Source organism: Thermobia domestica, chromosome 17, assembly GCF_964235325.1.
Source record: "Thermobia domestica chromosome 17, izTheDome1.hap1.1, whole genome shotgun sequence".
Classification (NCBI taxonomy): Eukaryota; Metazoa; Arthropoda; class Insecta; order Zygentoma; family Lepismatidae; genus Thermobia; species Thermobia domestica.
In genome coordinates, this window is record NC_137470.1 from 100,950,966 (window position 1) to 101,023,054 (window position 72,089).

A 72,089-nucleotide genomic window follows, 5' to 3' on the forward strand; every position below is an offset into this window, starting at 1 on the left:
AGTGTATTTAATACAATAACTACCACTCATACCGACGGTAAATATTCACATGCTGGTCAATGGAATTATTTTCAAACATAATCCGCCCATAGGTTTAGGAGAAAAATGACCTTAAAGTTGTTTTCCAAATCTGAGGTTATTTTAACCGTGATACCATGAATGAATATTGGATAACTCTATATACACATATATATTATACGCCACATGCTTTACTATAAGCATACTATGAACACGTACTATTACGATTCATTAAGACCTCTATCCTACCTCTTTCTAACAGCTTTGTGTTACGAGACATCGACAGTGCCGGATCTATAAACCGGAAAACCCCTTGGTGTGTGTGGGGGGGGAGCGGACCCAAACGGGCCCAATGGCTTCGTCATTTATGATGCCGTCAAACAGCCACACAACTATGCTAGTTGTCGTCCGGGGCAAGAACTCGCCTTAGCGCCCCTCCCCCTGAACAAGCAAACCAAAAAGCTCCCCGACTACACCTCATATTGGCATCACACAGTAATCCTCCTACTCCATTTTCCTTCAAGTAGTAAAGCGGGATTTCAAAATTGCAGTACATAATTTCTTTTTTTAGTACACGATAAAACACCAAACTAATTAGTATTTGATTGCCAAATAATCTGAGAGTAGCATGCTTGATATATTCTTATAGTCTTATCATAGTAACTACAAATCACAATGTTTTTTGGAATTATATCGGGAAGTACATATGTGTAGAATGCATCAACAGTCTGTTGCAATAGAACATAATATTTAATTATGACAAACAGTCAAGCTGTTATACTCTGACATTTTGCAAATCTTTTAAATCGATCTCTAAAATTTAACTTTGGAGATTTTTTGCCTCCAAAGATTTTTACAATACCCTCAAAATATAAGCTTTGAAACTAGCTAACTTATACTCTATGGATATGATCCAAGGTTGGTGAGTCGTTGTTGTCCTGTTAAGTCTCTGAAGTAACGTTTTAAGATCTTTAATTGCTAAAACTCCCTTCCCTGCCCTATAACGAAAATAAATATTTGCTTAGTTTTGCGCCCCCAATCTGGCGCCCGGGGCACAAGTTCCGTTTTGACACCTCCCTTAGTTACGTCACTGCCGTCAAAAATGTAAAAGAAGTTTTCAGTTTATTCACGCTCCAATACTTGTATATATACTTTTGGCCAAAGTATAAATAGATGGGATATTCAATCATCATTGACAGGAGAATCAAATTTCACTTTGGAAAAGCTCAATCCAATCAAATGGGCATCACGGTATCAGTCTATTGTAGCTATAAGTTTGATGTATGCTGATGTAATGAAAACTCTCCGAAAACTTGCACTGACAAGTAAGAAGGCTACCGAGGTATCAGAAGCAGAGCGATTGGCGAAATATATGGATTCCTTCGATTTTGTGTTTCTGACTGTGGTGCTGTCAAAAATATTTTCTCAATTAAACATCGCATCCCATATACTCCAAAGTAAACAAATTGAACTTGAGAACGCTTTACGCACTCTTGATGACAATTAAGAGGAATTGAAGAAAATGATAGAAGAGGTCACAGCTGTTGCTGCGAAGTGGAAAGTCAACTCTGTGTTTGTCAACCCTGTCAACCCTTTTCTAAAGGCAACCCAAAGTGATAAAACACTTCGATGAACTGGTAGAAAATCATCGTTTTTTGGACACAGAAACTTGCTTCAAAGTTAATGTTTATAACGGACTTCTAGATATCGAGTAGAGTGAAATAGAGAACCGTTTCACATCGTTACAGACAATTCTTGATGAATTTTCAATAGTATTGTCGATAGTATTTGTAGGGGCCGCGGTGGCTCAGTGGTAGAGCGTTCACCTCTGGTGTTTGGGGTCCCGGGTTCGATCCCAGCCCCCGCCAAGTGAACTTTGTGGTGGACAAACACCGTGTGCGTGGATTTTCTCGGGGTTCTTCCGTTTCCTCCCAGTTTCTTCATTTCATTCATTACTCATCATCACCGTCTCCTTTAGCCTAACCGGCATAAGCGTGGGACGTAAAACTCAAAGATTTCATTTCATTTTTTCGATAGTATTTGTGAACCTTTCAGATGAAGAAAGTTTAGTTAAGGCTGTAAGCTCCAAAAGAACAACCAGCAATATATTGCACCGTCACTACCATTAGAATTAATTTCGTTTCGCACTGGACTGAAAAAAAAACATATTTTAAAGATCAGCTGTTGTTGAGTTGGCTGTATTACTATCCGTCGAGATTAATGTTATTGCCGCAACTTATCCTGACTACTAGTTTTGACTCTTCTTGCTTTACTCCCGACTTTACACATGACTGAGCCTTCCGCTGAAAGGTCATTCTCAATCTTAGAGAAGATCAAGAGCTATTTAAATTATTCAATGACACAGGAGAGATTGAGCAACTTGGGAATTTTGACAATCAACCATGAGAGGGCTTCGACCATTCAGAAGATCTTATACGGGAGTTTGCGGAGATAACGTCGAGGAGGAAGGATTTTTTGTAAAACGTAAATATTTGATTTCTATTCCATAGCAAATAGAATACTAGGAATATTTCATGAAAATGCACTATTAAAAACCTATTGAATATAGAGGTGGGGCCTTTAAACTTTTTGCGGGGTCCCGAAATATCTAGATCCGGTACTGGACACCGATCCTATCTGAGGCCTCTTTGAGCTCACACCATCCAGTCAACCCGAGACAACATCTTGTGCCGGGCGGAGGGAAGGCTCTTTCTATCTAATACTGAAAACACTTATTTAAATTAATTACAGACTCATACAGAGATTTATTGAGACTTCCCATAATAACTTTATATTACATTTTATAATAAAGGGTAAAGGGCTAAATTCCATTAACGTTATTGACTTTACCTAAAAGAATATTACAACATGGTTAAAGTAGTATCGTTAGAGTCAGAGTCAACAAATTGTATAAGATACGACTTTATAAATTTATTCTACCGTGGGCACAATTTCCAATCGAAAGAACGATAGCTCAAATATTTCAACTTTAACGTAACTTTTCTTGTAACCGCATGGCCAGTTATATATGAGATTCCAATGGATTCAACGTTCTCAAATTAGTATAAAATGCGAAACTGGAAATTTATACGTAAATCGGTTCTTTTACCATTGAATGAAGTATAGCATAGAAAATGGGATAATTCTTATAATGTTACACATAATCACCTGATGCAGTTTTCATCCGTAATGTGGAAAATAGTAACGTTTAGCATACATAATTTAGGTCTTGGTGTCTGCTCATTACAGGTAGAGTTTAGGAAGAGAAATGGTGGCTTACATCAGTCATCTCGAACAGTTGGATATGTATATATTGACATCTCAAAGACTAGTGCTTTGCGCAAACTTCGTTTTTGCTATAGGGTTAGCCTATGAACATTCGACGTGAAAGACCTGAATTCGGTTCCCGGTGAGAACTTATATGGTTACAATCGCAAGTTATGTTCTAGGTCCACGTCTTATATATCCTCGGCGTTGAACTGGGCGCTTAACTCAATTAACGTAACAAGTAGCACTTTTCTCCTACTAAGTACTTAAATAAAATGTATAAGGCAACATATTACTATATCAAATTTAGAGATTAATTATTCATTAACCACTATCACAGGCTTACAACCTGCTTTTGAAAGAAAGGTATTAACTGAGTTTCTTCTGCTCTAGAAATGCATAATACTTGAAGTCTGTCACTTATGTACAGGAAATAGCACGGATTTTTCAGGCATGAAAATTAAATGCACAACATAAAGTGATCAAAAGTTATTAGGTAAAAGTTTTCAAAAAAAAAAAAAAAAAACATGGATACTTTTAAGCATTTTCATTTTAGATTTCCAAACTATGCTATGCATAATTTTCGGAAGTGTTATTAGAAGGGCTTTGTACAGCCACGAACTTTAGAAAGTGGAGGTTGTATATATATATATAAGAAATGATAGCTTTTTCCAGTAGCAGAAATGCTTCATTGTATGCCTGATAGTTGGACAGCCAACATACAGCAAACAAATGCCCGAAAACATAACGTGCCAGGATATTCCTCCACTTGGAGGAAAAAGTGTTGTTATCTGAGAGCATCATTTAGAGAAACAACCACGAGATAAATCTGCAGAAATTCCATTCACGTTAAGTTCTAAGAGATAGGAATTAATGCAAAGAAAACGAAAATAACAATACACATGATGAAGAGACCGAAAAAGTATGGAAACCTAAACAAAATGAGGAAAGAAGGAAAGAGGGAAAAGAAAGAGCGAAAAACATAAGAATAAATTAAATTTTAACGCTTAAGGATAAACAGTCTGTGTCGCTCCCCTTGTCCCCTGTGTCTGTCTTGGGTTTTTCTCCCTTTGTGCTATAAATCTCTTTCAGCATCAATCGCGAACCTCACTTACAATTTTTAATTCCTTTCAAAAAAGTAACTACTGGGAAAAAATGTTTTTGAATCACGTGTAATATATGAATTATTATATAAAAAATTGAATATAACTATGTGTGCGTGATCATCACATCCAAATTGCAAAGCCAAGTGAAATGACTTTTGGTCAGTGCCGGGTCTATAAACCGCAAGGCCCCGCGGTGCGGGAAGGCCCGGACCATAAAGGGCCCAAGGGCTTTTAAAGGTCCCCCTGCACCTTGCCTGTAAATATTATTTTTAAAACACTTGAAAAACTTTTCACTATAGTTTAACAAGAACCAAGTAATGAGCTACTAAGACTGGCAACAACACACGAGATGTGTCTTACTTTCGAGGGATTTAAAAATAAACTTATCCGTACATTGTCCTCTTGCAAGAGTGGCAACACTGCTGAAGTGTTGTTTTTTTTTTTTTTTTTTTTAGGATTTTTACATCTACTGTAACTGCATCCACACTTGCAACTCTGGTGTTAAGTCATTTGGAGAAATTGGGATTGTCTTTGAAAAATACAGAGGGCAGGGATATAAAGACGCTGTGATGAGTCTGCTTACTCAGATGTTCAGAAGATACTTCAAGAAATTGAAGAAGGAGCTATATATAGGCCTATTCACTGCGAGGTACATAATTTAAACCTTTTCATTAATGATACCGTCAAAGGTGTAAAAGAAGTTGCCAGTTACTTCACAATGCCCCAAGATTTGTTTATATTTTTTGGCCAAAATATAAATAGGTGGGATATTCTGTCATCATTGACAGGAGAATCAGATGTCACTTTGAAAAAGCTCAATCCAATCAGTTAGGCTTTACGGTATCAGTCCATTGTAGCTATCAGATTGAGGTATGCTGATGTAATGAAAACTCTCCGAAAACTTTGATTGACAAGTAAGAAGGCTAACGAGGTATCAGAAGCAGAGCGATTGGCGAAAGTCATGGATTCCTTCGATTTTGTGATTCTGACTGTGGTGCTGTCAAAAAATATTTTCACAACTGAACGTCGCATCGCAACTTCTCCAAACTAAACAAATTGACCTGAGAAACCTTTACGCACTCTTGAAGACAGCCAAGAGAAATTGAAGAAAATGATTGAAGTATATCATCAAATAAAACAAGAGGCCACAGCTGTTGGTACGAAGTGGAAAGTCAACCCTGTGTTCGTAGCAAAAAAAGGAACCCAAAGTGAAAAAAACATTTCGATGAACTGGTACAGTACAACCGTCCATCTGTCTCCAGGTATCAGAGCAAAAACGGTTAGATATATCGAGATTCAGTTTCTTTCAATCCATTCATCGTCCCAAGAACAGGTATCATTTCCTACGTTAATTCTCTATTCAAAACGGAAGTGGTTTCAATTCATCATTTCTGATTACAACTTTTATCGTCGTAGAATGAAAAAGGTAACACATAGCAAGAAGTGTTCTATTTTTGTTCTAAATGATTCAGCGTTTGCAGGCAACATAACCTACGACTACCCCGAACACTACCAAAAAAGTGGTTCAAATTTAATATTGCTTCCGGTTTCAACACTGATTTCTATAGAGCAAAACAGTGAAAGTTATTGATGTTTGGTTTTCTACAATATATTTATTGTCCCAAGAATAGATTCTGTATTCTTTATTAATACTCTATTCAAACCGGAAGTGATTCAAATTAGCGCTTTCCGGTTTCAACACCGCCATGGAAGAAACGTGGTAACAGATAGAAGCAAGCAAATTTATCAGTTAATTTAGTGTCTTAAGAGGATATAATATTATAACCTGCAATACTCTACCAAACCCAGGAGTGGTTAAACTTTAGTACTACTTCCGGTTTCAATACTGATTTTCATAGAGGAAAAACAGTAAGAAATATCGAGATGTGATTTCTTCCAATTAATTCAGCGCCCAAAGAATAAGTTCCATCTCCTCCGTTAACTATCTATTCTATTCGGAAATGGTTCAAATTAACTGTTTCCGGTTTCAACATTTATCGCCGTAGAACAAAACGTGGCGATATGTTTTTTTTTTTTTTTTTTTTTTTGCAACTGATTCAGAGTATCAAGAGATACAACTAGAACCCGCCAGATTCTGCCAAACCCGGAAGTGGTTGAAATTTGCTACTACTTCCGTTTTCAATACGAGTTTAAGTAAAGAAAACAGTAAACTATATCGTAACTTAGTTTCTTGTAATCGATCTAGCTTCCCAAGAGTGGGTTCTATCTCCTCTCTTAACTTCTATTCATTCCCGAATGGTTTCAAATTAACAATTACTGGTTTCAACCTTTACCGCCATGGAACAAAAACAATGAGGGATATTTTGTAATGGCTTTTTGATATGAATTCAGCGTCCGAGGAACAGGTTATGTTTTGATTTTGTTGGTCTATTGCAATCAGTAATTATGGATGTACTACTTCAATTTTGAGTATTGAATGTCCAGAGTTTGGAAGTCTACCGTAGTTCCACCGTGTAAAATGAAGGTCATTTGTTTTGAGTTCGAATTAGATATCATTGAATTCTACACTTCATTTGTCTAGACCAGTCGCGCACCCAGAGATTTTTGTTGGGAGGAGTTCAACTTTCGGGGCCCAATACTACAAGCCACTACGTCTATTTGGTTTTGAACGGGTATTATTATGCACCCGACAAGACGATAAGGAAATGTAAAACACTCAAACCTATATTTTCAGAACTAGATTCTTTCTATAAGGGGAAAAGTACAGATGAAGTGTAAGATCAAATTTTCATTTTCATCAAACATTTTCATGTTAAAGAAGTATAGTTTTATTAAGAAAATGTACAATATATGTTGAGTTAGGAACTTTTGGGGGGTTAGGGCCCTATAGACCACCCCGTGGGTGCGCCTTTGGTCTACACATTAAATATCAACTTGCACAAGCTAAGATTCCAAACGTTATGGGGTGAAAATTTTACCAAAAATATTAACATTTTTAAATCTTATCATTGTTTAGAGTTCATCTTTTTTTTATTTTAATGAATTGTTTAGTTGGTAATTGCACATACCAAATTTCAACATGGACAAATATTGAGGTCAAAAGTTATTAAGAACGAAGTTTTTTTTAAATTTTTTTATGAGATTGTGTTTACGTTGGTTTAACGAGAAACGTGGAAATTTTTGCAACTTTATTTATGTTGCACGTACAAGTAAAATCTGTGAACAGCTGGACAAAACTATATATACTTACAACGATAACATGGGGCAAATTAGAAGAAGCTCAATTCTTCGCACGAAACAAGTACCGAAATTTGTTTCATCAATACCGCAGAGTTCAGGTAACGTATTCCTGATTGTTGACAGTCAACAGGATATTAATGAAAACTCGGGCGTGGTCGATATATGATTTACGCGAAAATACTAATAGCTTAAAACTATCAAACTAACAATAATAATTTTAAACAATTCCATCTATAAACCGATTAACACAATAGTAAGATAAGAACGAACACGTCTCGTATACCTGTAAATATGTTGAAGATACGTTTCTAAATAGTATTCAGCACATTTCCAGTTTCATCTTACAAGGTGAATATTCTATAATTTTCCAAAATATTGCCTTCTACAACTTGTGTGAACCCTCATTAAATTAATTAATAGGGGCCGCGGTTGCTCAGTGGTAGAGCGTTCACCTCTGGTGCATGGGGTCCTTAGTTCGATCCTAGCTCGTACCAAGGGAACTTTGTGGTGTGACGAACACCGTGTACATGGATTTTCTCAAGGTTGTCCCGTTTCCTCCCACTTTCTTAATCCCACCATTTCGTTGATTTCTCATCATTATCGTCTTCTTTAGCCTAACCGGTATAAGCGTGGGACGTAAAACTTAAAGATTTAAAGATTGTTATCAAATTAATGTAAAGGAATAATACTTTTTGGCCTTGTGAAATTCTAATTCTCAGGGTCACTTGTTTTGATTTAACAGCTGTAAATGTGTATTATTTAATAAGAAGGATTTCAAAGAGTCTCCATACGTTAATTTAATAAAAATAAAAATAATAATAATAATAATAATAATAATAATAATAATAATAATAATAATAATAATAATAATAATAATAATAATAATAATTCGAAAAACTTTTTTTCGCACTTGCATATTTTCGAAAGTCATATTTTTAACGCACTTTCATTCCCATCATTAAATTGACGGGCCACAGAATCAACTTAACCCTACAACCACACCGTGCTTTTATTAGGACATGTATCACACCGTGGGGTCATATACGACCCCAGTCTGGAGAGTCGTTTTATTAGACTAGATACGGTTATATTATGTTAGATTAGATAATATTAGGTTAGGTTAACTTAGGGTAGATACTGTGTGGTTTGTTAGATTATATATGTTTTGTAGGTTATGTATATATGTGTATATATGTATATATATGTTAGATTACATCTATATGTATTAGATTAAGTTAGGTAAGGTTAAATGAGGTGAGGTTAGGTTAGGTTTATTAGGTTATATAATCTTATACATTTCACGTATCACATTTTATATATGTTGACATCAGGGCCGGCGGAAGGGGAAAATATCACCCGGGCAAAGAATCCATATGGCGCCCCCTACAACCCATTGGTATTACTGTGTTTAAATTTGCTATGCTACCTTACAGATAGCTGCTTTTAAAGAATAACTCCTTGAACTCTATAACTATAACTATAAGAATCAATTATCAAACTGAGTAAGATCTTAACTTTTGTCAGTTAAATACACAGAGTAAGTTTTGGTTAACGATATACGAAACAATTATTTACACATGAGCATGCAAAATATTCTACGTCACTGATTAGAAATTTACAGAACGATTCAAGAAACAACGATTTATATAAAATTAAGATTGATGATGCGATACAGCATTTATTTACACATATATACATAAACAATCTTGTTAACTGCGAAAGAGAACACATATATGAACAAAAGAACATACAAATATATTTCGTAACAGCATTGTACAAAGATTTCGTAATACAAATAATACAACCAGTAATATAATTTTATATCTTTATACAGTTTTAATGCAAATTGTTCTTTGACTGTTTACAATGCTAAGTAAAGTTAACTTTTCGTGCCTTTTTCTCTGCAAAGTCTTTAATTAAAGTATCAGTGTCAAGCTCACACACAACATCACATTCAATAGACATCATAGAAAGGCCTACAAGACGCTCTTGCGTCATCGTTGATCGTAGGTAGTTCTTTATAAGTTTCAACTTGGAGAAACTTATTTCTGCTGAAGCTACACTTACAGGAATAGTTAGTAAGATTCTTAGAGCAATAGTTGCATTTGGAAATAACCCAATAAGGAAGTTCTTGCAAATATATGTAAGTACTTGCAACGGTTTGCTCCCACTTTCAGAATCGAGAAATGAAGGTAAAAGTAAGAGCTCTTGATATAATTGAAATCCGTCAATATCACAGTGATCTTTGTCTGTTAAAGATAGTTGTAAGTCCTTGCAACACTTTAGTAAATACTCTTTGTCCGTTGTTGGATGGATGTCATACAAAAACCCAAATATTTCATATCTTTATTTATGTGACTCCACAGTTTTCCTGCCGTTGAAAAGCGGAAAGTCCGGGGATTGAATTCAGGAACACGTAGACATGAGTCCAACGCTTTAACCTCTAGACTATGGAGGCCCTCTACTTAATTAATAGATGAATGCTTGAAATACAGCTAAAGTTGGTTAATACACATCTAACGAGTAAGTCTTATCGTTTTGGTACATGTATCAAGCATCAGTGTTGGTATAGAATGTAAATATTGCTACTTATATCAATGGGGAAAGAACTTTCTTTGAGCCTGAAGTTCGCCGTCTATCTGAGAGGTCGCCACCCTACCCACCCCAGCCTGCTAAGACGCTACGTGTGTAAAGACCTCTTCTCTATAACGTAATAAAACGAAAATACGTTACGTAATGTAGGCCTACTTACCTGTACTGTGATGTTATCTTCTGGAATATTTGTTGATTTCTTGCTGGTTTCCTCATTCTCTGGTTCTACGTTTTCATTTGCATTATTGTCTGTTCCAGGAGTACGAAAGAATTTCTTTAATGCTGCTGCCTGTTTCTCATTTTCAGCCGCTAATTGTGCTCTTCTTTTTCTGTATACATTTCCAGAAGGCTTCTTTTTCTCCGACATGTTGATAGAGAACACATTAACGCAACGATTCTTCTACTAAGAGTCGAAATTCAGGAGACAAAAGAAGAACACGCACACCATGAAGCCTGCACTACATGTACATGACTTCTGATTTATAATTTTCTTTCACGAGACATTTGACAGTACAAACAGGACTAATTTCTTTTTGGTTGCCGATAACTCAGTATTGTTTGTGTGTATTGTTAGAGCGGCCGACATAGCTTTGTCGCAAGGAGTGCAATTGTCGGCACCGCGGCAGTTGTAAGTGTCAGAGCGTGTTATTGTTGCTCAAAACTCCCAACTCTCAACAGTAGCCTTTAGCTTTGCCAGCGGAGATTTTTTTTATAGACAAATAAGGTGAAGGGATGAAGGGATTTCCTTTATAGCAGATTCAAGAAGAAATCGGGGTTGTTATAATGAGTGAGGCCTATGGCATGAGGTAGTAACCAATGTTGCTACACAATTTAGGAAAAAGTTAATTTTTAGTTCACCGTTTACAATAATATAAATTTAGCAAGGATTTTGGCGCCCCCCAAACTCCTCTAAAATTTGGCGCCCCGGGCGGTCGCCCGGCTCGCCCGGCCCTTCCGCCGGTACTGGTTGACATAATTCGTTTCTTTACCGATTATCCAATTAGTCTAAAATACACGAGTTCTACATGATAACAATATTAAATGTTTTCATTGGGTTTCAATTGTTTGATGACATAAATGAAGCAGTTTTCATTGTTTACCATTGTTTACATTTTGCAATTCTCGCAAATGTTGTGTCGGTGTTCAGCACACACACTTCTCTTACACAAGTAACACACTGGTACACCTTTTCTGTCTTTCTTCCGGCTACAGAAAGCACATCTACCTGGTCGTCCAACTGGTGCCACACTTTGTACCGGTTCCTCTTCGATGCCAAGAACATGACGAATATTGTTCCTTAGCTGTTTTCGCAATTTTTCGTTATTTGCTCTCCTTTTCATGTGTTCTTCACAGAGTGTCAATGCAAGAGCCTTCAATAAATCAGAACGCTTCTTCAGTGTTGAACTAGATCCCGAATTGCGACTGAAGATAACGAAGCTATTTAGTGCCGCTGCATCTAACATAACATAAAGAACTCTGAGTGGCCACCTACGTGTCTTCCTGGCAACTGTTTTCGAATGACAGTATTGATCAAATTGATCCACGCCTCCTTTAGTTTGGTTGTAGAATAAGATTATTTCTGGTTTCTGCGTCTCATTGTCTAAAAAATCCCCCACTAGAAAATGATTTGTTATATGGCTATTCGAAACAAACTATGTTTCATTTATCACACCGTGGGGTCATATATGACCCGAGCACTCAAAATAACACAGAACTTTCCGCACCAACACAACAATGCAACTAGCAGTGTCAACAGCATGCTCCGAACTGAAGCTAGACGAAGTGTTGTGTTTCTCTCTCACAACGGTTCTAGCGCAGAACGCATTTTATATGCACTGGGGTCGCCGGTGACCCCACGGCGTGATTGTAGGGTTAAATGTAGTGAAATGTGTTAGGAGTGGGTATCAGGATGTATTTATTTATTTATTTATTTATTGTTATTAATAATTAAGAATGTGATGAGAAATGAGGTGATCGTAGCAATGAAGTTTTGTTCACATAACATAATGACACTGATGTTATCTGAGACGACGGTGTTAATTTTCTGCTCTGGGGGTTCTCAGGGCAGGTTGAGACAATGGGAGCCCTCCCTGTTAGTAGGAACAAAGGAGTGCAGGAATAAAATTATGCGCAATATGGTGATGGTAAATGAGACGGTCTGGGTTGTAGAGAGCAGTGGCCAGATCACGTTAGTGCAGCGCAAGAAGATGAATATGCATAACGTCGCACATCTAGAAACTGATCTAATAGTTCATGAAGGATCGGGTGAGCGGCGTTGATGCGGTGTTGAATGTAGCGTCAGCGCTGACAGTAGAGATTCTGTAAAAGAGTAGGATTAATTGTACGGCCATAGATTTCTTGTGTTGGAGTTCGTACAGGTAGTGAGTAGGCAAGGCGCAAAACGTGACATTCGAGAACCTGTAATGTGTCATAGAACTTTGAGGATGCCTGAAGTTTCAGTGTGAGTGTTCATATAAAAAACACACACCAAAAAACAATGTTACCTATACCTACAGTGTCCATTCAAAGTGAAATAACCTCAAATGGAAAGGGAATAACCCTCAACAACAGCATAATGTAATGCAACTTTTCTTGTAGTGTCTTCCATAGGCCCTGAGAGGGGGATGAGGATAAGAAGTACAATAGTGGAAAACTGATACATTTGAATAAAAGGTACATCTTCTTAAAGAAATAGAAGAAAATATAATGCAAATGGAAAGTAAGTTACATGTAAGAAATACTAGTATTTCAATGTGTGCAACAAATAACGATGAAAGGAATATTGTAGTACGTACTTCAGTCATTGTCACTGTTTTCAGCTATAATCACACAAATGTTGTAATCAAATATTTTCCTCAATGTTTGTACTGGTTATGGGATCCTCGACTAATATCTTCCATAACTTAGGTAATAAACAATAGCTGCAAGAGCCAACTGTTCGCAATCCATTTGCACAGTCGCAACAATACCTAATGACGCTTTTGTAAACTTCTGCATTTAGTTTTAGATTAAGCATTTGTATGTCTTCATTTGCGTATGTCTTGAATGCACTGTCGTTTTCAGTATCGTTATCTTTAACATCCTGCATATTAATATTGTCTCTTTCATCCAACTTTTCAGCCAAATAGCATATTGCCTGTTTATATTGGAAGGATCCACAAAACAATCCTGTAAAACATTTTTCGGCCATTCGAGGAAATTCCTGAAGATCCTTTGAAGAAATAGATGTAAACGGAAGTTCTCTTGTTTCCAATTTCTTCTGTTCAACAAAGGTTGTAAAGGTGTTTTCGTTTCCTGAAGCTTTCGCAGATTTCATGATTGTGGTGATTGCGAAGTGGTTTTCATCTGGTGTCACCTATGGAGAATTTATTGTGTAGAGAACTGGGAATTCTATAATAAAGGCCGATACTAACTATCATTTCATTGTCAAATATTTCATCCGGCAGACAATACTTTTCATTCAGCATTCCATGTATAGCTTCAACTGTCCAGCGAATGCTTGTAACAAGTCTGTATCATTTGTTTCTGTAGTGGACAATTTTGATTTTTTGCCTTCAAATGCAGGTATAGGAACTTCATAACCTTTGTCCTCAATATAAGTTTTACAGGGTCTATATTTTAATCCATTGACTACTAATTTACTAATATAAAACGTGCAATTTTTTATGTAGATGGGGGGTCTTACCCCCCAAGAAAAATTACAACAGACTCTTCTGACTGTCAATATTCCTTTTTCTGCGACAAATTCACACAATCACAAAATTCATTGTTTCGTGATGTTTTAAGTGACAAAGGTGTTCATTTCTAAATAAATTGTTAAACATCAACAGTTTCATCATATCCCAAACTAGGGATGGGGGCGCCACAGGCCATCAAATGGGGCTTCAGTGAATTTGGCACTTGAGGTGTGATTTCTCATTCATTCACGTAGTAAGTATGCTAAACCTACATCAATAGCTGTTCTTTTTTGCATTCGTTCACTTATAGGTGCAGTATGCTTGGTTTTGGCTAATTTTGACCATGGCGTACACGTGATATAATTTTGAAAAAAAAATATATATGTGATTGTAGAGTTAAAGCAACATTTAAGATTTATTTTTTCATAATTGTGCTCGCAGGTCATCATAGGTCAAAAGGGGCTCAAAATAGTGAATCAAAATTTTTGAGGGGTGGGGGAAATGGTCGGGAGGAACTGTTACATTTTTCAGACGAAGCTTTTGTATACACCTATACATACATTCAAGTTCGAACAGTCATTCTTGAGAAATAAATTAATCCCACTTTTCCGATTTTGCGCCATTTCTCATGAACTAATGAGAGTTGAGGTTTGAAACGTGATGGATTAATGTATCTTCGGGGAAACTACATACCACACACTTCTCGTCCCAAAATTCAACTGGGGCCATTTCACTATACATATATACCCATGCCCTTTATCAATTACTGATTATTCAGTTACGTTTATACAATCTATTGACGAACATAGAGCGAGGTACACGGTATCGTCTGCAGACTGTAAAGAATAAGAGGGCGCGGTGTCTCAGTGGTAGAGCGTTCACCTCCGGTGCTTGGGGTCACTGGTTCGATCCCAACTCGCGAGTGTGGACTTTGTGGTGGAAAGACACCGTGCTCGTGGGTTTTTTCGGGGTTCTTCGTTTCCTCCCACTTTCTTCATTCCACCATTTCATTCATTTCTCATAATCACCGTCTCCTTTAGCCTAACCGGCATAAGCGCGGGACGTAAAACTGAAAGATTTCATTTCATTTTTTTTTGTAAAGAATAAATTGGTGGCGTAGGTTGAGGCATATCAGAAATTTTATTATCTTAAAAAAAAGGAAGAAGAAATAATAATTTGTGAGAGTAAAATGCTTGTAACTTGCATGACGACATCTTTGCAAGGCATTATACTTATGTTCGGCTAAGAGGATAATTTTTTTATTTATTTGCTTTTTAAATAAACTGGAAAATGTATAAAAACAATAGACCCAAAAATAGTATATCTTTAAGAACTTTTCTTGCCATCACTTTTTCCCTCTTTGTTTGTCAAGGCTGAAGTTTGGCATGTGAACTAAGTAAAACAATTCGAATTTAAAAACTGAAAAGACCTAAAAGTAGGTTTACTTATATTTTGGCACGGTTATGACCCCTCCATAAATTTTGATCCATTAGTTTGCGCCAGGAATGCACCTACGGGGATCCATCGGGTTCGGATCCTTTCCCCAAAGTTTTATAACTCAACATACATTTGTCGCTTTGTAAATAAAACTACACTTGTTTAATAAGGAATTGATTGATGTAGCATGAAAATTTGATCTTACCCTTCATATTTATTCTTTCTTTTATAAAAAAATTCTAGTTTTATATTTTTTTTCGTAAATACAGGTAGAACTATTTTACAATTACTTACCGTCTTTTCTGTTGCAAAATAATACCCCTTCAATATTACATAAACGTAGTGGCTTGTAATATTGGATCCCACCATTACAAAGCTTGGATCTCTCCCAACCAAAATTTCTGGATGTGCGCGCCTAGTTTGCGCAAATTGAATTTTTGTGTATAGATTATGTACTAATAAAGAATCAAGCAGCATCAAATTTGTACTGAGAAGAATGAGACGGCCTAAATGAACATATATGTTTGACAACTACATTGTTTAATCCCCAGAATGTTTGACACGTTAATTTGTGCAAGTTGTAGAATCAAAATACATTGAATACATGCTTTAGAAATCCTAAAAGAACCTGATTTTTTTAGAAGTTTGATCCCTTAGGTCAGCAATTCAAAATTTGCTATGTAGACTAATTAGTACGTGTACAATCGAATAACATCAAATTCAAACTACAAAAATCAAAAAGTCTAAACCAAGTCTAAACAAGCATCATACGATATTGTTGAATTTAATGTATTCCTTCTTTTTCTTCCTCGTCTTTATTTAACCAATAATCAAAATAGAACAGCTCTGGTTTAGTATTGTACAGTGATAGGTGGAATAGGTTAGGGTCCGACTTTCTTCTTACTAGGGAGCAGATAAAAACCACTTCGCTCCAATTAAATGCAATTCTTTATCAGCATTCTATAGATCTGTGAATCTTCTTTATCGATCTAAAATGTCTACTTCAAGGAGGTGATCACTGTGTGTATACTACAAGTTGATCAGCATTTTAGGGAAATTAACTTATGACAAATCTTGGGCGCATGGGATTCGAAAAGCGTCCCCACGCCATTTTAATCTATAAAACGAATTGGAGTAGGTGATTTGAGCATTGTTTCCGTCTTATGATGAAAGGATTAACAATTGTGTCACTATCAGAACGGTAAAAGAGAAATCCGGAAAATATTATGAGGTATGGTGCTCCGCGAATAAATTTTGCTATTTAAAGTCGTTCTCTCCGGTTTGTATACCGACCAGACATCGTGCATGCAAGTAGCCCAACAGAACTCTTTACAATAAGGCGGAAATGTGTGCTGAGGTGGACAAACTATTGGGTGTTAACCAAGCGGATGTTTTGACTATTTTTTGTAACGCTGCTCTCATCGCTAGATACGCGAGTGAGTACCGATTTTTGAACTTTGTTCACCTAAGTTTTCTTCGGGTTAAATTTGAGTATGTAGAAGTTATCCGAACCTTTGCCAAATTCTTATTGCACTGTTGCACTCCTAACAAAAAGAGATAGATGTTATAATAAACTTTTGCGCACATTTGCTTGCACAATTCTAAACCGTCCTTGTGTAAATCTTAATCATGTCGGTTGCCTTTATTTCTTGATTATTAACACTATCAACTGTGATAATGGATGTTAGGCGATCGTAATAATGCGTTTTGCATGTTGTATCGCTACAGACCGCACAATAGTACATTTTTTAATGTGGTGACTCAACGTAATTTGAGAAGTCAATAGTAACATCACATTATGTGTCTTGCTGTCTACTCATACTACGCAGGCACGTGGCCAGGACTTTGAAATAGGGGGGGGGGGTCCGTGACATGAAATACTGTAGTTACCATACCAGGGGTTCGATCAATCTAAACTATTTTACTGGCAACATATATTGGTTTGTTAGGACAATAAAATGATCATATGTTAGTATTTTAATAACAAACTATGAAGATATCTCCAGTAAAAGAATATTAAAAAAGTACTGAGTAAGGTTTTACAATATCTACGTTTCTTCCTCTGTTCATTCAAATATAACAATTTTCCTTCCATTATGACCTCAACTGTTATAAAATGTATATCCAATAACGTCTTGTAAAACATTTAACAATAACTGTGTCCTTGTCAGTTCAATCAAATGTTAACAAAACTTTCTTTCCGTATAAGTTTTTGTTTTTATTATTCCGTCAAGTACTGTCTGTTCCAAATGACAAGTTAAAGGAGCACTATAAAACAGTTTCTGAAATAACATGGTTGATACTTTAGAGAAGCGATGACGAAAAATTATAACTCATAAGAAAGAGTAACCAAACGCTTGCTGTAGCTGTTTATTTTTAACGCTGGTCCTTCTTTTTCTCGTTTCTTTCTGTTTTATCCTTCCTTATTTTTTTCCATTTCTAGTTTCGAAGGAGGGTCCGGACCTCCCTTGGCTACGTACCTGTACCGCGACGTCTTTAACATCTAATAATTAACAATTACTTAAAAATAAACCATCCAGAGTAACAATAAAAAATGTCATAGCACTGTTAGCAAAACATGTATTACCTGCATTTAAATCATGAAGCTGTTCCGGTGTAACATGTGTAGAAGTTTCCACAGGGAATATTTCACCACCTACTTGTGAACCACAATCACCTGTGTCCTTGTTGAGACTGTCATTTGCATTTCCAAGCACAAGTTTCGGACTTGGAGTATATACAATAGAAGTTGGTATAAGTTGATCACTGGTCGATTCTCCTTCCACTGGAGTGCAGGATGTGGCCATATCCATAATTATCCATTTATGAGTCTGATTTTTTCTATCTAATGGACTGAAGGTTTTGCTCTCTGGGCTTGAAATAGCAATATGTTTGTCCACGCCAGAAGTCCCATGTTTTCTAAGCTCTACAGTATGCACTGGAGTTGGTATAAAGACGGTGGAGTTCCCGTCTTTATAATCACGTAACACAAGGGTCCACTGCGACACGTTTGATGTAGGAATATTCTTCATCCCAGAAGTAAATGGTTTGCTTCTCTTGCGTTTGAGTCCTCTATTGGATGTGTTCTCCAGACAACTGTCCTCGTTGACAATCGGACGTGTTGATTGTCCATGTGATTTGTCTGCGAATATAACAATATTTTTATTACTAAACGAAATAAAGGAAAGTACACACTGGCAGTTCAAATATTTGGAATGATATTACACTTGCATTAATAATGTAAGCAAGATTTAGATATACTTTGCAACAGGCAATATGGACGAGAAAAATGTTTTCTTCAAACCTACCGAATCTAGAATTATGAGCTCATATACTGTACATACATTAGTGAATTCCGTACTAGCAAATCACACTGAGAGCAGCTACGACATGAATGTGACCACTTATCCTAGGACGCAGTGGGATTTTCATTATCCAGTTACAGCTATATTTTATTGAAGTAAATCATTGAATACTATATGACGATTTACGATTTTCTTCAATACCCAGAAAGTATTCAGTTATTTTTTTAAGGTAATAACATAATATAATAGAAACGTTATATACAAACAGTACAATATTCGTCCATTCACTTTTTGCCTAGAGTTCATTTGAGTGTTGACTAACGACACTTGTACACACTGTAAACTCGTAAATTGATGAAAAAATGTCCGAAGGCTTAAACTTTAGGATTTTCCAAAAAATCTAGAGTTTAAGATGACATTTTCATATGTTCTATTGAGCTATGGATTCTGGGGGACAATGAAAGCCAAACTTCGGAAAAGTGTTCATCGTGCTACTTCAGAGATGCAGTTTCGTTCCGACTGGAACAGAGTTGCCAGGACTTTACTGACACCGTCGTCCGGTCCCTCATAAGAGGTTTCTGAAAGAAGGTTCGCCAACTAACCAGACCTGTTTAAGTTGTGCGTTCGGCATACGTGTATCGTTTATATAGATCACAAAGTGTGTTTTGCTGTAGCTTTCATGTACCTTTCCGACAGTATATTACATTTGCAGTATTTTGTGTGTGTCTTTATATTAAATGATAAAGCCTTTACAGTTTAGTTTTCGTAAATGTAGCTTGCGTTGGCTTCTAGACATACAAATATTGTCCCATGAGGGTCACATACCATTGCATGTGCAAATTAAGTGCAAAATATAGTTCGTTTACATGCAATAAATTTAGCTGCATAGGTTTCCCCTCTACGTTTGTGTACATCTCTTTTTCTATTGCTGCATATTTTTACTCTTAGTTAATAAACTAGTATTTTCGAAACACTTAACATTGTCCTCTATCACTAATTTATATACTAGACCTTACTATGCACCTTCGTACATAGTATATTAAAGCTAGTTTCTCTCCCAAATTAACTTATACTGATTATCTTAAGTATTCCTTATAAACCCTTCAAATTAGAACGAAAGAACCCAAAACATTGTCCATACCAGAAGATACAGTGTTGCAACTATCTGGTCCCAATAATCTACCTGTTCATGATCGATCACAGCTATAAGTCATAGATTGAATTGCTAATACTACTAAGTTATCAGATATCTTTTATAACAATAACACGCATACGTGTCATCCATTTCCCATTGAATACATGGTGTGATTGGAAAGATTTAATGCAGGTGGCACCACTGCTCAATAGAAGTAGATACAATTTTGTCCATTAGCGTGGAAGCTGTAGCTTTGTGTAACCTTGATGGGTGCTGCAAGAATCATTGTCATATCTTTGTTTAGTACAGCGTAGCAACTTGTTGAGTACGGGTGTGTATGAGTAGGTGTGTGGTGGCGAATTATTAATGCGCAAAATGGAGGAAAAATTGGAACAACGCGTTTGTGTCAAATTGTTTTAAAAACGGAAAATCTACTTCGGATACTTATGAACTCTTAAAAGCAATTTTTTTTTGAGATAAATGTCTGAGCCGGTAAAACGTGTTTATCTGGTTTAACAGATTCAAACCCAGAATTATTAAGTAGGGTAATAACAGGTGCCGAAATATGGGTTTATGAGTATGACTCAGAAACAAAGGCTCAATCTTATCAGTGGAAGAGCTCAGATTCACCACGACCGAAGAAAGCTCGATAAAGTAGGTCAAATATACATACAATGTTGGTGTTTTTAGATTCTACGGGTATCGTGCATCATGAATTTGACCCTAGGAGGCTGGCAGTCAATCAAAAATACTACAAAAGTGTCTTTCAGCATTTACGCGAAAATTTGCAGAGGAAAATGCCTGCATTCCGTAAAGACAAGAATTAGGCCCTCCATCACGACAACGTACCGGCGCATTGTGCGTTATCCAGCCAGGAATTTATGGCAAATTTCAACATTCTTGTGCTTCCGCAATCCCACTATTCCCCTGATTTAGCCCCTGCCGACTTGTACCTGCTTCCTAAATTAAAATTGTCGCTGAAAGGGAAGACATTTGATTCAATTGAAGACATCCAGGCAAATACGAAGAGATTTTTTCACACACTTATGAAAGATAACTTTCAGGAATCCTTCCAGAAGTGGAAACATCGTTTAAGTTGATGTGTTCAGGCAGCAGGAGACTACAAGAAGCGCCATCTCAATATCTTGTAAGTACTGCCATTTTAAAATTACAAGCCTAGTCTTAAAACTTTCCAATCACACTACGTACAAGCTAAAAATATTAAATATACTGCTGCTCCTAATTTATTGTCATTTGAGTTTGTAATGATTTGAAGTACCTATACAAATGCTGACTGAAACGTTTTTTTTTTTATTGAGGAAATACTGTGTCCACTCCAACAAGACGGAAACTATTGGATATATGCTTTGGCTTCATTGACATTTTGAGCCTTTTTTTGTCCGAGGGTACAAATGTAAAATTCAATTAAAGGTTAATGAAGTTTATTCCATATTTTCTCATTTAGTTATACATACCTTGAGTAATGATGCCGGACAACTTACTGATGACACAAATTATACAGTGTTGCTATAGCCCACATTAATCTCTTGTTCTCATTGTCAGAAAACATTCAATGAAACTGATGAAACTTATGGACCTTAGAGCCCTTGACATAAAATTGATTTCTCATGCAGTGAACCCCCCTCGAATTAGTCAAATTGTATTAACCTTGGATGTGCATAATTTAGTTTATATTCTCGACTTATTACATGCATATTGTCCACTTAAGCTGAACCCATATCCAGAAAATGCATAATATTCTGAGTGCGCTTGGTAAGAAATTTCCAATGAGCAGGTCTAGAGACGAATTTTCCCTTTCATTCAATTACATTTCAACTAATTACAATAACTAGCCTAATATTTTATCCGACAACGCTTTATTCTTAAAACAACTTACTCCTATACAACAACTGTTAGTACCATAAAATATGACAATTCAAAACGTATTACTATATAATATAAGCTAGGTGTTTCGTAAATTTAATATCTATTAAACAATAGGATATGTTCAGCATTCAAGTAGACACATTTTTAAAATATACTACTTATCTTGTAAATAGAAATTGCACTAACCAACTGCGACATTAAGACGATTGTGTGTTTCACTCTCTCCTCCACATCTTCTTCTTCGTATAGGTCGCTCTGAAAGAAATATTATACATTAGTTGCATGTAAACGTAATCAACATATACATCCAACATCGAATATTCTTATTCTATATATTGAATTACAGAGCAAGGTTAAAGTATCACGAAGAAATATCGAAAGAAAAAGAAAAGAAGAATTTTAAGGATTGAAAAAGTTACATATTTATGATTTAAGATAACTTTTGTAACTTTCTAGCTACATTTTCAGTTGCAAACAATATTATATTGCTGTTTGAGAAGCCTGCAACACCAGAGAATTCACTTGCGAACGGAATGATATGGATACCATTTATTCGTTACTAGGATATTTATTACAATTTCAGAAATGACAGTGCATGTAACCTTGATGAATTCGTATGCCATGAAGTCTCCAAGTGTTGCAATCAAGGTCTCTATACTTCACCGCATCTGACTCAACAGTGTGAGAGGATGAATCGACTCCCACGAAACCAGATATTCTGAAGAGTCTACTGGGAAGCCTCTACGAACTACAAGTGCCCACTCACCATGCCCTACATATTAGGGTTGAGCGAAAAAAAAATCAAATTTTAAAAGATCGAAATTTAATAGGGCTCAAAAGTTGCGTATTCGCGTGCTAATTAATAAAAAAATAACACAAAAAACCACGCAATTCGCGCAAAAGGCCAAAAGTTTGAAAAAAAAAACTTTTTAAAAACATCAAAATTTACCTTTACACGAAAAAAATCAAACGTCCGAGTATCGAATTCTAATAGGGCTCAAAACTTGCGTACTTGCATGCTAATTCACAGAAAAAATAACAAAAGTAATCACACTTTGCATCTTCAGTTCGCGCAAACGGCCTAAATTAAAAGAAAAAGACAAAAAAACAATCAACATTTACATTTACGCAAGAAATATACAGAGTACTTTTTCTCATTTATATAGCATCTAAGTACCTTATTTTAGTTGTGTGAGGTCATGTTTGTTAATACTTTGTTAATGTGAGTAATTTATATATTTTATTTTCATAATGATTTTGCAGCTCTTCGGCCATTTCTCAACTTTTTTTTCATGAAGTGGTCCAGAACTCACCACGAGGAGGTGGCTGCAATTCGAGTTCCACCCACATCCTACCCAACCATCCTACCAAAAAATAGGATGGGCTAAATTATATTTATTTGGTCAAGAACGTTGTCTTAAATTCATATTTTTAAAAAAAATAAATTTTGGCATTGTGAGTCTTGAGAGAAAAGTTGCTCTAATATAGCCATCTCTGTTTTCTTGTCCACACACTTTTCCTGCAGACTCTGTAACAAGTTTGACACATCTTTCAACTTACTGAGTATGGTATGGAAAATTTAAGAAGTCAAACTCATGAGCAGATCTGCCATGTATAAGTGATAAGCTAGTTTCTGTTATCAAGCTTTCGAGCACTGGACTGGTCGACAGCTTACATTATCTCCAATCTATCAGCTCACTGTAGTCCGTGTCATCAAAATTTATTGAAGTGCCGTAAAAGTTCTAACATATTTCCCTTTCTGATCTTGATTTCTTGCCTCTAGCACTGTCCTGTAAACGAACTCTAACGTGCTGTCTCTCATCCACTGTCATAGCCAACAAAATTATCTCTGGCGAACAGAAGAATGCGTTTCTCTCAATCACAAGATCGACGAATATTTTAATGTTGTTTGGCAAATGTCTCGTTGTTTGAACTACCTTCAAAGTATATTTAGGTCCATATTTCACTGACTGTTATCTCTTTATGTCCAACAACACAGGGGCACATGTCTTTATAGTGTAGTTTACAAACACTTTGAGTTCGTTTGTAGGATTTGTTTGAGAAACGTACAAACATAAAACCAGCTTTGCACTTGTCTCCATCGGGAGTGACTGAGAGGTCCAGGATCTCTTACAGCCACATCTGGAGCACATTGCCCTGTCTGAATTGCTCTGTTAGAACATTTACGACACCTTCCACAAATTGTGATGCCACGGACTACAGTGAGCTGATAGATTGGATAAAATTTAAGATGTTGCACGATCAACTGCTCGAAAGCTTGACAACAGAAACTATCTTATCACTTATACATGACAGATCTGTTCATGAGTTTGAGTTCTTAAATTTTCCATGCCATACTCAAGAAGTTTAAAGATGTGTCAAACTTGTCACAGAGTCTGCAAGAAAAGTGTGCGAACAAGAAAACAGAGATTTCTATATTAGAGCAACTTTGCTTTCAAGACTCACAATGCCAAAATTTGATTTTATAAAAATATGTATTTAAGACAGCGTCCTTGACTAAATCAACATAATTTAGCACACCCTATTTTTAGTAGGATGGTTGAGTATGGTGTGGGTGGAACTCGAATTGCAGCCACCTCCTCGTGGTGAGTTCTAGACCACTTCATGAAAAAAAAAAAACATTGAGAAATGGGTGAAGAGTTGCAAAATCATTATGAAAACAAAATGTATGAAATCACTCATATTAACGAATTATTAGCAAACATGGCCTCACACAACTAAAATAAAGTACTTAGATGCTACAGAAGTAAAACAAAAAAAAAATATGTATATTTCTTGCGTAAAGGTAAATGGTGGTAATTTTTGTCATTTTTTTTTCAAATTTTAGCCCGTTTGCGCGAACTGAATATTCAAAGTGTGATTTTTTCGTTATTTTTCCATTGGTTAGCATGTGAATACGCAACTTTTGAGTCCTATTAGAATTCGATACTCCGAAATTTGATTTCTTTCGCTCCACCTCACTACACATATTCGATGGGCAAAATCTTAGGCGACTCTGCTGTCAATGATGCAGTGGTTTCCGTTCTTTCTTAACGAAGGCTTGCACTTTGGTGTGCGTGCATGTGGTGGAGCACTGTCTAGCTGGAAAACTAATTCTATAGTTGTATGAGGGAAGGCAAGACATCGACTTCTAGAACATCCGTGATGTAGCAGTAATTGGTGAGATTGTTCTAAATGTATATTCATTCGTAGCTGTTCGCACTGGTTAAGAGTGGACTGGAGAATGACTGAGTTTGGACATTCTGCCTTTCTTATTCTTTTGGAGCTGTCACTCAGCGCTCTGTGATGAAAGGCAGAAACTTCAGGTATGGTCGCATACCTGGCTCTCCCCGCCCAAGCTCCTATCATATCAGTCTGGAATGCAGCAGAGGTGCCCTTGAAAGGGGAGGAGGAATATTTACTAGGACATTTTCTAATCTTTGTTGTATTTTGTACCTCTCTTGAGCAGGAAGCTTCTTACACAGCGATGATGTGAAAAAAATTACTTGAGGTCACTTTGGGAATACTTCATGTATTTTTTTCTTTTGAACACAGAGGAGAATGCGTATTTGTTTCGTTTTGCTAATTTCATGTTGGAAAATGAAAATAACAATAATTTTGAAATCCGATATCTCGTTTGTGGAATGGATTTTGCAATCAATTTATATCATTATCTCCAGGCATGTAAAACCACATTACATTACAGCTGGAAAGAAATGTCGCATGCAAATTATATGCCTCACTGATCTACAAGCTCCGACAGCGTGAGGTGATGAACCTGACCAAGATTTCAATGCTACCAAAAATACAAAAGACTTTAGACTAGAGGTGCGATATCTGTTGTGGTATTTTTTCAAATACAGACAGGAAATTCCAGAAATTCCAGCTTGACGAGGAAAAACATACGAAAGGATTATTAGAAGATACACATTTTTCTTTTCTTTTCTTTTTTTTATTGAAGTGCTCATGAATGGTTTACCTGCCATTTCAGGTTAAAATCCTAAAAAGACTGCACTTATTTAATATAAAAACACATTTACACGTGACGTTTCGATCTTCTAGCCAAGATCCTCATCAGATGTACCCTCAGGTACGTCTGATGAGGATCTTGGCTAGAAGATCGAAACGTCACGTGTAAATGTGTTTTTATATTAAATAAGTGCAGTCTTGTTCAGCAGTGTGTTTATTTTTCTCATTTTATTCCAAGACGTATGACTATGATTGTGTGTCAGTTAAAATCCTGCTCTAGTGCATTGCACATATTTCGAAAAATATATATATATATATATAAAATATCTCAAAAGTTATAAGAAAATAAAAGTTAAACCAAAATTTGGGTAGCAAAAGGACAACTGAAAAGCACGAAACAAGATCGGAAAATATTCAGTGTTGCCGTTGTCGCATGCCGCTGTGCCCTACAGATGTATACCTACATTTATAATTGATATATTATGTATAAGCGAAAGCGACATGGGACAATAGCAAAACTGTGAACATTTTCTGATCATGTTTCGTGAATTTTAGTTTTCTTTCAGTAGTCTGATTTTGGTTCGTTGTACTTTCTTCATTTTCTGGTCAGTACGAAATAGGGGGAAATAGGGCCAATACATTGGAAGTGGTCCAAAAATGATGAAAGTGATTCCTCGAACATCTCCAAAAATTATAAATATTTCAGTGTGTTGAACCTTGTGTATGAAGAGGTCAATAACACTATTCTGGTTGTCGAATGTACAGTACAAGTGTTCCTGAATGGCGGTCAACTTTGTTGTAGGTGGAGTGCCAACTTTGTATTTGCAAGCGTGTGCGAAAACTACAGTGGCTCAGGACGTACGAATCAGACGAACACCAAACAAAAATGAATGTTTAGAGGAGAGACCGAGGTACACGAAGAATATATACTCTTGCTTCGAAAAAAAATATGCAGTTGCAAACCAAAACAAGAAGTCACCAGAAAAAGTACAGAAAATTACACCTTTAAAGGGGCTGTATTTTGGAATGGCATAAAGTGGGGGAGGGTCATAAATTTTGTGCTGAATACAATTGCATGTAAAGAGTCTGTAGAATTATCCACAGCTATGATATTACTGGCACCGTAGATTTATGGGGGTCCGAAAATTGAAGTTTGTGATTTTGATGCCATTTTTGGGGCGTAATATCTCATTAGGGCAAAGTGCTAAAAATTGCTGTTTAGACCACAAAGGAATTCTGTATGTGAATAAACTATTGAAAAAAATAGGACTGATATTACATGGACAAAAAGGTGAGAACATCGTAAAAACGCGAAGAAAGCACGTGTGTAACGATGGTCGTAGCCTGGAAAAATTTAAATGTTCAGATATTTTTCATGCTAGATCTCAAAAACTAGGCATGGTGCAGCAATTAGGCCACCTTTCATTTGCGTTCAGTTATTCATAAGCTTGCAAGTGGCGTTTGTTCCGTCTTTCTAGCTCCATCATCATTGCAAAGTCTATATGGGAAAAGAAGTTAGCTCCCCCTTGCACCCACGACACCCATCGCCTAAATGGACCACGCTATTAAGGCGCTCAATGTATCAGCAAAGTGTCATTGAAATCCAATCCCAGCTACGAAAATTAATGTGTTCACACGGTTGGTTTACATTTTTCTATCCTATAACGCAACCCAACTGCTAACTAACTAACTAACTCTCTGGCCTATGGAACCCGGAGGTTCAATGCCGCGTTCACAAAAGCTCTCCACTGACTTCTATCCTTAGCTAACTGCATCCAGTTTCTACTTTGGATTCCAATCTCTGCGATATCCATCTTAATATTGTCCTCCCATCTGGGCCTAGGTCTTCCTAATGATCGTTTTCCGATTGGTCTTCCAGTCAGGACTTTGAAAGCGTTTCTACTTTATTCCATTCTAGCTACATGACCCGCCCACCTAAGCCTCCTAGACTTGACGACTCTAACAATGTTGGGTAAACCGTACAAATTATGTAGTTCCTCGTTATGAAGTTTCCGCCATTCCCCATTCCCGTTTGTCTTGGGTTCGAATATTCGTCTCAGGATCTTGTTCTCAAATACTTTCAGTCTACGTTCTTCCTTCAGAGTAAGTGACCATGTTTCGCAGCCATACAAAACAACAGGCATGATTATCGTTTTGTATATTTTAAGCTTCAAATTCCTCGACAGAATTCGCGACGAGATTTTGAACCGAATAGTAACACGAATTCCCTGCTTTTAATCGACATTTAATTTTTTCGTGGATATGATTTTCCTCTGTTAATATTGATCCTAGATATTTGAAACTATCCACTTTATCAAAAGTATTATTTTAACGCATCTATAATTTGCTGTATTACGGTTCCGACTCACTTCCATGTATTTAGTTTTCTCTGCATTTACTTCTAAACTCATGTCCCTGCAAGCGTTTAATAAGATCTCTGCATTTCTTTCTATTGTTCTCCTATCATCCCCTATTAAATTTACATCATCAGCATATGCCATAACCTGGTGAATGCCGTTCAACTCTAGGCCCTGATTGCTATCTTTGATTTTCCAACCTAACTGCTGAACCATATATAGTTTTTGAGTTTGAGCATGAAAAATATCCGGTTATTAAATTTTTTTGGGAGCACGACCATCGTCACGCAGTGCTTTCTTAGCGTTTTTACCATGTCCTATTTTTGTTTCTCATGTAATATCAGCCCTGATTATTTTTTGCAATAGTTTATTCACATACAGATCTACTTTGTGGTCTAAGCAGCAATTTTTTAGCACTTTGCCCTCCTGAGATATTACTTCCCAAAAATGGTATCAAAATCACAAACTTTAACTTTCGGACTCCTATAAATCTACGGTACCGTAGATTTATGGGCCAGTGCTTAAAGTGACATCAGATGAGGTGACGGTATGGAACAAATATGACTACTTAGAGTAGTACTTTGACAGAACCCTAAAGAGCACCTGTACTCCTGACATTTGTGCACCATTTTGAAGTGAAAATCGAGAAATAGATAGATAGATAGAGAGAGAGAGAGAGACAGACAGACAGAGACACAGAGAAAGAGAGAGAACTAATATGTAAATTTTACTCCTCACTATCACCATCCTAACAGAAGTCAATATTCATAAAATGATTTAGCTTTCTTAAGATTTTGCTTGAGGATATCGGCGAACTAAATGTGGAAGAACACAGATGGTACGTTTACTTAAACATCGCATTTACAATCATATAGTGATCCAACGCGGCCTTTAAGTGGATGAAAACAAAACAAAGAAAAAGCCTATATGACTATATGTTTTTTCGTCTTGTTTACAAGGCTTTGTAGCCACTCTCGTCTCGTGTCTAGTATCTAGTATTTAATAATTCTTTCCAAATTCACTTCCATTTTCAAAAGCTTCTTTTTTCGTCTCGTCTCGTCTCGGGGTCAACACTAATTTTCTTATAACTGTAAACACAGAAGTCCAGACAATGTGAAAAGAATAATTTTAAATTTAAAAGAAAATGTCCTGTCAATGCCAGGGACTGATCCAGGTTAAACGTTTTAGGCGGGAGATACAGTAGTTAGATATTTTTTTGAGGGAGTGGAATTCCTCGCACAAATGTTGAAATAAATCAAGAGCACAAATTCTACCATTGAACAGGGTGATACGCAACTGTTATTTATCTCAAAGCAGCAGCAACGAAATCTTTAATAGTACAAACATATTTGTTGAGTCAATGCTAACGTCGTACTTGTGTCTATGTGTAAAACCTTTTTTTTCTAATTGTATAGGATATGTTTACATAGGATCTGCTATTTCACACCCTATATTTCCATATTGTGGCGTTCCACAGGGTTCCGCCTTCAGTCCGCTCTTATATATACTGTATGCTTCTGATATACCTAAACCAATGCAAAATGTGTTTTTATTTCAATATGCCGATGACACGGCCTTTCTAGCTCTCGGCAAGACTATGCATCAGATCAGCACGATATTGCAATCCACTCTCAACGAATTTATGCGGTGGTGAAAAACTTGGAAGCTTACTGTCAATAGCGAGAAAACACAAGCATTGATCTTCTTACCCCCGAAACGCTGCTCCAAGGTTCATCGCAATCCACGAAACCTCAAAATCACACTTAATGATCATCATCTTCAACCTACCTCAACGGCTACATATCTTTCTGTTGTATTCGACCCCAAACTAAATTGGAGGGCTCATCTTGAGAAAATATCCCACAAGGCTACTATCCGGCTCAATCTTCTACGTCGCCTAACTGGAACTACATGGGGCCTAAACGCGCCATTGCTACTAAATACATATAAAATGTTCCTTTGGCCCATCTTAACTTTTGGACACATAGCTTGGTGCAACGCTCCCACAAAATTCTATGACCAATTGTCAATACTCGAACGTCATGCCATTCGACTTCCGCATCGCATAAGGCTGCCATATCCCAATTTTCTCACTTATGAGCATATCGATTTTCCTCAACTGCCTCAACATCTCGCAGATATCCGTTTGAAATACATACTCTCTCGTCTGACAGTCTCGCACCCATTTTTTCTTGATACTTTACAGGCTGATGCTGAAACTGACGCTCCGTATAGGTACTTGCACCCATTAAATGTCCTTCTTACGTTGTATCTCAATACAGAGCATTCTACCGCCGACGAGCGCGATATCTTTCAAATTTATCATATACTAGATCATCTTCCTCATTTGTTTCCATCTTTGCACCAAGTATAATTTCATCACTAACGCTGGGCTTTCCCCATGTCACCATCAGTCTTGAGCCGTCCCGAGACAGAAGAACTAATCTGCATTTGTCTTCTTAACACTGTGTCTGTCATTGTGGCGTGCATGCACTGCACTTCATCTTTCATCTGCATTATATTTATTCCTAAAAACACAACTCTATACACTCTTTTCTCTACATAGTCATACTAAAAAATAAAGTTTCTACTTGCACCACTTATATATGTATGTTTATTGTATATACATTCCTCTTTTCTGCACTCATATTTAATGTTTTCTACACGATTTCATGTTTAGATATATTTTTTCTCAACTTTTTTCACTTTGCAATTGCACATAGTCCATCAACCAATGCAATAAAACTATTGTGTAATAACACCTGTGCCAAAGAGAGGGCGTAACCCTATAATGGCTAGGGTTAGGAATATTATGCCCATGACAACAAATGATGAATAAAGAATTCCCTAAATCCCTAACCCTTTACTATTACAAAAAAAAAAACTTTGTGCTGAATTGACACACAAATAACACACTTAAGTGGTAGTCATTTTGTGTTATTTCAACACCTCATTTTTTACAGTATAAGAGGAAAGGAGAGTCAATTTCTATAGTATTAAAATTTCCCACTGCTTATGAGATTTGGACAGAAAACTCTTTTTCCTTTAAGTTTGGGTTCGTCCAGTTAAGAAAATGAGACTACATAGTACATGATTAGTTAGGTTCTTTCAATTATTTTAACATTTTGACGTAGTTTAATTTATTAAAAGTGTTTCTTTCACATTCTATTATAAACATTATTATTGCTGAAGTTATTAAACACAGACTAACCCCTACTTGGGGGGCCAAGAGTTTGTTTTGGGTCTTAAGCCATCATTTGCCGTCTGTGACATAACCTTTGATTTTAACTTCACGTACAATAAGGGCTCAGGTATCAAAAATGTAGCATATCTGAAATATACTATCATCAAGAGCTGATACAAGGGAGGGTTATAGGGGCTATAGCCTCCACCTTGACACTCAGTTATACACTGGATGAAATGGGCTTCAATCCTGCTTTACACTGGATGAAGCTGCAAACTATGATTTACCCCCTTCCTTGATCATATCCTGGATCGCCACAGACTACTACTTCTACTACTACCACTTCTACCACTACTACTACTACTAATAATAATAATAGTTAATTCCAACGGTAAGAGCTATGTTAGTAATACTAAAATAGTATTGTTAATAATGGTAACGACTAAGGAGTAGTTAATTAAGAGTATAACAACTATTTGCTACGGAAAGAGTTGAATATGATAAAGATATGTGTAAAAATAATTTACTTCAAATCAGCACAAAGAAAGCAAAATTTATTACGTATATAACTAAAACAAAACATTATGTTACTATGTTACTTATACGAGGTCAATGGTGTGGGAAAAAAAGAAAAGAAAACAGACATTATGAAAGATCTGGGAATCACATTTCATAGTTTGTTAATATTTTATCACCACACAAATGCTATCATGCAAACAGCAAGAAAGAACAATAGGCTTTATTTATTTATTTATTATCTCAGAACGATAGAATATGTATTTATACAAATTACTTGTAAGAACTAAGCTAGAATCTGGTTCTGTAATATGAAACAGTATACCTAAAACTTTGACTAACAGATTGACAGTATTGTTGGCACGGACGCGATGGTAGCGCCACAAGGGATTTTAAACTCCAGTGCCGTTTAGGACTTGTGACGCGAAATGATTTTTAGGCCTTCTGTCGTTTTTATATATATATATATATATATATATATATATATATATATATATATATATATATATATATATATATATATATGTGTGTGTGTGTGTGTGTGTGTCTTTTATTTGCGAATTTTTCAATTATAAACCCTCCACACAATGGACCATCAAAAAATATCTGAAAGAACTGATGGACATTTTCGCGTCACTCTACTGTTCTCGAGGTATTGGCCAAAATGTTCCAATTTCGGTAGATTTAGAGTTATATCTCGCTAACCCTAAATTACAGAGAGGTCATATTGGAGCTCATCAATACCTAAGAGAATGGTGGACATTCTGGTATCAAATAGTAACCGGTGGTAATCATTCCACAAATATTGGCCAAAAATCACTGATTTCGGGAGATTTCAGAAGCCATATCTCGGGTACCGTAAGTCATAGAGAGATGATATTGGGGTTAATAATAACCCTCCGTGGTCACTCTGGATTCTGACAGGCCCCAGATAAATTAAATTTTGATCAGATGTTTTTCTGTTGTTTTTTTTTTGAGAACTTCCCCATCCATGTAAATTCAATTGGTAACACTGCCTGTTGTTATGGCAGGTAAACTGCGTCAATTGCGAGCTGTGTGCTATACAAGATGGTTGCGAAGTGTGTTTGGGGTCCAACAGACCACAGTGTGGCCGGTACGTAAGCGTTTGTTTCTTTTCTTCGCTTTCTAATTCCACCTATTTTCCTTTATTTCTGACATTTCTGTTCATGAAATATGGCTCAGAGTAAGTTAAAAGAAGATAAAATACTTGAACTCTTGCTTGCCAATAATGATGGTGACAGTGGTGTAGAAGATTTTAGTATTTTCTTGAAGTACAATTACCAAAGCGTTAACCTTTTCAGGACCAATGGCTCAAGTGTTGAGCCAGTAGTTTAGACCTCCGTAGTCCGACTCCTAATTAACGTAGAGAGACGATTTAGGTGTCTATCTCTTCAGGAGGGATAAAACGTTCCAATGGTGTGCATTTCAGCCACATCAAGGGTCTCGCAACGGAAAGGTAGGAGGGAAAATTGGATGTTTTAGTTCCCCTCTCCCTCAGCATTTAGGGAAAAAACTCCCCGAAAGAGCTACATAAAAAGTACATCAACGAAGATAAATGAACATACTAACTAGTGATACCCTGTGTATGGCCATTGGGCTTGAAAGGGATGAATCAGAGGGATATTGAATTTACCTTTTTTCAATGTTTATTTTTTTTTACACCTCAAAATTGTGGGACCCTACCAACACTGTTATTTGTCGCACGCACGGGGGCACAAGAGTTACCTCGTTGAAATCTGTGTTCCATGAGCTTTCCAATCAGGTATGTTTTCTATCTCTGTGACAATTAGGGGCGTACCTAGGGCAGCCAACGTCGGGGTACACCAAAATATTTCATAATATATATACAGGATGATTCTCTTAGGAAACACGTTCGGGATTTTTTCTCACTTGGTATTGAATTTTCGCCCTTCATTTTTTTACGTGATTGTACCCAATGTCTGACACACATGTGAATTTTTTCCCTCCGTACGACAAGTAACAGTGTTGCCAGCCTTTCACAAATTTCCAAAAACAAACAAATTCTCGCTTTTAAAAATATTCTTCTTCTTCTTCTTCTAAGGGTTTGGCACGGGTGGCACAAATGTTAGCTGATTAAAGTTTGTGTTACATAAGCTTTACAACGAGGTATAGTTCATATCTCTGTGACAATTAGAAGGGGTACAAGGGCCGCTAACGTAAATGTATATGATTTTTTTTTAAAATCCCTGTCGGTCCTGAAAAGGTTAATTTTACCGTTCTTCGCAACATGGTGTATGGGAGTTTTTTTCTTTCATATTTTGTATAACACGTGTTTGTTATGTTGGTATATAATATGCATATATTTTATTACAAATGATCCCTAAAGTGATAAAAAAAGCTAGAGATTTTTAGCTTTTTTTGATAAAGTGAAAAAAATGTTTTTTTTTCCTTCTGACTGTTAATGAAAACTGTAATAAAAGTAACCAAATCGCTTATAAGTGCAAATTGTGATTGGTTATGGTAAATAGAATGTATCACAGAACAGTAAAAACAAAAAAAAAATATTGCAAAAATATATTTCAAAAATTAAATAAACTAAAAAAGGGTGGTGGGGTCCTGTGGACCCCAGTGTGTCCTCCATGTCACAAAAAGTAAGTTTGACCATGGAGGGATAATTTAACTTTGAGCTCTCCATTCAATAGAGCATCAAAAACTCTCTGAAGGAAGTAATGGAATTTTTCGTGTCACTCTTGCCGTTTCCGAGATATTGGCCAAAAATATCCTGATTTAAAGAGCTATATAAAAATTTCGAAAAAAAAATTAAGTTCGTTCTGACAATGTTCCTCGAGTATTCGGAACTGGTTTTATTTCTCTGTTGCAACAGGAAGTCGCAGACATCAATTAGCACTGCCGGTTTTGATATTAATCTCCATACAGATATAATAGTAAAGTTTAATAGCTTTTTTTTATATGAATTCAGTGTCCAATTAACATGTTCTGTCTTTAAACTCAATCCTCTAACCCACCTAGAAATCGCTACTTCAAATTTGAATATTGAATTCACATAGTTTGGAAGTTTACCGCAGTTCCATAATGTCAAACGAAACTGAGATGTTTACTACTATAGTCTGGCTCAAACGTCCTGACGTATAAGGCGTGTCCTCCTTTTCACAACCTCCAATGCAAGCTGAACGATGTTTTTTAATAGCTTTATTCCTGTATTAAGAGAAAACAATTTTAAAGGTACGTCCTTATGATATACTTTTACTGTAGTGTTAATAAATTTGTAAGAACGGATTTGTTTTTCAATATCTTAACTTCTCGCATCAATGTTTCACAATATGCCTGTATATAAAAGAAGCGAAATTCGACAACGTTGCACCTGCACACAATTGGCTTTCGACAGACGTCAAGAGGTTTGAGTCGGACTTTAGTTATACATTACATCAAATTCTGCTACATGGAGCATATTTTGCCATTTGATGCAAAATAAACAAGTAGTAGGCTCACCAGTCCTTCTGGCTCACGTGAAGCAGGTATTCCAATCAATTGCTATAAAAATACGATGATTTAAAAAAACACGTTTGATCAGTAAGAGTGGTAGCTCAGACGTTAACATAATCTTCAAACCATTTGTGAAAAAAATTAGTATCTAGGCAATTGAATTTTACAGTAAATCTTCTGCGATTGCTTATTACAGTCTTGGTCTTTTGAAGGAAACTGTTTATCAATTACTCCTTAATTAATTAGTTAATTGTAGTACAATTTTCATCATATTTATGTAAATTAAAGTACGTTTAGGTCGAAACGAAACGAAAATATTACTATCTATTCAGTTAATGAAGTCTTAGAATTTGCATGAGAAGTAAGTAATCTTGTTCTCCAAGTTTCGAATGTGATCAACTCTTCATATATGGAAATAATGCTTTGTAATAACAACTAAACATAGAATTTAAATTATATATATATATATATATATATATATATATATATATATATATATATATATATAGTATATCAGTTAGACCTCACTTTAGTGGCCCCGTGTAGCGTAGTCGCTAACGCTGTCCCTTTAGGTGCGAGCGTCCCCGGTTCGATTCCCGGTAAGGACACTCGCTCCATAAAATGTAAAATCTTTTACAGGCTAGCCATCTTGAGTGAGATTTATTTGGGTTTTCACTCACACCAGGCAAACGCCTGGATGGTACCTAACATATAAGTCTCAGGCTGCCTTTTTCCTTCCCTTTCCTTAGATAGTGTAATCGCCGAGGGACTTCGTCCCTGATGCGTGACGGTCTAACACAGTAAGATAGTCATAGATGTCGAAAGCCCAAAAATCTGATTCCTAATTCATAGATATTACTTTAGGAAGGTAAACTTACGAGTACCAACGAGTCGTTTCTTCTTTCCTTCTTCCTTTTCTCCAACATTGTTAGTGTATATTTCAGTTTTCCCTGGAAAAGAATAATATTAGCATTAGTTAATTAGTCCAACATATATTTTTATATCGATGTAAGCTTCGTCTATGTAAATTTTTACACCAAAACTTACTTCATGCAATGTAAATATTTTCATGCTATCAGCCAGGTGAATTTATTGATACCCTCCCTCCCTCAGCCAATCACAAGCCTCTATTGATAGCTGTGTCTCTAAATAGTCACAATATATACATGCCCATATCTCCGGTCTCTTCATTACCATCTATGAATATAAATCCAATATCTGCGTTCGAAACGTCGGATGTCATTATATTTATCTGGTTAATATCCCGAGAAAGTTTACGAAAATCACGTCACCAGAAAAAAAAATCAATTATTTCTTCAAAATTTGCTTTGTCCTTAATTTTCATTTAACAAAAAGTCATCTTGTAAGAGTTTTGAATATAAAGTTATCTTCAGTGAGATTCAGAATCGTCAATTACTGAAATATTTCCTAAGAATTACTAAAATGGTTTGTAAATATAATGTGTTAAAATATGTTTCTGGCGTGGAGTGCACTTAGCGCCCGTAGATTTAGCTCCCACATATAATATCGTGTACTTAGCGCCCAGAAAATATTTGATGCTTATCAGTGTGCTAGGGTTGACCAAAGAGAGAACTAGTTTATATGTATAAATGTAGTTTCGTACTCAAATCATCTATCCCATCCCCTCTCTTTTGACGACTAGAGAACAAAAATTTTTCACTTGAAAGATCCTGCTATTCTTGCTGCACAATTGTCATGTCACTTTTAAAACCCCTTAGGCAAGTTGAAAGAAATGGGTTCTTTTCTTCCTCTTCTGTTCATCACCGTCAGCTCTAACACTCTGACTTTTCATGTACATCTGTAATTACGTACAATTTAATTACGACTTAAGAGCATTACCATATCACCTATGATATTTTCATATATGGATGTGAATTCATGTGCCAGCGTTATTTTAAAATTTATATAGTTTTAAATAATAATAATTACACGCACCTTAATGCAAATACTACTGCATGGAAAACAGCAATTATTTGTGCACATTGCATAACTTCATTTCCTATCGTAAATACAGGGTGTCAAAAAATTCAAATGCCAAAATTTGCTGGGTAATTCTTTATATCAAATGAAAATAAAACGTTCTAATGAACATCTGTCAAGTGTTATAAGCCGTCATTAGGGGGGCAAAGGGGGCAGTTGCCCCTCCACTTTTTTGAAATGACCCATTAATGTATATAGTTTCATTTGGAAATATAAAGTTTTGTATGTATTATTGGTTCATAGAATACAAATGGTGCCATAAAATATTTGCCGTTCCATGAGTGCTTATTGGTTATCTTTCCGTGAAGTTAAGAAAGCTACAGAAATTGCGTTTTAAAAATGCCACTAAAAATGGCCCAAAAAATAAGCTATTGGAGCGAGACAATTCGAGCGTACTTTCATTTCATCTTACAAGGGCTCGATATGTTAGTCAGCCGCTCTGGATCTAATTGAGATATCATTTCGCAAGAAAAGAAGTCCTTCACAAGTTATTCTTTAATTGCACAAAAATTGACAGTTCCTAAAACAGTTCTTTTCTTGAAAAATTGACAGTTCTTTTCTTAAAATTGACAGTTCCTAAAACAGTTCTTTTCTTGAAATGTACAGTTCTTTTCTTCTTTCTTATAGTAAGGAATATTTTGATTTGATTTTTTTTTTCAGTTTAACATCCTGTTCAGCAGCGAAGCTATATGAGACGTGAATTTAATGATTAACGTAGAGTCCGAACCACGTGAGCTCCCTCCGGGAATTGAACCCAGGTCTCCCACGTCAAAGGTGCGTACGTTAACCGCTTAGCCACGAAGGAGCTCAGTAAGGAATATATAATTTTGCAGTGTAATATACGAGTTTAGGGGTGTACATATACAGTTTTGTTATACAATTAAATTTAGTAAATTCAACATAATTATAGGTTTTAGGATTATTTTGTATAACTGGAATGTGGAGTGACTCTAAGTATTGTTGAGTTTTGATGTATTCCAAGAAAATGAAAACTGTATCTAATGGCAACGAACATGTTTCGGGAAGCTGCAAAAGTATTTCTTTGAATGTCGTAGCATATGCTTGTAGTATTCACTGTCTTTCTAAGCGTAATAATACATATAATAGCATACGTGGAATTAAAAATATAAGTTGTTCATTAATTTCCAGTTTCAATATAACTTTTGCAGAACAAGCCTTATTATCCATTACTATGATTATTTGATTAATATTATCCTTTCTATTTATTTGTTTTGCAAATTTGTTATTAAATAGGTCCCTAATCTGATCACACAATTTTCCAGACAGAATTTTAAGATGCATGATTTTATGATTTTTTGATTTCATGAGCAAGGAATCAAATCTCTTCTTACACCTTCGTTGTATAAGAGTACAAAGAGTTAGTGTCTTGTGTTGCTCTTGTCAATTTACGTAACAAAATATGAAACAAGATATACGGTATTTTAACTGAAAAAGATAGTATCCTAATAGTTTTACAGCCTTTAGTCTAACAAAGTGTTACAAGCAACCAGGAAAAGTAACATTGACATACAAATATTCAGATCATGTCTTGCCTCCCCACTTTTAACGTCCAATCGCCGCCACTGCCTAGGACTACCAAGTGGGTCCATTGCACTCGTACGCATACTTTCTTTAATAATTACTAAGGCTTAGTAAGTATTGAGATTCTATGACATTTCCCTGGTTGTGTTCTTGTATTATGTTATTTAAGTTTTTTTTTTCATTTCCGTGAGTTAAGTGATAGTTTTTAAAATTTATAGCATTGGGTACCGAGTGGGTCCATTAAACTCGAGCCTTAATGAAGAAATATGAGGATAGATTCAGAATAGATTGAGATTGTGGGTCGTAGCGGAGTGAACGTTCTGATAATGTTCTAACTGTCCCAATGAAGTCAGATATAACATATTGCAACTTTATGTGTTATTATTTAGTTTGATTGATTTAATTATTTGCAATTTTGCTTATTTTAGTAGCAGCTTTTCTTTATTTATTCACTTATATAAGTCCATTGTCAGAAGCATAATAGTTGCTTTTGTCTATCAAACTGTATTAATTTTTCCATTGTATGCAGTTGCGTATCCAGGGGGTTTCCCGGGATATGAACTCCCAAGAACCAAAATTTTAAAAAGTTGCTAGAATAAAATCTAAATTTGCGCTTTCAGTCTCCACATTGACAAAAAAGTTTTCCGGAGTAGGACACTGACCCCCCCCCCCCCGAATAGAAATCCTGGCTTTGCCACTGATTGTATGTAAAGTTTTGTTTATTGTTAGTGTGTTTTGATCATTGCACGTGGTAGACTAACAGTTCACTAACAATACACGTCACTATTGATGGAAGAGGGGGAACATTTTTGGTAAATCAATAAACGATGAAGAAATTGATTCTCAACAGACGATAAGATATTAGCAGACTTATATACAAATGCAACTGAAGTTTCTTGTTCAGGTACCGATATTGAAATGAGACGCTGAGTAGTTTCTTATTCAGAGAATGGGTTAGAAGTTTGAAGCGTAGCACCTATAGCTAATGCAAAAAGCACGTGATAATGCAAAAAAGCAAAACTCCGGAGAAAAGCGATCCTACAAGGGCTGCACTATGTTTTGATGACAACATCGGCACTATTAGAATACCTGATGACGAACTGTTCCTAATTCGTGAAGTTGCAGATTCTTCACACACTTTGCAATATAATTTTATTCTTACATATAATATGACTGTAGACGAACAACTTCTCATTTTTTGGGTGCGAGCCATTTTACAATTGCAAAACACAATGCACAACTATCCTGAAATGGTCACTTCTATAGCGGAGGTTAAAACTCAGTTATCATATATTACAGCACAACAAAATCAGACGTTCACACTAATAATCATATAGCTCGCTGTTACACTACAAAACAATGAACAAAATGGCCTATGACAGTATTTTACATAACTGATGTAAGTGGACTCAACATTTATGGTATTGTATCATCAAAGCGTAATTTCAAACGAGAAACAAGCATTAAAAAGTTTGAAATGCCGTAAATTCTTCATTTCGTCTGGTTAGCAGTTCGCCAACGTTGAGAAGAAATCACGGAGAATAGAAGCTTCCCAGCATACTGAAGAGAAACAGCCTAAGAAAGTCTCTCCACAAAACAAGAGCTTTCTGTCGCAAATGCAATAAAACAATTACCTGTGACTAATTAATTTTAAATTTTGTTACGCAGAAATAAGAAATAAGTCACACGAACACGAAGTACATACTGCAGCAGTTGGGATTGGCGAATTTTTACAGGGAGATTGAGAAAGTCCGATTTCTATGGAATGGTTGACGGATTTGTTTTCCTTCTCTCTGACAAGGGTCAGAAGGGATGGATTACTTACAGCAAATCGTACCAGAAGAAACTGAAGAATTTCTAATTTATTTTGATCAACATTACGTATCAGGTAGTTTCTGGAGTATGCGACTTTCATCTTATGGTGATCTTACGTTTCGATTTCTTCGCTAGCCTCTTTTGTTTCCTCGCAACATACCCGTTCATATAGCAACATTACAGAAAGAGACACGAACGAGTAAATTGACAGAAGCTTCGAATTTGAAATTCCAAAAGATTGAACCTGTCCATCCTTCCTTGTGGATGGACATTGGAAAAGGATGAGGCCATGGTTTCAACTGCATCGAAGAAGTGTAGCGAGATGAATTACCGAAGAAGAGAGTAAAATGGAAGACGACTAGCCTTCAAAGGCGCTTGTTCAACTTAGTGATGGATTATTCTCAAGGAAACACCATACTCGTTCAATATCTGATTGGAATTGATTACTGCATAAGGCTGTAACTTTAAGGTATAATGTGTACAATAAGGTTCGTAAAGCGACTAACTTATTGGTTCGTAAAGTAACGTTCTTTTTATTATAGAACGTTACGTTGTTTTTCAGTGCTTGTAGTGTATGATATCAATTCCTTAACTATAGATTTATATTACGCATAAAGTTATGAAATATGTATCAGGCTTAATGCGGCTAGCTTGTTAAATGTTTTTTTTTCTGAAACTGTGTAATACCATATGATAATTTGACTTTCTTTCTTTTTTAGTATCGAACCCGATGTTGTTATATAGTCAGAGTTACCATATGTCAGGTTTTTACCGGGACAGTCCCGATTTGGAACCTCTTGAAATGAAATGAATCTTTGGATTTTACATCCCACGATTAAGGAGATAGGAGTAGGATAGAGGAGACGGTGATTGTGAGAATGAATGAAATGGTGGAATGAAGAAAGTGAGAGGAAACGAGAGAACCCCGAGTTTATCCATGCACGCAGCGTCTGACTACTACAAAGCCCATTTGACGCAAGATGGGATCAAACCAGGAACCCCATGAACCAGATGTGAGTGCTTCTACCACTGAACCACCGTGGCCTCCATGAAGACTCTTATTCCGGTGTTTCGCCAGTTTACATTTTGTCCCGGTTTTCAGTCGTGAGAATATGTTCACCGTTTTTTGTGTGCCTTATCCTCATTGCAGTATTCTAGATTACGTCTGTTTTACATATTTTTCACATTAAAAGCTACATATGTAATCCTGGTTTATAGTACATTTAAATATTGGTAGAGCATTGAATACCATGGCGTACAATTGTACAATCTTTGGATCTAATATGCTTGTTACTTTCCTAATCATCATCATTGATACATCCAATAGAAATTAAATAAAAATGTCTCTTAAACTGCTTCTGTCGATGAAAAGTGGTAACAAATAGTGCGCTTTGTCGAATTTTAGTGGCAAATTGTCCCTCAGCCCCCGTTCTTCCAGACATGTTGTATCATAATTTTGTTTAAAGTTATAATAACTTATAGTTTTGGGTATATAAAAAAACTACTGCCCTCCTAAAATTTTCTCCTCCTCCCTTCAAGACGTTAAAGCTGGCGTCGTTATTGGTCGATCATAGCGCCAGGAAATTATAGTTTGGTTACTAGTTATTGATAATTATGCCCATAAACTTCCTTTGAGGTCCCGCTGGCTCAGTGGTAGAGCGTTCACATCTGGTGCCTGGGGTCCCTAATCGATCCCAGCTCGCTCTAAATTGTCCTTTGTGGTGGACAAACACCACGTGCTTGGTTTTCTAGGGGTTCTTCCGTTTCCTCTCACATTCTGTATTCCACTATTTCATTCATTCTCATTTTACCATACCTGGCATAACCGTCGGACGTAAAACAAAAAAGATTTCATTTCATAAACCTCCCTTCACACTTTCTCCAGACTTAGGATTGGTTACATTCCTTACAGAAATATAGGCTTTTTTTTTTAAGTGAACCTTGCCATGCTATTTTGATTATTGTTTTCGCCAATCAAAAACATTTTCTTTATATTTATGTATTAATTTTCTTAAAATAATTTGCAGATATTACCCTTGTCAGTGATGATATTCACAGGAAACATGCTTTCATTTGTTACCCTATTCGCCTACTGTCTCTGACTACAGTCAAAATGAAATTACATAGTTAGCAATTTGTTCGAACTTCTGGACATAAGCCAAAGCAGTTAAACAGATTCTTTGTTTCCTCGTATTTTTATAGAATATTCTTTATTCTCTTGTCGATGTTGATATACCTTTTTGCTCTTTTGGTGCCTGGCTCTCCAAATTTCATTCTTCTCCGCATAAAGGTAGTGTTCACAGCTTCCTCTTTCAGCTTCTTCACCATCAAAAATATGTTCGGATGTTTTCTCCCTATGATGCAATTACGTTTTCCATTCCATTTTTCCACAACGTTATTTGTTTTATGCTTTTCTTTATAGAAACTCCAAATCTCAATTGGCCATGTAGTGTTCTCCAAGCACTGATCTACAAAATAATTTGCAAACTCTACTATTATCGGCGAGTCAGGTGCGTTCGACATGATTATAAACCATCCTTCATCTATATCTTCTTTGGGTATAAAACTTAAAGCTCTACATCTTCTACAAAATAATTTAAGTTCTTCACTTTCTCTATAATCTTGTGTAAGTCCAAGCTCTTGAATTTTTCGCCACAAGCATTGCATGAAATGGAAATTACATCCCAAAACTTTTGTTTGTGGGACGAGATCATTAAGAACCTTTTTTACAGCCGCTTCAAAATCAATTTTTAAAAGCTGAAGACTTCACTCTGGAGCCCATCTCTTAAGCAAATTGAAGAATCTCCTATATATTAATTCGGTTTTGCTTGGTAGTAACGCGAATACAACGGGGAAAATGCTGTTTACTTCGTTAGTACTATCTAGCTCCACATGGACGGAATATAATTGTTGAAATTGTTGGGAGCAGTTACTGAAAGTTCCATCCATAAAAAAAATGATTCAGCAGCATACTGGCGTCCTCAACCGCAAATATTAATATTCTTTGATCTTCAGAAACGTCGTCCACTACAAGAAAATTACCGCAATCAGGTAGATTTAAAAGTTCGTCCGGAAAACTCATGTCCAAACTTGTTGCAGGATTTTGATCTGTACCTAAAGCTTCTCTTCTTAATTTACAGAGATCAGACTTAACATTTTCATATCTCCAAACTTCTGTCACCAGATCAAAACCCTTTTCTTTCAATTCCTGAACCAAGTGAAGAAAGAAAACCTGTATTGTTGAGTTAGACGATACCAAATACAAATAAAATGATGAACTGAGTACAGGCACACACACACACAATATATATATATAGGGGGCACGGTCCTCCTAAAGCTTGTCTTCTCTCTCCAAATATTTATTGAAAATTATATGTTATTCCATATATACATACAATGATTATATATATCGGGTTTCATTAAAGGCTTGGGACAACATAGTGTTATGCCATATTTATGTTGTTTCGAGAAAAGCAAAATTCAGCAGCAGGAATATCACACAACTTAATGGAGGCAAGAAGAACACTATGATGCTTTATTCTGCCGTCTAACTCCGATTATTGCAAGCCTGTCTGCGTGTCACCCTCTCCCCCGGAGGTGATGATTCATTGAAGCGTCATAATCAGTGCTATCGGCTGCTCTCTCTCTCTACCTCCTCATAACAATTTTACTTAGTGGACGCTAAGTACACTGAACATGGATGTAAGAAAATAACAGGAATTAACGACCTGTGGAAAGAGTGGTAAAATGAACTGGACATCCCTGATTATGAGATAAGATCAATAGAAAATTCCTTCTGTGAGCCAGAAACACTGGGCGCTAAATCTACGGGCGCTACATGCACGGAACCGTTTCTGGAATAAGGAGTATCAATCTAAATGTTACCCGTAGGGCATTTTTGTCTCATTTAAACCTCTAACTGTACTTAATAACTTACAACACGTACTGTAACTCAGCTATAATGATTAGTGTGCCGAAGAGAGATGTCATTACTTTATATGCCACACGTTAATCTAATTACTACCAATATTGAAGACTAATAATTTTAAATCGACGAAATATTTGTACATTTCGCAGCAAAAAAAAAAATAGTACACAATACAACCTTTCTTCACAAACCTTTAGTTTATTTAATACTAGGGATGGACAAAATTTTCCGGAATTGAAATTTTCATTTTCCGGATTTCGGAAAAATCCGGAATTCGGAAAAGACGGATTTTGGAAAAATTCCGAAATTTAAACACGGACACGTATATAGCTCCGTATATAGCTAGAACACGTATATAGCTCCAATTAAAGTTAACGCATATTCCGCTCGTATAACCCTTTAAGAATTATGGTAACTCTTGTTATCATACCGTAGGGTTGTCTTGACCGCTTACTTCGGTTCTATAGCAGGCATTTAAGCTAGTTATTTTACTGGTCAAATCAATCATGGACCAAAGAGCACCCCGGATGCGTTTCGGAACCGGGTGATCAACTTGGAGGCGCCAAGGGCGGGCGGAGAAACGTGACAGTTTTTCCTTAAGGCTAATTTCAAAAATTGTTCACGCCCTTAGTTTTAAAGATATCAGATTGAAATGTGCATACGCCTTGGTCATTATACTAGTTCAAAGTTCGTAATCGAATTTTAAAAACAAAATTATTGTATAGATCATTTTAAAGCAAACCAAGTGGGAGTCTGATTTTTGGCAATTCCTTCGTACAAGAAATCAAGGGACGGGTTGAATGTTGGTAGGGTCTCTTCTGTATTATGTAGTACGTGGCCAACACCGAAAAAGTTGCTTTGTTCCAACTTTGTATGTATATCTACTTAAATTCCATCGCAGGCTGCCTGTTTATTTGTGTGTCTGGGAGAGATAAATGGCTCCGCTTCTATATTTCTTCCGGGTTTTTGAAGTAATTAAACAGAGCGAAGCGACATGTGAGTGTGTTTTCTTGCAGTTCTCCCGTTTCCCCTACTTACTTCATTCCACTATTTATTCATTCTCATTTTCACCGTCTCTTTTAGTCAACACGGGATAACCGTGCGATGTAGAACTGGAAGTTTTCACTTTATTTCTTTAAATCATTACCTATCAGAAAAGAAATTTGAGAGAATATTAAAACTTTTGTGACTCTACTGCCCGAATGAAAAAAAAAATCAGGGGACCCATAATAGAATCAAATTCTCAACTGTAGAAAGTTAAACAAAAACAGTACAAGTTGACTAGATACCATAATAAGAAAAACGCTTGGCAACTTTCAATCCCGACACCTCTCATAAAGAATTTGAGAGAAATTAGACTCCTCAAATGATCTACACAACTGTTTCGTATATTTTTCTTTATTTCTTTTTTCTTTCTCTTGAAATTCGATTGTCAACATCATTTTGTCTTCTGGCGAGTAAATTACGACATTAAATAAATAATTAAAAACATGACACATTCATATCAAAGTCATTAATAATAATATTAGAGTTCGCGAGTATACACTTTACTGACTTCGGTGATCCAAAATTAACATTCAGACTAGCATTTAAACCAAAACAAATTATATTATTTGTTTTTATTTAGTACAGTGTTTAGTATTTGCCACAAGAGTAAGATTATGTTTTGTGTTCCACGCTGATGAAAAGAAACTATCAAATATGTGCAAATCAATTCACAACATATAAGTAACATACCTCGAATAATACGCAATGTTGATAATCCATTAATGTCCAAAAGAGGTCTTAAAAGAAAATAATTCAAACTTATTATCAGTTAGATATTATATGAAAATGTAGATATTATTACAATTACAAGAAGAAACTGGAAATTGTTTTCTTATACAAAGATTTGTCAACTTATTTTATAAATCTAATTTAAAACAAGGAGAAAAATTAATGAATAGTAATGTTTGAAAAATCATAATTGTAAGCACAATGTAATGCACGGATACACTGTAATTACTCAATCTCCAATTTCGATAGTAAAATATATAATTAATACCAAACGTTATACCAAATATGAAATGTAAAATAAACAAAACCGTATTTATGTAACAGAAAACGACTGTATCAAATTTTAGAAAGTGCACTTCATTTATTAAAAGTCATCAGGGGCTGGGATATTTAAAAAGTCTTTGGTGTTACAGATATACTTATCTTCAACGAATCGTGTGAAAATACGACATAAAGTTTATAATTAAGGTGAAAGTAACTCATAATTGTCCAAATATATACAGAAAATAATAATAATAATAATAATAATAATAATAATAATAATAATAATAATAATAATAATAATAATAATAATAATAATAATAATAATAATATGTACATTTAATATCAGTTCCACGGCTTATCAAATTAGAGACAATAAGTTTTCCATGTTCACCACTGCAATAGTCGTGTCGTAATTGCTTAACATACAATAAAAAAATCATAAATCGCATATTTTTATATTGTATTACAAGAAATTTACAGTTCATTAGTATGGTATTGTTTCTTATTATCTTATTCAGCAGTTTAAACAACGGTGTCGATTTCTTTAGAACCTTTTTGGGAGATGCGCTCAAGTATGTGTCTTTCAATTGTATATGGCACGTTTGATGCACAAGGGAATCAAGTCCAGTTTATGATCATTTTGGCATATTTCATCTTTAAACTCTCTGTCTGAAACTCTTTCCAGAGTTTAACTCTTATAATATAAAAAAGACAGTTTTCACTTTTTTGAAATTTTTAAACTTGTCGTCTTTTTCTTACAACTTTCGTAATTGGGTTTAATTTACTTGTGCCCTGAACGTCACATATATCCATCCAAAAATATCCAGATTATGGGAAACCCAAGTATTTGGGGGGTAATGCCCCCTCAACCCCAAGATCGGCACCCAAGCCTACATTGTTTTCGAACACGAAATTTGGAATATTCTTACATAGTTTAAATTCACAAGGTATCACACATAAGCACTGCCTTTTAACGTTTGCAGTTTGGCAACATTCAATTTAAAGTGAAATTCTGAAACGCGGATTGGGAAAAATCTCAAAATTTAAAATGCATTCGCTTTGGCATTTGTTTGTGTCGAACGGGCATAAATAAGTTATTATCACTCTCACTTCGAATTCGAAAGATTCGGATTCAATTATTTGCGCAAAAAAATCATAATTATGCAAACTAAATATTCACGTAGTAAACCACCTCAAATTCGTAAGTAGAAATTGTGCGTAACTTGACGTGATGTCTTCAATTATTGTTTCACCACCCTAACATGAACCAAAAGAATCATGAAGTCAATGATTAATGAGCAAAGCTGGATTAGTAAATTTAGTCATGAACTTCAGCGATTTCGAATCATTTACTCGAAGAAACATAAAGTAAAATGAATTACATAATAAAAATAATGAAGGAAAATGTATTTTATTTTAGCTATTCTTTCAAGTACCCAACACATAACAGGATGATAAACAAGATATACTAAAATAGGATTAAAGTCTTTATAAAAGGAAAATGGCTAATTGAATCGTAAACCACTATCATATAAAATTCTGCACTTACCTTGACAAGACTGTTATAAGCCAGCTTTTACATGTATTTCAGTCCCTTTATTTATTCGTGAATTAACCCTATCCTTTATTTCTGTTATTTCTGCACAAGTATTTCCAGATAAGAAACGAAAATACTAGATGCATGTAAGTATTATGTGCCTATGAGCTATCAATTGACTTATTAAGAGTATTTTCTATGATTAGTGTGTGGAATGCCACACAAGCAACATGTTATGTGAGTAAAACTTGGTTTTATTGCATTTTATTGGGTCTAACTTACTTTTACCACTTCAGAAGAGCCAATAATTCCCTTTCACTCTGCTTAAAAAACTTAACAGCATATTAAAAATTAAGATTTCTAACTGCTTGCATATTTGGAATTTCTTAAATGTCTCCACCTCGTGAATTCTCCAAAATAATTAAAAACAAAGCAGATATCCCGTTATTTTGAAAATTACGGAAATTTCCATAATGACAAGACATATTACTAGGTACATGGATAAAGTAAATTACATATCATAATTTTTCTTTGGGGAATTGTATTTTATTGTTAAGTTATTACTACAAGCATCATTAAATGAAATTGTTTCTTTAATAAAATTAATAATTCAATTTTAGAGATAGAGTTCAGAAATGCTAAAGAGATAAAACGATTTTCGTTGAGTAAGTTGACCAATCCATAAAGACAAACATAACGGATTAAATTATGATTATACAAGATATAAAATTGATTGAGTTGTAACCTTAGTTAGTAAGATAAAGACTGGTAATACCAAATCTGGAAATGGTACATGACAACGCCCTTTTTAATCGAATATTGACCGGAGTAAAATGTTGCGCAATGTTTGTGAGCAAAGCTATGCCCAGTAACTGTGAAAGTATGATTATTAACGTTCCTTATATTATATCCGGAAATAGTCTACACTTAAATTTATTGCATTATTGTGCTTGATCTCTTTGTGGAGGCTACTCAGGGAAGTGTCATCGATAAAACTTCAAATTTTAATGACACAAGCTTCGAAGAGAAAACTGACCTAATATACTTTTTATTCTATTAAGGTGCATCAGGAAAACTTTCATCCCTTATATACTGTAGCAATAAAATTTTAATTTTTATCGATATATTCTCTGAAGAGTTACCGTTACAGCAACTGAGCTACCGTCCATGACTTTACGGAACGTTGGATGTCTACCCACTAGCAAGTGTTACAGAATCCTTATAACACGTGGATATTTCCATATGATTATTTAAGAAGATATCGCAGTTCTCGATTCGAAATTTTCTATGATGTTTTCCACCAGTAATAACTATAAGTTCGCAGTCTCTATTTTTGATTTAATGGCTCAGATCAATTTAGATCAATTATGATATATACTTCTGTTTACTCTTGGCAACGTACAGGGCGTGGTTAGAAAAATCTTTCTCTAGGAATTGAGAGTCATCTGAACCTCCTTCTACTACTCTTCCCGTTAGGTGGTGGAGATTTGAAACCCCTTCTGGCTAAAAACCAATGTTGTCTATGTTTCTTTCATTCTAATTTTCAAATTGTTTTTCAAGAACTTGTCTTGGGAAGCTTTGTTCTCAGTTTTGTCGGCTGTCTCTAGATCATTTCCACACCTCACATCAGATGATATTCTTTGAAGAAACTCGAAGACTTACATACGAGCAGCGTGACGATTTGGGGAGAGGATCCCTTTCTCCTGTGGAAGTTGCAGTTTTGTGTTTGGAAGTCTGCCTTGTCACACAAGATGAAGTTACCATAAGCAAGAATCTTGTTAAGGACAAAGGAAAATGTTAGTATTCAATCATTTCCCATTTTCACCCTTTTTCCCCGAAAGACTCCTTCGGAAAAAGAAAGAGGGGAGGCTGACTTTGTGACCCTTGAGTTTTTGAATAATCTTGGAACGAACTGCAAAGCGCATGTTTAATGGAAATTTTGCTTTCGTTGTACTATAATAGTCAGTTCCTCTCCGGGAACCTCAAAGAGTGCTAGAATTGAGAAATAAAAAGAAAAAAGCTCGAAGACACACTCGATATAACAAGATAACAGCAGAAGTAGTTGGGATTAAGAAATTAGAACGAACAAAAATAATGTAGTATCTAAATGACGTATTTGTGTGAAATGTACGTTATCATTATAAGAAGTTATATATTCTTCTCATACAAGATGCTATAAATTTTCTACTCTGTAATTGGTTTTGTGGGGTCAATTTAATATTTCATGCATACAATATTTTTATTCAATTTTTAGAAAACGAACAAATTTTACAGTTCTGGTTTGAACTTCTCTTACAATAATAAGAAAATGTATGATGAACAAATTCACAATTATTGACGACGCGAAAGGAGAGCAGATTTTCCCGGACGAGGAAGGAATGTGTGCAGGTATAGAAGCGTCGTAAGGGCTGGGCTACTGCCCAGGGACTTGCACCTTTAGGAGTTTCGCAAAGACCAACGAGCCTAAAACGATTTGGCACTCACTTTTGTCGATTCAACAATTAATATTGTTAAATAGAAACAATTGTGAATTCGGATTTATTTACAGAAAAAAAATAAGATAGGTGCAGGTAAATACGCCGTGTTAAGGGTGTTGGATTATTTACGGCCTTAATTTTCATGGAACACAAAGAACAAGACATGTGCGGTGCAGATTAGCCTTTTCTGAGTGGAGAAAAAATGTAATGATGTGACTCACTTCTATTTTGTACCCGAGGTAAAAGAAAAAAAGTGTTACAAAGTGGTGTATTTACCAACACGTGAAGGTAATTACGCCAAGTCTAGGATACTACTAGAAACCTGTAATACATCTTGCAACTGTTTACTACATCATCTGTACCATACGAACTCAAATATTCCTACACAACATGGCTGAAGCAAAAAATAGAATAACCAAAGTGCAAGATGAATATAAAAAGATAAAATGTCAAAATGATAATCTCCAAAGCTGAAATGAAGTTCCAAACTGAAAAGTTTTAGTCCATAAGAAGATAACGAATACTGAAATTGTACTGTGACTTAAAAAGAAAAGAACTACACTGATATCACATGGAACGTGTGGGGAAAATGCAACCATCTTTGTCTTCTGCAGTCAGTCCTGCACAAGACCTGTAGTATTTCGCTGCGCCATGTTTGGTATTGATTTAGTAGTCATAGAATCACAAATACTGAAATTACACTTCCAAAACAAAGTGTTCCTAGATAGACACGAAATAAGGCATACATTGCTGTAAACAATCGGCAATGTTCTGAGTTAGCACAGTACTAATTACGGATTCTTATCTCTATTGGAATAATAACGTCCTTCTACGGAACCTTTCAGAAGCAAACAACACTGCACGGCGTGGCGTTCTCAGCGTTGTCTCCCAGAGTATTCGTCAAATCGGACTTGTCCAAGACCGTGGCACATATTGGAGGCAGATTATAACGGATTTCGTCGGAAACGCCCCAGTACGAACACTTGGCATATTTAGCGTATAGCGCATATATATATTATGCAGTTACCTACATAATACCAGGCGCGCACCCGGAATTTATTGTTGGGAGGGGTCCAAAGTTTCGGGGTCAAATAATACATAGCACTATACTTATAGTACTATCGTAGTGTTTTATTCTACAGCCGGAAAAAGAAAAACGATGAGTAATTTTAAGTACTGCTATCTATATTCTTACGAAAACATTACAAATTAAGTTGTTTTTATCATAAATGAAATATAAATGATTAGTAAGGTCAAATTTTTAGTCTACATGAGTCATTTCTCTGCTAAACAATAAAGATTTAATAATAAAAAAATGTAGAAATGTATGTCGAGTTGCGAAGTTTTAAAGGTTTCGGACCCGGTGGACCCAAACTTCGTTTATTTTAAGATTGCAATAATGAATGTGTACCACCTTTCTTTCCTTTAGTACCAATAACGTAGTTGAGATTAATTGATTTCGATAAATTTGGTTGTAATTAACATTTAAAAAAAAATGGGCAGGGAGGACTCGTAAATTTTCTCTCAATATCAAGACTAGATAGTGAAAGTGAAAGTATAACTGAAAGGCCAAATATGAAAAAGAGAAACAAAAAAGAGGGAAGCCATCCTCAACGAAAACTCCTTCAGAGTAATTCTGGGTTCGATTCCCGCTGAGGCACTCGGTCGAAAAATTGTAAAAAACCTTTTTCAGGCCAGCTATCCTGAATGCAGTTTTCCTGGATTTTTCTCATTCACACCAGGCAAGTGCCGAGGTGGTACCTGATATATAGGTCCCAGACCGCTTTCTTCCTTCCCCAGTCCTTTCTTCCTTCCCTTTCTCTGGATAGTGTGATCGCTGAAGGACGTCATCTCTCATACGTGACGGGCTAACACGGCCATGGATGCCGAAAACCCAGAAATCTAACTCCTAAATCTTTCTAGAACTCCTTCGAAAGGGGATTGGGAGGGAAGCGAAGTACAGCGCTCTGACACTTGAAATGCGTCTTGGCCTGCACACTTCATTTTTTTTATCTTATTAGATTACGCAGTTTCTCTTTTCTTACTCCGATTATTCAAAGTATTCAAATGTTCTCGAAGTGTTTGACTGCCCCTCCGTTTAATCCATCCGTGGTATCAACCCGTCCTTTACTTTTTTGATTTTTTGCTGCTAATTTAAAATGTTCACTCAAACAGGTTTTCTTCTTGTAACTGCACGGAGTAGGAAGAAACAAACAAACCGTGAAAGGAAGGAAAAAGTGCTTCTGGACTCTTTTCCAGACCATTCTAACCACTAAGAAGTGAGAATCACACGATTTTTCTGGCCGCTAACGAACAAACAGATGTCCAATCACCCCTCCAATTAGGGGACAAGGCGGGGCGCTCGCCCCCTAGAGGAAATTGTACTTCGGAAGATAGAAAATCCAATAGAATTTTTAGAATAGTTACCGCAAAATTTGAAACTATATTTCAAATGCCGCTTATACTTCCCCCCTCTGGAAATCACAACATGGGCGCCCTTGCCTCTTCCATTTGCAGCATACTTTCTATTCTCTGTTGCCAAACTTACTGAAGAGTCTATTGCAATTATACTGATTCATGTAACTAAGATTGGAGACTGTAGTTGGATTTATATGGGTTTTGTGTATTTCTATTAAAAATTTCAAGACATTACCTCCAATAGTTTGTTAGAAATTACTTTATCAAAACTTATGTGTTATCAAATGGAGAGTTAGAAACCTCAGCAAACAGGTATAAGATTTCCTTAATGAATGCATGAAAAAGAAAAGAAAACAACAAAAAAATTCGAGAATAAGTCAGAAAATTACTTTTTTGTGATACGATTGCTTTAATGCTGTTCAATAGGAACAACAGTTACAATTTACTGTTGCCCTGTTTAATTGGTTTGTGGAACCACATGAAAAGAATCACATTAAACACAAATGCAACTGTATTATTTTGATAATGTTATGTCCAATAGAATAAGATAAAATTTCACACATTTCTACACCTTGTACATACTTGTGACAACGAGTCAAATTTTCTCCAGTTAGCATTAGCATTATCAAGTGACATGTAACAAGTACAGTGAAAAAGAGGAGTGTCTGAGAACCATATAATTTGAAATAAAATAGTATGATAATATATAAATTGTTCACTTGCCTAACTCCTGTTGTATATTATTCATACTATTTTGCTTAAATTTAGACAATTCCCCGACAATCGTGATAATGTTTTTACTTTATTTATTGCACCTCTCTCTCTCTCTCTCTCTCTCTCTCTCTCTCTCTAAACAGTGGCGAATAACAATGCTAACCAATGATTCTCGAAATTTTGGTCTGTTGTCACATTTAACTACAGAGATATGTGAATGAATGCAAACTTATGAGGTAACGAGAGATATATCACAATTCTTTTGATAATATTTTTATTTAAAAAAAAATATTTCCCATTGCCAAAAATTTGAATATTGCAGAAGAAAACAAGACAAGACACATGTTTGCATTTTCAAGAGTTAAAGTGCAGTATGTTTGCAACAAATAATCACAGAAATAATCTTTAATTTAGTCTGGAAGTTGTTTTCATTGCTCTTTAGGTTACCTTAAAATTACCGAGAGTCGTAACATTGGAATCACAAGCAATGGACTTATTATGGTTTCCTCCATTTGCCTTCTTCTACAATAACCACTTCAATTAATGATATTTTCTCCTTTACTCATTACAGCGAGTATTTCTAGTACATAACCTTCCCATATGCATGCAACACCAACATTACATTCACACTTATAAATCCAATGACGTGCTGAAGCGTGCAATCTAGGCAATAAACAATCCTGTGATTTGAAACTATGAGCATGCTAGTTTACCAATTCTCCCAAGCTTTTTCGTGTGTACCTTCTTAGCAAAATGTAAGTATTTGATGAGAGAAGCAAAAGACTTCTTATATTACAAAAAAAAAAAAAAAAAAAAATGGTCAAATTATTTTTCTTAAGAAAACCATTATTCTGTAAAATTTAATTATATTTTTTCTTGTTCTGAATAATACGTTACTGTACGGATAATCAATTTTTCCTCGACTCTTTGAAGTAGCTTTCTATTTGTGAAAGAAATGAAGCACAGATCCCACACATTAACTATTTTTTTTTTTTTTTTGGACGTAATAGTGTAAAAGAAGAAAAATCCTGGAATCGAAGCTTTGATTTCAAACACTTCTCATCAGTGAGGAACTCTTCCCAATCTTTTTTCAAGACAAATGTATAATGACATATATATACACAATTATTACTAACTAACTAACTAACTAACTCTATGGCCTATGGAATCCGGAGGTTCAGTGCCGCGTTCACAAAAGCTCTCCACTGACTTCTATCCTTAGCTAATTGGATCCAGTTTCTACTTTGTATTCCTATCTCTGCGAGATCCATCTTAATATTATCCTCCCATCTGCGCCTAGGTCTTCCTAATGGTCGTTTTCCGATGGGTCTACCAGTCAAGACTTTGAAAGCGTTTCTACTTTCTTCCATTCTAGCTACATGACCTGCCCACCTAAGCCTCCTAGACTTGACGACCCTAACAATGTTGGGTAAACCGTATAAACTATATATTATACAATTATTACTATTATCAGTATTACGACAATATAAATGTTCCTTCACTTCTACGGTCAATTTAAGACTTGTTATATTTTCAAGGGCTTTCAATGTCACACTTAGTGCCTTACGTTTTTCACGCATGGGTAGATGATCGATCCTCGGAAGAACATTTTAAATTGGAGCAGCCTATAAGGGCCATCATGCCAGTGGTTATAGGTACGAGAAATGTAAAAAAAAAAAAACTTACGATAGTCGTAGCCAGAAATCAAAGCTCAGGATTCACCAAAGCGAAAAATTATACTGATATAACTACATCATTTAATACTCGATATTAGTCTCTTACATATAAACTCAACTGACGTACTCAATTTTTAATTATTTTGCTTGTCTTTTGTAGAACTTTCGAGGTGTGTTTAAAAGACCAAACACAGAAGGATGACTGTGTGAGCCTAACGAAATGTTATAATTGATTGGTTTAAGCGTTTTACGGAGAGTGGAAATTCGGTTGCCGAAGGTCCAAGGTCTGGACGACCTTCTACTTCAACAGATGGCTGAGATTGTGGGCGCTGTAATTTAATAAAACTTTTCATTAACTATTTGTGAGGTTCCTGAAGATATTGGCATATGTATAGAACCTTCATACTAAATCCTGAGTAAAAAACTTGCACATTATCTGGCAGAACATTGCACTTCCTTTGTTCCCCCACGGATCCTATTCTGCGGACTTGGACCCGCTAGGCCGTTTCTCCTTCACAAACTTAAAATCACTTTGTAAGGACGTCGTACTTACGTTAGTCCAGAGAAGAAATTGAGGAAAATGCAACACCATACTGCACGCCATCGAGAAAAGTAACTTCCAGCAGCTGTTCGAAAATTGGAAGAAACAATGGCAATGATGTATTAACAGTAAAGAGGAGTACTTTGAAGGAAATAGTGGTTGAACGTTTGTAGAATGAGCAATAAAGAAAGAACAGCAAAATTTCAGTCTTTTTGAAAACGATATTTCACGGCATTGGCTACCACATGCTTCACTTACGAGGAAACTTTTTCTTGTGTCACACAAAATGTGGAACGAGACTATGGTCAATCGATTTGAGTTAGTGAACAGGAAAACCGTAGGTGGGGAAAACCTTCGATCGCGACCTATCCGTACTTATGGGGGAAGAGTTGGGGCACTGCCAACACAACACGTTGTGGATATTGAGACGAAATCTGGCGCGAGTTCGATGAAAATATACATAGAAGCGCAGTTAAACATATACTACAATGTGGCATTACATTCGACAATACTTTGACAACTGAGGGCAGAGGCATAGCACGTAACGACAGAGGAAGAGGGCAGGTAGCGTGAAGTATAGCGTTGGGGAAAAGTTCCATTGAAGGTATGAACATATACGAGCCGGACTTAAAGGGAATAGCATAGTAATGCATCATGAACATGGTCAACTACATGGGTGGAGAGCAAAACGGCAAGGGGGCAAAGCCCCCCCCCCTTCCTGAACAGATATTTCAATGTACAGCGGTGTATTGGACTTTGCGGTGCATACACAGGGACATATATTGTTGTCTTATTTTTATGTCATCATCATCATCATAAACATATTTAAATGAATGCATGCATGTATACAAAAGTCTATACACATCGGATGTTACGAGGGGAGGGGTCGGACTCTACGGCCAATCCCCTCCATAGCTCTTTTTCTTCCATTTCTGCTTTATGTTGACGTCTATAGGCTGTCTATAGTCTGTGATTAATTACTTGACCATGTATTATTACTGTACCATTCCCCTTACGTCTTGCTTCTTCGTTTTCCTGAATTATATGACCATTTTTAGTTGCGTTTATTCGCCCCCTCTTCTTTTGGTATGTGCTACGCCTTTGCTCTCACTTGTCAGAGTATTGTCGAATGTAATGTCACATTGTAGTATATGTTTAACTGCGCTTCTATGTATATTTTCATCGAACTCGCGCCATACTCGTCCCATTATCCACAACGTGTTGTATTGGCAGTGCCTATACTCTCCCCCCGTAAGTACGGAACGGTTGCGAAAGAAGGTTTTTCCCGCCTATGGATTTTCGTGTTCGTTAACACAAATCGATTGACCATAGTCTCGTTCCCCACTTCGTGTGACACCAGAAAAAGTTTCCTTGTTAGTAATCTTGCCTTCTATCTCTTTTCGCAACAGAAGGTACTTTACAACTCTATGTAAACGTTTCTACTTACCGCAACTCTTTCTGAAACTTATACAGAAGGATTATTGCCTGTAACTCGTAGTATTTTATAAATTATACTGATAGCAGAGAGTGCTTCGGATAGAATCAGTAGACTAACAAAACACTACGATTTAGAAGGAAACTTTTTCTGATGTCGCACGAAATGGGAAACGAGACTATGGTTAACCGATTTGTGTTATTGAACACGAAAATCCATAGGCGAGAAAAACCCTCTATCCCAACCGTTCCGTACTTATGGGGGAAGAGTAGGGCTACTGCCAACAAAACTTTGTGGATAATGAGACGAAATATGGCGCGAGTTCGATGAAAATATGCATAGAAGCGCAGTTAAACACATACTCCAATGTGGCATTACATTCGACAATACCCTGACAACTGAGAGCAGAGGCGTAGCACGTAACGACAGAGGAGGAGGGAGGGTAGCGTGAGTGTGGCGTAGGGGAAAAGATCCATAGAAAGTATGAACACATACAAGCCGGGTTTGAGGGGAATAGCATAGTAACATATCATGGACATTGTCAAGTACATGGGTGGAGAGTAGAAAGGCAAGGGACCAGTCCCCAACTTTCCTGAACTGATCTTTCAATGTATAATGGTGTATTGGACTTTGCAGTGGATTCACATAAGCTCATATATTGTTGTTTCACTTTTATGTCATCATCATCATCAACAACAGCATATGAAAATGAATGCCTACATGTATAAAACAGTCTATACACATCGGACGTTACGAGGGGAGGGGGTCCGGACTCTAGGAACAACCCCTTCCCTAGCTCTCTTTCTTCCATTTCTGTTTCATGGTGTTGTCTACGGGCTGTATATAGCTTGTAATTGATTATTTGACCATGTATTATTACTGTACCATTCTCCTAACGTCTTGCTTCTTCGTTTGTCCACAACGTGTTGTGTTGCCAGTGCTCCTACTCCTCCCTATAAGTACGGAACGGTTGCGATCGATGTTTTTTTTCCCGCCTACGGGTTTTCTTGTTCACTAACACAAATCGACTGACCATAATTTCCTTCCACATTTGGTGTGACCGTGTTAGTAGCGCACGAATAGTTGACATATTTAAGTATTATATGCTACCTTTATCAACAGAATAAAAATTATTACATTAGTACTTGCTGGTTACTACATTCCTGGAAAAGTGTCACAATGCAACATATGTTCAATGCAGGCATTTTTCATCGAATATCTTCTTCATGACGGCTGCACATGTTTCTTACCACTCTGAGACACATCCTAACTATACAACTGCATTATACGAGTTCGAATTTTCAAAACATTTTTGGCGATTAACGCCCTCACAGAAAAAAAAAGTCACAGGGATTTATGAGAGTGTCTCAAAGTTCCTTGACATAGGGTAACTCTTATTAACAGTTACAACAATATATGAGAGGGTAAACCGTCTCAAAATATGATGTTTCCAATCTAAAGTGAATTTTTTTTTTTTTTTAATCTGACGAGCCCTTTGGACTATACACTCTTTATGGGCCCCATGTTAAATGAAAGTGCAATGTTGCAGTTTAGCTGGACCCACAACAAAAGTGAATGAAGTTACTGTTTTTTACGCTAACATGTCGATGGCCATCCCCCATTTCAAACAGTATATTGTTGCTTGTTATGGCCTTTCCTACATCGTGGTATATTGCCCAATATTTGAAGTTTAGGGGGTGTTTATCCCCTTCCTCCCCCACGTTGGCAGATATAAAAAAAACACGTATGTCCCACTTTTGATTCTTTTATTCACTGCAAAAGTTTCAAGCAAATTCCCATTGTGCGTTGCTAGTTATGGCCTTGCTAAAAAATTACATATTTCCCTATGTTCGCACTTTGGGGGGGGGGGGGGTATTCACACCTTCATTCCCATGTTGGCCGATCTAAAAGAACACGTTTGTACTACATTTGATTAATTTATTTACTCCAGGAGTTTGAAGCAAATTCCCATAGGGAAATACTAGTTATATCTTTGCAAAAATGTGTCATATTGTCCTATGTTCGCACTTTAAGGGGTGTTTACCCCTTCATCCTCCACGTTAGTCGATATAAAAAAAATAAGTATATTCTACTTTTGATTCCTTTATTCACTTCTGGAGTTTCAAGCAAGTCGGAGTGTGACACTTGAAAACCCTTGCTTTTAAGTAATGCAATTAGTTACGCAGAAACGGAATCAAGAAGAGCTTTGGATTTATTCTGACATAGATATTTTATAAATATTCCCTCATTTGATTTACAATTTGTATGACAGCCAATGTAGCCAGATTGGGCTATAAGTAGCGGATCGCGATATTTTATAAGTGTTCTTGCTACTAAAATTTCTAATTGAGCGACAAACTACTTTTAGGGTTACTTTTAATTGTCTGATAGTTATCACTCTTATTTTCACATATGAAATCACAAATTATTAGTTTTGTTTGCTGAATATTTTACTCACAATGATCAATGATCAATAGTTCTGCTAAAAGTAACATGTTCGATACTATAAAGGTAACGAAGAAATTTATGTCGCTTTTTCGCACACCACATTCAAACATCGATATGTCACCTAAGACGTCAGGGAAAATCAAAAATAGTCCCCAGCAGCATCCACGACCTTCTGGCAACGTTCTGGAATTCCATAGATTCCGACGCGGTAGAACTTGGTGGGTCGTGATCCGAAGAAGGTATTAAGTGTATTTTGCATCTCTACTATGGATTTGAACTGGTGTCTTCTAACCAGATGGTCAATGTCCGGGGAGTATCGCGGATGCAATAGCATTTTCTATCCAAGGGGTAGAATTGTGTCCCAGGTCATCCTAGCTAAGTAGGGCTTAGCGTTATCCTGTAACAGGAGGACCCCTTTGAGATTCACAAGTGCTGGATCCAGAGTATTGAGCTTTTCTTGAACACGACTCAATTGCTGACAGTACACAGTTGCATAGATGCTCTGACCAGCTGGTAGCAGTTCCTGATGCGCGATGTCGCGAGCAGTCCACCAAACACAGAGGAGGACCTTCTTTTGCTGCAGTGCTGGCTTCAACTCTTTTGGAAACGTCTTATAGGATGCTAACCAATCATGATGGCGTCGTGGAGTTTCGTGCAGATTCTACTTCTCATCACATGTCAACATCCTCTCCAGAAATGTATGTTTCCGCAGACGAGACAGCAATGAAACGCAGTTGTCTGCTCGCGTTGCGTTCTGACTCGGAGTCAAATCATGTGTTACACATCGACTCAACTTGTAGTGCTTCCCAAGTTGATGAAGGTGTTGTCGAATGGTTTCTTCACTCACACTAAATTGTTGTTCCAGTACCTCACACGTGTAGCCAATGTTCGCCTCAATTACTGCCTGATGATCTTTATTTTGTACATGTGTTGGTCTTCCGGCACGTGGTGCATCTTCGAGTGTTTTGTCATCCGTAAACTTGTTAAACTACCGCTGCACTGTCCGCGTAGTCACGACACCCTCACCAAAGGCCTGACATATCTTCCGGCCCGCTGCAGCAGCTTTTGATCCCAGTTCGAACTCGTAAAGCACACACGCCCTATGACGCTCTGTCCTTACGGAAGTTCACGGTGTTACTGGACTGCCACAACCAGGTAGTATGTTGGATAAACGCACACCAACAACTGACTTTCGTCTTATCTCCATTTCCATTCAACTCACGATGTGAGAGCCAATTGAACACAGACCTCCACAAAAACTGACAGAACTTTCTTGGTTACCCTATAATTCATTTTTTGTTTTTGTAGTTCTTAATATACAGATCTGACAACACTAGACTTGTTGAGTTCGTGCTGTTGTAGTTGTAACTGTATCATTTTACCCCCGAGACAGGTTTACCCCGGTAAAACTGCCCTAGGGGTAAAGATATCTCCCGGCTATAACGCGGGACCAGATTGCCCTCGGGATGAGATTACCCCCAAACAAAATACAGGCAAATAAAGCGCTGTTCCAAATATTGTTCTAAATTAAGTTAAACACCTTTAAATAATAAACAATTCACAACACGCTCTGTCCATTTGCCCTATTATACCTCTCCCCCAATAAAAAAGCGGCAAAAGAGAACTGACAAAGAAATAATCAATACAAATAAGATTGGATTTACTTAAAGAATATCTCTGGCATTAGTACTCATACCTATATACTAACAACTGTCGAAAGAGCAAATTCAGTAATTAGCATAGGAAATAACGTAGGGGGGTAATCGTGTCCCGGGATCAGATTACCCCCCATATAAGACACAAGCAAATGAAGCGATATTCGAAATGTTGTCCTATATTAAATGAAACACCTCAGAACACTAATCAGTTTGCCTACTGCTTTAGTCCTTTCTCTTATTATACCCCTCCCCCAACGAAAAGCTGCAAAATAGTACTCACAAAGGGAAAATCAAGGCGATTAACATTGGATTCACTTAAAGCATATCTCCGGCATTTGTACTCATACCTATATACTAACAACTGTCGAAAGAGCAAATTCAGTGATTGACATAGAAAATAATGGTGGGGGTAATCGTGCCCCGGTATCAGATTACCCCCCATATAAAGCACATGCAAATGAAGTGATATTCGAAATGGTGTGCCTATATTATGCATGTTTTAAGCTTAGGTTAAAGATGAGGAAGGGTTTCAATAAATTATGTTTTGTATGTTTTAATAATGTTGTCGATAACCTGTCTACATCAAATGTCATTTTTGCAGATAATTCATTTATAAATCATTTATTTTTTATTCAGTAATTGCAGTTAAAAATATACAGTTAGCCATTTTATTTGGCAACTTTAAATTAAAGCATATTTTATCATTTTTCTCTATAGTGACTATTTTTTACCAACACCGAAACAACGTTCATTAAGTATTTCGACTATCAACATAAGCTTATGTGTATACTTTACCAAACTTATTTTAGTGTTTAATTAATCTTATTCTACATGTTTCTTGTCAGTTTTATTTATAATATTTATTATCTTGCGTACTTTGCTGTTGTTGTTTTTAATTTGTGTCAAGTAGTAATTCATTTAAACTTATTTAATAGCCGTGTAAGGTAATACTATATATTCTGTAAAATTCCTGAAATTCTAAATATTTTTTTTCTTTATTACGAAACGATCATGTCTGGAATAAAAGTTAGTAGCACTTTTGTTATCCATATTTATTTTGCTTTTTATAATTTTGGTTTTCAACGTTAACACAAGAATTACTTAAGTGGCTTTTCATTATTTGAATAACATTTGAATTTGCAGTATTTACACAAATACTCTGCATTACTTGTTCTCAATCCATTTTTCAACTATTCGTTTAATGCAGTATAATCTATAGTACATGTTTGATATAACATTTATCCGTCTTTTGCATTGTAATTGAAACACTTATAACTGAGAAAGTGGTCAGTTAATCTTGTGTATAATAACAGCTGATGTGATATTCAGAGGTCTTTTGAATTTTCAAAAATGAATTGTAGAAGTTTTGGTGTACTATGTAAGTAGTGTGTATATTTATACATGAATACAACCATGATTGTATAGTATGTTCAAATGCATTTTTATACTTTCGCAGTGTATTTATTTCTCTATAGAAAATGTACGAAGTCATAAGTGAGTGAGTGAGTGACTGATCCACGAAAGGCAAAACCAGTTAAGTGTAACTTCAAATTTGTATAGTACCGCAACGGAAGAGGTTTTTAGAAATTCGACGGGGAAGGAGGGGTGGTTGAATGGGATGGATATATTTAAAAAAAATATGGTCCGATCTCCGAATTCTTTAAGGTTAGAGACTTGAAATTTGTTATTTGGATATCTATTTTCAAATAGTTTGACACGCGTCTCAGCGTTTTTCGACACTTAGTAAAAAAATATAAAAAGAGATGGGGGAAAAGGTGAGGACTATAATTCTTATAATAAGACGTTTATATCATGGATGTGAGGATTAGAATTATTACAATAAAATCTCGGTATCTGGGAATCTGTGAAGGTTAGAAACATGTAATTTGGTATTTCGATTCCTGATTTAAAATAATTAGATACGTATTTCACGGTCTTTGATATGTGTTCTGGAAGGGAAGAAAAGGGGATGGATAAAAGGGTAAGAACTATAATTAATTAATTATTATAATAATATGTTTATATCTTGGGATCACGGAAGGTAAGTGACATGAAACTTCGTATTTGAACTGCTTAGAAGTTCATGAAGTGCAAGGCCGTAGGCCGAGCAAACGGGAGGACTTAAGATTGAATTGGAGACGCAGCCCCATGGAACTTGAATTAAAATTGGGTATATCACAGGATTCCGGAAGGTTAGAGTCATGAAAGTTGGTATTCAATTGAAATTCGGTAGGTTTGCAGATTTATGAAGGGCGAAGTCGAGGTCGATCAATTATAGGGGTCTGGATGCAAAGCCGCTAGCTAAACTAAGGGTTATATATATATATATATATATATATATATATATATATATATATATATATATATATGGCGATTTGAATCACCTGTAAACAAACAGGATCATGATGAATTTATAAGGTTATCATGTAGTGATTGTAGAAATATTTTTCTATCAATACTTGAAATCCTATATAGCTGCTATATCGCAATCTTCTGCATGTAAGCGCACGCCAGGAGCACCAACAAGATTTAATTCCGTTACCTTGTTTTGTTCATACCAGCTTGCTCATTAGAAATAGGTACCCAGTATTTTTGCAGTGCTACTTTCATCCCGCGTGTATTGAAAGTCTTTCGACGAAGGAAATCTGAAACCACCATTTATTGAAAGCGGAAGTTATAGTGAATTTGAATCACTTTCTGTTTTAGTTGAAACTTGCGGATGAAATTGAAATATATCCTTGAGGCGCTTAATTGGTTGCTGAAAACTGCTTCTCTCTATCTATTACCATTTTTTATTGTATGGCGATCAATTTTAAGACCAGAAAGGGTTTAGTTGAACCACTTCCGGTTTGAGTAGATGGTTCTAATAACAAACTAGTTTCATAGCTTTTGATCCTTTATATTTTGGTTGAAATTGGTGATTATACATTAAGTAATTCTTGAGATTTTTTTCTTTATATATGTTACCATTTGTATTCTGTTTAGATAAGTATTGAAACCGGAAGTGGTTAATTTCTACCACATCTGATTTTAGTTCAAGATCAACGAATTAGATTGAAGCTATTCTTGAGATGATTAATAGCCTGAAGAAAACAGCTTCTTTTTATCTTTTACCGTTTTTGCTCTATTATTCAATTTTTATTGAAACTGGAACTTATAATGAATTTGAACCACTTTCGATTTTAATAGAAAGTTGTGGATGGAACTCAAGTATGTCCTTGTGACACTTAATCGATTGCAGGAAACCGCATCTCGCTATCTATTATCATTTTTGTTGTATGGTGATCCACGGTAAAACCGGAAATGGTATATTTGAACCACTTCCGGTTTTAATAGATGATTCTAATAACAACCTAGTTTCATAACTTTCGATTCTTTATATTTTGGCCAAAGTTGGTTATGATTCATCTATTTGTTCTTGGGATTTTTTGTTTCCCGGACGGCCATACACCTACACCCACATACACGGACATAGTAAAATATAGAGGAGTTAGTTTTGTAAACCAAACTCCTTAAAAATAAATTACATTTTGATGGTGAACTTCCTTTCAGTTACCCTACTACTATTTCATTTTTAGAATATACCATACGGCATAAGTTTTGGGACGAAAAATTTCTCCAAATGAAATGCTCTACTAACATATCCTTTTATTCTATTCTCCAAATAAATGTTAAACAGCTTCACCATAACAACATTTATTTTAAGAAATTGGAGCGAGAACGTTTGGTGTGCTGGACCGTGTACATTATTAAAAATGAAACTCTTCAACAAAACGAGAGAAACATTAGAAAACTGCACAAATTATTCTCTTGTTGATGATTCAATTGGTTTTGATCAAAGTTTCAATATCGATCTGTTGCACCTGTTTGAATTATATTTAACGATGTTCCTTAGCTACTTTAAACTCACCTTTAAATAATTTACCTGTACATTATTAAAAAATATTAGTATCTGAAAGAATTGACAACTAATGCAGGACATATGCATTATAGAGAATAGTAATCGCCTCACTGTTATTTTACTAGCTTTTATTTGCAGGAATATAATGAGACAAACGAATAAAGTATCCGGTGCACTCATTACTGTTTGGAGGTGTGTAACTTATTATAGAACAACATTTGTGATATCACCTCATTAGCTTCTGGATTGTTTGGGGGGTAATCTGATCCCGGGGCACGATTACCCCCTCCATTTTTTCCTATGTCAATTACTGAATTTGCTCTCTTGACAATTGTTAGTTTATAAGTATGAGTACTAATGCCGGAGATATGCTTTAAGTGAATCCAATTTCATCGCCTTGATTTTCCCTTTGTGAGTTCTATTTTGCAGCTTTTTGTAGGGAGAGGGGAATAATAGAGCGTCTTGTGAACTGATTATTATTTAAAGGTTTTATCTTAATGTAGGACGATATTTGGAACAGTGCTTTATTTGCCTGTATTTTGTTTGGGGGGGGGGTAATCTGATCCCGAGGGTAATCTGGTCCCGTGTTATAGCCGGGATATCTTTACCCACTAGTGCACTTTTACGGGGAGTAAACCTGTCCCGGGGGTAAAATGATACCGTTACGCAGTATCACTGACTGTTTTGCTGTCTCATGGCCTAATAGTTGAACAGAGCTGTGTAAACGTGAACATTGCAAATTTGATTATGTTGCTGTTTTGTCCATATTAACATAATGAGTAAGTGGAGTAAGTACAATAAAAACTAAAATCCATAGCTTCCAGATAAAAATTAGCAAATTAATAAAAAAAAGTGAGGAATGACAGTGAAAAGAATACTGTGAGCTTTATATTGTGCATTTCAAAGAACACAAAACTCATTTAAGCAAACATGTGGAAATCAGAAAGATTGCGAATTTTATACTATCACTGCATTCCCAATTCATTGAATACTGCAGTTCTACTGCTTCTGATCTAGTATAAAGTTTGACTTAACGCTACCGTCAACTGTTCGGAATTGAGGTCGCTGCCTGGCCGTTACCAAACCAGACCTCTGAGATTTTTCAACTCCAGGTGCTCAGGTGTTTCCGTTAAATTGATAAGGATGAGTATAAAATTAGTAAAAATACGTATGTAGTTGCAAAGTAACCATTTTTTTTTTCATTTAGGCTACAAGAAGTTTAAATCCGCTACTTTTGGACCACACCCTCACTACTTTTTAATCTTTAGATCTGGCAACACTGATGACGGATAAAGTATACGTACTGAAATATCCCTTAAGAGATCCGGGGTTGTTGGGCTATTTTTTAGACTTTCAGTCAAGCAGCTACTGCATCGTCACTATTTATTCTAGGATCATGGTTTATACCTCATTCCCTTCAGAATGGAGCTGGCTTTCAAATGATACCACTTGCATGCTCGTACCATATACCAGGAGCGGGAAAAATGATGTCAAAGGGAAAATTTCGGAGGGAAATTTTTTTCTCGCACTTTGGGCCCTTTTGGAGCAACCTGTGTGAACGTAGCCACCTAAAAACAATCTGATAAATAGTACTTGGTATGCTGAATATGTGTGCTAAATTTCAAGTTTCTATCTTGAATACGAAGGGCGGGAGAAATTTTATCAGGAATTCCCACCATGCCCCAAATTACCGTAAAACACCATGATCTCAGGTAAAAAAAAATCCTGAGACATCCCTAATTACCCTAGGGTCACGTTTTGCCCATCATTCTCTTCAGAATAGAACTGCCTTTCAGGCGGTATGACTCACGTGTCTCCATCATGTATCTAAGGCGGAAAATTAGGAAAAACGGGATTTTTTGGGTCTAAATATCCTTTTTTCAACTTTTAGCCCCCCTGGACCCCCCTGTTTTAACGCAGAGATCTGAAAAAATCTGGTAAATACTACTCGGTGGGCTGAATGTTTATGCACAATTCCAATTTTCCAGGTGCAAAAGTAAGCCCGCCAAAAAAAAATATACCGACAATGTCCCACATTCCCGTATACAGAGGGAAATGTTTAAACATTCCCTGAGACATCCCTAATTACCCTAGGGTCATGTTTCGCCCACCATTCTCTTCAGAATAGAATTGCCTTTCAGGCAATACCATTCACTTGTCCCCATTATGTATCTAAGGCGGAAAAATCCCGTGAACGGGATTTTTTGGTAAAAATTTCCATTTTTCAACGTTTAACCCCTCTGTACCCCCTGTTTTAACGCAGAAATCTGAAAAAAATCTGGTAAATACTACTCGGTGGACTGAATGTTTGTGCACAATTTCAATCTTCTAGGTGCCAAAATAAGCCAGCACAAAAATAGTACCGAAAATGTCCAAAATTCCCCTATACAGAAGTATATTTTGATAAAAATTCCCTGACACTTCCCTAATTGCCCTAGGGCCATGTTTCGCACATCATTCTCTTCAGAATAGAACTGCCTTTCAGGCGGTACCATTCACTTGTCTCCATCATGTATCTAAGGCGGGAAAATGAGGGAAAACGGGATTTTTGGGTAAAAATATCCCTTTTTTCAACTTTTTGACCCTCTGGATTCCCCCCTATTTTAACGCCGAAATCTGAAGAAAAAATCTGGTAAATACTACTCGGTGGACTGCATGCTTGTGCAAAATTTCAATCTTCTACGTGCAAAAATAAGCCCGCCAAAAATACTTTGCATAAACCCCCCCAAAAAGTATTACACGAAAATATAAATTTTAGACTTATGACGTCATCACCTCCTATGTCTCCACACAGGAAGGTGTGAAACCATCCGTAATGTCTTCTGCAATGCCTCTGGACTTGAAAAAAAAACGGACGAAAAAGTTTAAATAGGAGAGTTATAACGCAATGTACCATGAAACACCCCGTATGGTACAAATTGTACCATGGGATCCCCAAAGGGATATTCCAATTACCATAGCATATCTCGGAATCACCCCACGTTTCTAGTAGGATGTGGCTAATAACACAACTTACTAAACGTTCCACTTACCATAAATCCTCCACCGTCTTGAATTCTATAGCACACAAAGAAAAGCAAGCCAACACCAAATATACCCTAAACAAACATCTTACCCTTATCAAAGAAATCTGTACTTCATATTTCCATCAGTACGCAAATAAGAGAGTTGCTCTAAATTCTGAGTACTTGCTGTAGTTCCATGTTCATCAATATCACCATTCTCATGGTGATAATGCCATAATTTCTTTTCTTTTCCTCCTCCTGACTACAAATGCCAAGGTGTGGTTATCCAAGAAATTATGACAGTCCGTTTAAACACCAACAGAAACAACCCTAAAAAGATCATTAATCAGTAAAAATAAATTAGCAAAACTTAACAATAAAGATCATTTAATATTTCGACTAAGGAAAAATTGATTCGTAATAATTCAACAAACATTCGAAGAACAACAAATTTTACTTTCTAACAACTTTTTTTTTTTTTTTTTTTTACTATTTCTGATTTATGCGTTCTTAACAAGAAGCAGGCTGCCCTTGTTTGAGATAGATAGTCAGGTTGTTGAAGGCGAAGAAGTGACAGAATTCTAAAATACATATCGACATGAAAAGTAAAATATAGACTTGTTCAAGAACACAAAACTCTATAATTGATATTATTTCGCCTGTTTTATGTGAAACCAAGCGTACCTCTGAAAAGCGAGAGGCAGAAACCCATAACTGGAAGTAAGAGTTATTGGCCAATTTCAGTGGTGGCTCTTGTATACAAGAAATAGTACATGAAATAATAATATTTTTCTCGTCTCATCTTCCTTTTATAAACGTAACGACAACATTTAACTTTTTTACCAATGTGACTTCTCTCAAGAGCCGCCACTGTTCTTTTTTTATAATTATTGCATCTTAGAGAAACATTTTCCTTAGGATTTAATTAACTTAGCGAAGGTATTAGTTACTAGAAACATAAAGAGAGATCATCTCCATTTTCTTCTACGAAGATAAGGATTGTCATAGAAATATATTGATTCGCGTTCCACACATTGAAATGGGTGAAACACAATGGCTAGTCAAGTGAGTAACTACTTGTTCGTATATTTGAGTTCATGTGAATAATGAGTTACAACTGATTACCCATTTCAAACAACGTGACAAGGACGCTACAACTAATTCATAAGCAGTCGTAACTCACTGTTTTGGGTTTTGATTTCACAAAACAGACCTCCCTAGTAGCTATGTGGATACTGTACACACCTTTGGCGTGGGAGGCTCGAGTTCGATTCGCGGCGGGAGCTCATGTGGATCGGATCCCATGCTAAGCTGGAGATCCATGTGTCATATAGCCTCACTGCTGAAAGGGACGCTAAGCTTGAAATCAAATCAAATTAATAAAACAGTCAAAACAAATAAACAAAACAAAAGCGTGTAAGTACTAGTTTGGTATACGTAACTATTATACGTTGAAACACTAACAAATCCGGTGTTTTTGTATGCAGGAATTACACTCTATTTAGTCAAATCAAATGAAACACATTTGAATATTATTAATATTTTTTTATTTGTTATTTTAAAGAAGATTGAATTATGAAAACTTATTTGTATATTTACTCCGTGTGTTCGTGTGTGTGTCAAAGGGACAAAATCCCAGGTACTAATTAATGGATCACCATCAATTTTGACCAACATGTAGAGAGTCAAAGATTAGAAAGAACAATTTTTGCTGCTAGAGATGATGTTCAAAACGCAAGTGGTGGTGTAACGTTTAAATTATTGTTCTTATATTTTACTCTTTATATTTAGCCCACAGTTCGCGTAATTTTTAAAATATGTCAACACGTTCAATTACATTAAATCAGACACGTCACCTTGTATCACCATTACCTTTTATTCTTTTTCACATCTCCATTAATAATAATAATTCTCCTTTTTTCTCGTTGTCATAGCAACTTTTAAATAAACAACTACCTGCTGATACGGTAACTCTGAGTACAGATTATACATATAAAATCAACATATATTTTTAGTTACTAAGATTAAACTTTATCCGCCTTATGCAGAGTCGTTTCGAAGTATGATTAGCGTCATACTAAACTACTGACTACTGTAGGAGTCTAATGTTGGTCGAACTCTTTAGTATGGCACTAACCGCTCTTCAAAACGACTCTGCATAAGGCCCTTCTTCTTTATATTTAGAATCAACAACATCTATCTTCTTTTTGTTTCTTCTTCTTCTACACAACAGGTTGTGTATTTTAAACACTCTTGCCAAAAACCAAGATACAAAATAAATAAATAAATAATAGAAGAAATTCACTGGAAATCAATCATATTTTGTTTTAGCGTCGATCACAATAGAAGAAAGCGAGAATTGGTTTTCTACAGTCATTTACACGTTTAGAGAGTAAATTTATTCTCATTCTTAACTCTGAACTTAAATCCTAAGTGATAAGAAACACCGATAATTCCTGTTTCCATGCGTATCTACATAAAATAATAAGATATAGCAATAGTGTTTTTTAATCGATTTAGAATTCTAAGGATATCTTCCATCTTAACTCTCTCAAGTGTTTGTTAACTTTGATCGCCATAGAGTAAAGACGGAATTAGATACCAAGAAACGATTTTCTGCAATCAATTAAGTATCTCAAGAATATATTTTATATCAATCCTAATTTTTCTGCTAAAACCAAGTGCCGTAGTTAATGTGGTACCTTTACTGGTTCCAATATCCATCATCATCATCATGGTCATCATCATAGGTACGCTGCCATTATCGGCAGTTCACTTGCTGCAACTGAAAAACTTAAATGCTCCACGGTCTTCCCTATTCTCTTTGTCTTCACGTATGATTTTCTGTTTTGATATTGTCCATTAATCGTAGTCTCCTACGCTCTCTTCCTTTCTTTCCTGCCACCATATCCTCAAGCACGTCCCCCATGATAGAGTTCCTCCCTAGCTAATGTCCCAGCCAATTTTTCTTCCTCTTCCTAATAACGTTTAAAATTGTACTCTTCTACCCCACCATTTCTAAGTAAGACCATTTCATTCCTTTTCCGCTCGACTCAGCTATATTTTTCATTCATCTCCACACTTACCTTTCGAAAGCTTACAGTCGTTTTTTTTTTTCATCATTTTTGCGTAATGTCCACGTTTCAGACTCATACAGTACAACACTTCACACGAAGCGTTTAATGAGACTTTTTCCCAACTCTTTATGGAAGGTTCCACAAAAGTCTTTTCTTTTTCATAAATGCTTCTTTCACCATTCCTGTCCTTGTGTTTTATTTAAAGTTCACAATTCATATTTTCACTAATAATACTACGCATGTATCGAAAACTAGTCACCTGTTGCCTTTTCCCCCTCCTACTTTTATATTTGACACCGATCGCTTCGTTACGATTAGCATGCTTTTTGTCTTTTCAACATCTATCTTCATCCCATATTCTTCACAGTCCTTCCTTAAGTTTTCCAACATCTTATTGATTTTCTCTTCAGATTCCGCAACAAGCAGCATATCTTCTGTAAACAGTATACACCTAATCATTCTGCCTCCTAGCGAAATGCCGTTTTCATTTCGTAAGCTCTTTTTCACTGTCTCTTGTTGATAGATACTAAATAATGTAGATGAGAGACAGCACCCCTGTCGAACTTCCCTTCCAATTGCACTCTCCTCTGTCATTTCCTCCCCTACTCTGACACTTATTTGTTGGATCTCATATATACTTTTCTTATGAGTTTCAGTCTTTCCTTCCAACCCAAGTTTCTTTAGAACTTCCAACAACAATTCACAATTTCTGCGGTCATTAATTGAGAAAATATCACGT